Raw genomic sequence first — 72,089 nt, 5'->3', positions numbered from 1 at the left:
CTAATAACTTGGGTAACTTCCAGTAGTCCAACATTTTTGATTATCTGGTTCCTCATGGTATTTATAATCTGAACTTTGCTATGCATTACTTTATAGGGATGCAATTTATGTGCTAAAGGTTTTCCAATGGTTATTTTATTATGTTTTTTTATTCTTTAAGAATGACATGGCTATAAAAAATATGAACAAAATGCTACCTTGTCCTGCTACCCTGTAACATATGTGGCTGGCAAAACATTTAACTCTATTACTCAATGTTCTTTTACTAGGAAAGGCATGGATTCTGTGTCCTTACCCCTACACATACAACCAATGTCAGGACAGAGTGAAGTAGCAAGAGAGGACGTGGGAACAGTTAGGAATTCTGATCTGTACTCACCGATACCTGCCCTTCTACACCAATGAATTCTTCCATCAGTTATGGAAGTGCTCACTGGACTCTGACAGTCAGCAGGTTGTGGACCGCAACTAATGGCTTGAAAGCTTGCATGTAGCCTGTAGGCACAGGCTGTGCATCCTCTTCTAAGCTTTTAGTTAAAATTAATGTGTTCTGCACTTTATGTACATGCTCAGTAGTGGAGTTCCTCTGCTATAGATCACAGGAATAAGGCACAGAGAAGGAATGCATGCATTTATTTCAGCACTGCTAGAGTGCCCAGGAAAACAAGAATGTGGAGTCGGAGTTGGTAACCATAAGGTGGAATGGAGTCTGAGTTGAAGTTAGGGAAATTGAGGAGTCGGAAGTTTGGTCTACTGACTCTATAGCCCTGTTTAGGAAAATAAAATCTTACAAAAACAATACATTATGACAGGTCCTTATTGTGTCCCACTGTAATCAATAACACAACAAGCCAAGTTTCAATTGCATATTATTACCATTCCACATTGCCTCCCCTCTTCTTAATCTCTACTAAGTATAAGCCTATGTCAACCCAGTTGGCTTCAAGTTGATGCAGTGGTATAATTGGTGTCCTGCTGTGCAATTGTTCCGCTTTGTTAAAATTTTATACACACAAGGATACATATACGCCAGTCCAAAGCAATTCAAGGGGAGTATGGTGGTGGCTAATTTAAGGTGCAAGTTTGCTTACAGCTACAATTCTAGAATGGCGGCATAAATGATAATTACTGAGCCGGAACAGAACAGCAGATCACAAAAAACATTGCCTGGAAATAATACCCTGCTAGCAATTGAAGGAAAAAAAAGCAACATCATAATTACTAAACTGAAAACAATCCTGCTTCCTAATTCAACAAAGCAGAATCCTCACAGAATACAGATAATCCAAGCTGTCATATCCGCAGCCATGCTGTCATGTCTGAGAGCTGAGCCTAAGAAGGAAAGACGCCCTGCGATGCATAGGGTATACGATGACTAGAGAAGAATGCTGATAGGATCCTGACTAGGAGAGTCTGGTTCTCCCTGCCCATGCTGACTGATTGACAGACTTCTCTATACAGTTAGTGGGTGGGTGGGAGTCTTCTTAGACTCCTGACACAATTTTTTTTATGCAGAAATCCATTTTCCCAACATATTACCATATGTATAACACAAAACCTATTTGGCCTTATTCTCTCAAATAGGGTATCAGAAATGATCAGACAGACATGTTTTAAATGGAAAGTATAACCAGATTTGGGGCAGTAAACCAACATTCATTGGGTTTTTGGGTCACAAACTTTCTTTGTACTTGAAAAAAATTTACGTATTGTAGATTGGTTTTCGAAGAGGAGGCCAAAAGTTTTTGAACTTCTGGCATATGTGCAATGCACTAACGAAGCTGGGATCACTAAACCTAATGCACTATGAACTGCACAAAGTGACCCCTAATGTAGCGACAATAAACAGCTACTAGCAGCAAAGAGTTAACTTGATCATGAGGGTAACATCACTTTGAGTATATGGGTCCAATAGTCTAGTACCTACAACCTAATACACTGCTGGGTGAGGCGTTTTGGTTACAAGGACCAATTTACTAATACCGTAAATACCATTGCAATTAACCATTACTGAAATGGGGTTGTCTGGCGACTGTAAGAAGATATTGCTTCCTGTGCTCGTATTCACAAGCTCCATTCATATGTCAATTTCCTACTTGGCGCATGGTAAGATACTAGAGGTCACGTGGGTGCAGCTATATGTGCCAAACATACAACACTTAAGGGATGTTGGAGACACAGTTGAGCACAAGAACAAGACAAGTTGTGACTGAAAAAGATTGCCAAGAACAGTTTTAACACGGGACAATGTGTATCTAACAATGGAGATTTATTTATCAGTGGGAAAATGCCCTTAGGTAATGTTGATGTCATATACAAAATGTGGATAAGCTGGAGAAAGAGTATAAAGAATATAAAGTATATAATTTCTCGTGCTACCCCAATATTACAAGCTTACAATGAAAAATAATTCCTTCTGTATGTGCTGTTGTAAACCACATTAATATGACTTCAGTAGTTGTTCTGTAACCATAGAGGTGCATGGGTTTTCATAGATGCAGTATTTTTTAAAGAAAATCTAGCATCCAAATCCATCATGATAAACCAGGGACACTTACTCATAGCTCCAGGCAGAGTGACTGTGGTAATCTTCTTATATTTGTTATCCATGGCCTCCTTCCTTGTAAAATCAACTTTTAAAGTCATGCTAATGAGCTATAAGTGGTATGGGGGGCATTACTAGAGCCCCTCCATGCTGTAGGTTCACAGGCTATTACACTACTCGTGGAGCACATCCCAACCTCCCTCATCCCTGTGCTCTCTCTGCACTTCCCCTTCCCACTTCCAGCTGTAATCTCACTGAAGCACACTTTGTTGTGTAAAAACATAATACAGGCTGTTACATACAAGATAGGGTCTGTAGGTTTGTTCTTAAGTTGAATTTGTATGTAAGTCGGAACCGTATACTTTATAATTGCAATCGCATATTTTTTGTTGGCTCTCTGTGACAATTGGAATTAAAAAATGTTGGGTTGTCATAAGAACCAGGATTAACAATAAAGCTTCATTATAGACACCTTTGATAACGGATACATGGGATAACTGTGGCCTAGGACTAAAGTACAGTAAATTGCCAACATCTGTAACTAGGGGACGTCTGTATGTCGGGTGTTCTTAAGTAGGGGACCGCCTGTATATTGAAAAATCGTATATAGAGTATAGAATAAATGAATCAAGAAACAAAATAATAAGCTTGGCTTAACCACCCTTTGGGCCTTTGGCACTTAACCCCTTTCTCTGCTTGCTGTAATCTCATGGCAGCAGAGGACGTTTCAGAACACAATAGGAGGGGAGAAGTGATCCTGCACAGTGTAACCTTTGATCATAGCTATTTGCAACATTGCTCAGACCAAGTGGATCCTCCCATGGAAAAAAAACTGACCCAATGGCTGTAATTTTTGCAAATACAATAGACAAAGCAAACCAAAAATCTTCACCCTAGAAATTCCAGCATGAGGGAAAATATTTCAAACAGATAACAATAAGAACACATTTCCTTTCCAAATGAAATAAAACCCGGTTCAGACTGGTCTGTTTACACACCCATATTCTAAGGAACCATCCAGTCTTCAACTGAAATCTGGATATAATCTAAAAGTGATAAACTCAAAATATAGTGCAGACAAGTAGGTAATATGAGTATTTCTGCCCTTAATTGCAAATAGTGGTTAGAATTACAGCCTTGAAGCGCTGGGGACCTGCGTTCAAGTCCCAGGTTTAATATATGCAAAGAGTTTGTATGTTCCCTCCATGTTTGTGTGGGTTTCCTCCGGGTCCTCTGGTTTCCTCCGACACTCCAAAACATACTGGTAGGTTGTTTAGATTGTGAGCCCCATGGGTACAGGGACCAATTTTGCAAGCTCTGTGCAGTGCTGTGTAATCTGTGTGCACTATATAAATAAAGAATTATTATTATTACTCATAAAATAACTGAATGACTGTCTAGACATGCCGCATGCTAAACTATCAACTGCTAAATCATGGATTTCGCCCAGAGTCTGCTTCTTATGGGCCACATCACATTGTACATAGCCATTGCAAAATTATGTATGCAAAGTGATGGAAAATCCATTTAAGAAAGTCACATAAGCTTGTCAGGACAGTGAATAAGTTTCTGACAACTAGTTTATTTGAGCCAAAAATGTGCTTTGAGCAGTTGTCAGTTCCCATTAAACCCCTCTGCAGGTCACATAGAGTTCAGTTATTTTAAAGGACATCTACCACCAGAATCAAGGATTGTAAACCTAGCACACTGACATACTAGTGTGCGCCCCTTCTGGCAGGATCTGCTCTTCTTCTAGCTTCTTATGCCCAGGTTTTTACAAAAAAGGGCTTTAAAATTATGCAAATGAGCCTGAGGGGCTCTAGGTTCCATAGTTGTTAGTGGAGCCTGGAGCCCCTCAGACTCATTTGCATTATTGTAAAGCCTTTTTTTCTTAAAAACAAGAACATAAGAAGCTTAAAGAAGCTCCTGCCAGAGAGAACACACCAGTATGTCTCTGTGCTTGGTTTACAATCCTTCTTCCTGGCGGTAGATTTCCTTTAAAAGTGACAACCAATATAGCTGCATAAATGGATTACTGGGATCCATCAATGGAAGCTTTACACACTCTTCATTTTAGAGGCCTGTTGCACCACAAAATAAAAGGGAAAGATGGATCCAGCACTCCAAAGAGTGGAAAAGGTGATTAAAATGTAGTTTTTGTGATGCAGTTTATTGTGAAAAAAGGGACGCGTTTCAGACTAGACGTGGTAGTCCTTATTAAGTACTGGGATTTTATAACAAATGTGCAGTTTTGAGACACTTGAGGCAATGCAGGGCGTGGAAGAGCACAAGTGAGCAATATTAATGGAAATGTCTCAGTAGTACTATAAGGTGAAACATAACCGGGGAACACTACAAAGCCAAGAATGACCCAACACCACCAAAGGACCAAGCATTACCTGGCAGCACCATAAGGCCAAGCATGACCCGCCACAGCCAAAAGTCAAGCATAACCCGACAGTACTACAAGGCCAATCTTGACCTGGCACCACTATAAGGCCAAGCATGTACTACATGGGACCCGACCAGTGAATGCTTCTTTCTGAGCACTCATCTGGACCCTCATGTGGTGAGATCAAAATTTTCCTTGTTTTTTTTATCAGTTGCCTCACGGACAACGCCTCCTAAATAGCAGCAGTAGAAATAGGCTGGGTATTGTCTCTTCACCCTAGGCAAACAGTTGATCTTACATGGTAGGCATTTAGGTAAATGGCTGCCCATGTAATAGAACAATATATTGGGGATCATGTAACTTTTCTCTGTTGTGTTGCTACTTTTACATCTCTGAGCACCTTCTCATTTATTATTGTGTCCTCTAGCTTGTGTTAAATTTGTCTATTTGGTTTAGTTTACTTTTTTTTATAAAATGCCTCAAAAATGCCGCACAAATGTTTCAAGTCACTACTTTCCGTTTTCTAAGTTTTGTCCCAAAAAATGTCGCAAATTTTAGACAATTTAAAAAGATAACTGTCATTAACACATCTGGAAGTGAAGATAAATGCGTCTAACTCACCAAAAACGAATGCCCGGCAGCATTGGTCAATGCCCCAAAAAAGATGCAAAAAAAGAGAGAAAAAAAGGAAGAAAAATAAAAATAAATGACCCCATTGAGTCTGCCAGTAGAGGAGTTGATTGAATTCAGTGTCTCAGCTTTATAAATGGGACTTCCCAGGGAAAGGGGACTGATACTTAACATAGACTTGAACCTTTTAAAAACGGTTCTTTAAAAGTGACCTTGATTCCTATCACCGATGAATAACAATATTCTCCGATAAGCAGATGTTTCCATGGGATGGCTTCCTACAAAATCAAAACATAGGATTTAACAGGCACACAAGAAATGTGACATCTTTCTGCAGGGTCTATGGAATGTAATCCATCAGGTACAGTATACATCTCTGCTTGTCCTTCACTCGATATACTGATCTCTCTGCTGACTTCATGGGGAACAAAAATAGGTCCTGAGCAGGTGGCACAGTTTGCCTTGACCAATGAACAGCCGGATCCAGCAAAGGTTGTTCTTCTGTATAGTGACTGGCTTCATCAAATATTTATTTTGCTTTCTGTTTATCTACAGTGTGACCAACCTGAGAATTCTGAAGGCAGACTGATGTTAACTATTAAGTTGCCACCATGTCCTGCTTGCACTGGCTTATGTCAAGATTTCCAAATCAGACAAAACATAGTTTAGCAGTTATTTACGTGTGATATCAATATCTATATGTCCAATTGTCAATTTACACTGTAGAACAAACTTTTTGTAAAATTTGGATTAGATCTGAATATTGTTTTAGACTAACTTTGGTTTTTGAATCCAAAATAGCCCCCGCTTTTCTCTATCACATCAACTTTTTAAGGTATAGTATATCCTCCCTTTGTCCCAAAGATCATACAAAAAAGAAACAATAACCTGAATATGAGTTATTCTATTCATCCGAAAAATAAATATTGTTACTGTAAGTCAAACTTGTAAGTAGTAAAGTTCTGCTACCAATCAGAAATTAAGGTAAAAACTTTCACTTGTAGCATTTCCTTCAGTGTTCATCTTGCTCATCACAGACTGCACCAAAGTTTTTCAAGAAGTCAGCAAGATGGCTTTGCAAAAAATGTTAATGTATGCTCTGGTTGGAAACAAGTATTTTGAAGCCCTCTGAGAAGCTCAACTCCGGACCAGTAAAGGGGCTTATTCACACATCCATTTTTTACCTGTAGTAATCTACCGATAACTGTGATTTCCACAGATGGCATGGACACCCTGGGGCATATTTATCGTGCGCCGGCGTATGATAGCTCCCCCGCTGCTCTTGCACAGCGCGATAAGTCAAGAGGCCGAAGCCTCTTGGGGTCTTACACACCGTTTATTTCATTTCCACATGTGAAAAGTTGCAGCGAGTGCACAGGTGTGGGGACAATAACGTCCCTTGCTGGCCCACTCCCGGCCGGCTACGCCCTCCACTTCGCCAGCCGCACTCCCGTTCACGCCCCAATGGCATGAAGGTGTTGGATTGGGGAGAATAATCGCAATCAGCAATAAGCTAGCATTTGCGATTATTTCAGGGCCTTTATGCCACTGATGTGGTGCAGAGGCCCTGATAAATATGTCCCCCTTTGTCTAGTTGAGCATTAGTTTATCCATTTTTTCCACTGTGTTTTCCTGCTGGAAAAGAATTGGAGCGTTCTGGCAGACAGCTCATACATGGGTACCTCGTGTATGAGCCCATTGAAGTACATGGGGCCATGTTCTACCTATTGGAACAACAGATTGCGTGTGGCCAAAGTGCACATTTGTGTACATGTAGCCTAAAAAAAAGTTTTAATACTTTGTATTGGATCCTAAATAAGGCTTGATAATGCTTGCAATATATAATAAATCTTTTTTTACTTCAATCTCAAAACCATTGCTGCAGTTCTTTTGTCATCTCCACATACTGAAAATAGAAACAACACAGGTACACCTTGCTCCAACTTCAGATTTATTAGTGTGAAGAATATAGTTCTTCAGAGAATTCTCCTGTATACTCCGAAAACAAAAGGAGACAATAGAAAATTAATTTTTTTGTTGGTGTCAAAGCAAAAATATAGGTAAACCAGCATAAAAAACACTCTGTGAGCATAACCCAAAGACACTTTCACATGGCAGGATTACACTTTGGTACCAAGTAGTGGAATAGTTTGGAATCTGTAACTTTTGGAATAGATATATTGGTTTGGCTTAAATCCCGCATCATATGATGCTTCCTGAAAGTCATGCTTAGTGTTAAGGGGGCCGCCTTACAGGGTAGCAAGAGAGGCAATGTTTCCTTATCCTATCCTGGAAACATATTTGCATATTTGCTTGTAGAGGAATAAAAACTTACAACCCATTAATACAGGAACATTTTATACTTCTTGCAGGTTTATAAGATTTTTATACTAATATTTTGGCTGTGACCACTAGAGCATGCAAAGAAACCCAAGAATGGGTGCTTACAAGTTTCTCTGTTCTCTCCATTTTAATGGTGTGATTATCGATGGCCGACTATGGGTCATGGCTGTCTTGAAAATCCCATAGTGCTTGCATACTAGTGCACCATTAACATGGGCAGGGCCAGCTTCAGGGGGCGACAACCTGGGCATTTTCCCAGGGCCCCTTGTCCTAAAGGGGCCCCCTGCTTGAATGCTTATCATCTCCTGTCTATATATCTATTATCTATCTGTCTAGTTATCTATCTCCTATTTCCAATCTATATATCTGTCTGTCTAACCATTTATGCATCTAGCTTTTTGTCTATCTAGCCATCTTTTAAATGATTCTCTCTCTTCTACTGTATCTATATATCTCATATCTATCTATAATATACTTTATATTTATGCATATATAAATCTATAAATAATCTATATAACCGTTCATATTTATTTTCTATCATCAATCTACCCATCATCTATCTCCTATAAAATTCTCTTATTAAGTCCCATATTACGCATTGTCTCACCATACTACTGTGGGCAACTACAAAGTGTTCTTATTGTGCAGGGCTAAAGGAGCCTCTTACTGAAAGTGATTGTTTTAAAATAGTTTTATTTTGGGGCCCCACTTTGGGTTTACACATGGGACACTTGTGATCACCGGGGTCGGTGAGGTCATACCCTCAGAGATTATACACTCATCCCCCATCCTGTAGATAGCAGATGTGCCTATCCTGTGATCAACTATTTGGTCAGGCATAAATACAGAGCATTGAGCCAGAAGCAGTTCCCCACACCATCCGATATTTATGGCCAGTTCTGCAGATCTTTATCCTAGAAATGTTCACCTATGAGCTACAAAAATGTCTGCAAAAAATCTGCAGCATTTCCTAGAAAAACAACATTCCAGTGAAGTATGTTGTAGGTTTTTGCAGATTTTATGAGGGGACTACATGTGACTTCAATCAGACGCTGCCATCATTTCTACATTTTGAATCAATGAAGAAAGGAAATGGATCCTAACCGCTCACTGCGCCTCCGACATAAATATACTCTGATGCTGTTGGTATAATATTACCGGCCATCATGCTCCTACATTACTCACAGTTATATGCAGACCATACAACGTCATAAACATAACACTGGGACGGGAAAAGGAAGTTCAGAGGGTGCTTGTCTGTGTTACTTAGGCTCACAATGTAATCAATATTACATATACGGGAAATCTTTGCCACTAGCCTTTACATTTATTACATGGAATGATTGAATAAGAAGAAAACAATATCCATTGATCCCTGGGCAGTGACTCAGCACACAGTCTAGGAGACATTTTCATTAATTATTTATCACATGAAATACTGGATAAACCTCTTTAATCAATAATGGAATTTTAATAAAATTCATTCTACGTCATAAATCAAAAGCAGCTACATAACTATAATAGGCCTTTAGGAGCCAGACAAGATTCCCATAGCAAAATTGTGAACACATGGTTCCGTCTGAGTGGGATTTTCCATGTGTATGTCTATTCTATTTTGGCCTAACCGACTGAAAAAGGACACAAATTAAAATTTCAGCCGCAACACATAGAATGGCTTTGCCAGTTTTTTTTCCTCTCTGGACCAAAAGTACAGTATTGCACAATTGAAAGATTATGGGGCAAATTTATCAAGCTGTCTGAAAGTCAGAATATTTCTAGTTGCCCATGGCAACCAATCACAGCTCCCCTTTAAAATATTCATGAGTACTGCTAAAAAGAAAGCTGAGCTGTGATTGGTTGCCATGGGCAACTAGAAATATTCTGACTTTCAGACTGCTTGATAAATCTGCCCCTATGCGTGCATAGATTCTATGCATTCTGAGTATATTTTCTATGTTTAGGAGCCATTTCTGGTTTGGGCTCTGACCTGCTTACCATTCCTATTAAATCTTGTGTCTTTAAATGCAATGGGAAAGAACGCATCATCAAATGCATGTAAAAATAATAATTCCTTTTATTTATATAGCGCACACAAATTACGCATGTGTGTTATATTAGTAGGAAGATGTGTTTTACATTGTTAATTCTTATGATTATTAATGTTAAAAAAATACATGTTGTTACTTAGAAACATAACATGTATGTAAGCATTTTTGTTGAGTTTTGCCTTGTGTGCTTGCATGAAGTTTCAAAACACAATGTATATATAATGATAATATTATTTAATTAGGAGTTCCTGTATATAAGCACTGTTATCCAGATGATGTTATACTGTAAGTGACTGTGGTATTTTTAGGTGCACAGTGTGGAGATGTGCTGTACAGAACAGAAGATATCTGGTGACGAATTCAGCAGTGATAAGTAATAGCAGGGAGTATTCGTAATGAAGTTCTCCTGATGGAGAAGATCATCAACTGTAAAGTACCAGATACCACTAATGTCTGGGTCACTGACTGACCTACTGGTATGTGAGACACCATCAGCATGTATAGTGTCAGTTATTAGTAATGTATTTTCGGATAAGGGTTTGGGCACTTTTTTACAGATTTCTGTAAATTCAGTGGGATGAATACAGGAGGGGATCAGGGGTAGGCAGCATTCAAGTTTTCGCCTGAGGGCGCGTTCACACGTTGCGTTTTGACCTGCGTTTTCATTGCGTTTGAAACGCATATACAACAGCTGAGGAGAGGTGATTTGCCTAATTTCATCACTGTTAACGCATGCGTTAACAAAACGCATCGTAAACGCGATGTTAACGCATGCGTTAACAAAGCTTTAAGGGCGCTGTCCCACGTTGCGTTCGCAAACGCAGACGCAGACCAAACCGCGCCCACCGGGGCGGTCCGCGGTCCGATCGCATCGGTGTTTTTCTATGGAAACGCCAGCGCGGCTCGTTCCCGATCGCAGGCGTTTCCATAGAAACACCGATGCGATCGGCCCCGGTGGGCGTGGTTTGGTCTGCGTTTGCGAACGCAACGTGGGACAGCGCCCTGACACATGCGTTAACATTGCGTTTACAAACGTAAACGGTAATGTAATTAGGCAAATTACCTCACATCAGCTGTTGTATATGTGTACCAAACGCAATGAAAACGCAACCAAAACGCAACGTGTGAACGCGCCCTCAGGGAGCAAAAAGGCCAGGCCTGGCAGACAAGCATGTGTCCTGCTGCTTCATTTTATACTATTGGTGTGTTAGATATTGTTCTAGTATCTCCAGCACTACAATCCACAGGCTATAAGAGTGCTGGAGCGAGCCAAGTTAGTTATCCCTTATCCCTTTACTTTCATTAGTTGAGATGTATGAGGACAACAAAGAAGTCTTTGGACCTCTAAGAGAACAGACAACAAACCAATAGATAAAATATATTAGCAAATTGCATATCGTAATTTTTTAACATAATTTACAGAAACATGGAAAATCTGTAAATCTGATAAAATAGAAAACAAAACATGCATCTCATGTCACTTTAAAGTAAAGTTCTTAACATATTCTGGAAGTGAAGTGCACACGCGTACAGTAGGGTTACAGAGCAACTGGTGACACTGGTAAATGATACTGGCCGTGGAGCTTAGCTCTCTGGTGCGTGACGCCCTTATACAGTATTAAGCAATATTTTTCAGCGCTGTAATTTAATTCCTAGAACTGAAACTACTTAGGTTCACAGGAAAGCAGGGGCATAAAAGTCTCAGGGGAGAGACTCAAAAACAACAGGGTGTTGGTTATGAGACGATTTGGAGCAAAAACTTGTGTCTTGAAAAAACAAATATTTTCTGTCATGCTTTGCTTTACCTAGATTTGAAGAGGAAGAGGAATTCACAATTTTCCAGTTTTATATGTAGGTATTAAAACTTAAAACAGAAACTCCTTGCATTTGCAGTTAATGGTATGGAGGGGATCACACATGCAGTTTTGTTGCAGTCCTGGAAGTCATAGCCAGGAAATATATTTCTGCATCCTGTAAAATCCACTCCTGACTGCACATCAGTTGACATCAAAAAGTCCAAGTGATTGTGGACCAAGCCTGGTTTTACATGTATATAATAAAAGCTCATTTGTAAGATAGTTTTACATATAAAAATCCCAGCCTGACTTGCGGTCTTATACAGGGTTATAACTAGCAGAGCCAGGGCCCCATAGAAAACTTGTGATTGGGGCCCCCCTTCCTCCTTAAAAAATATATATATTTGTATACTAGCATGGATTTTTCACACACACATATATATGTACTTATATATATACACACAGTTTGTCACTCATGCACATTAAAGGGGTTGTCCGAGTTTTGATAAAAAAATATATGTGGCCGGGAGCGGGCTGACTAAAATAATAAAGCTGTACTTACCTCCCGGTGCCCTCCCGTATCCAGCGCTGCTGCCGCTCCGGGCGCCATGTAAACAAACATGGCCGCCGGAGCAGCGCTGCATTCAGCTTCCGGCCGGACCCGACAACCTTCCGGCCCCCATACACAATGCTGTGTATAGGGACGGATAGGCGTACCCGGCCACGGCCGGCCGGAAGCTGAATGCAGCGCTGCTCCGGCGGCCATGTTTGTTTACATGGTGCCCGGACCGGAGCGACAGCAGCGCTGGATACGGGAGGGCTCCGGAAGGTAAGTACAGCTTTATTATTTTAGTCAGCCCGCTCCCGGCCACATATATATATTTTTTTTTTAAACTCGGACAACCCCTTTAAAACATGCACATTTCTGCCTGCAGTGTACACCATTTTATACATAGTATTCTATCCAATATATAACATGCATATAATAGTGCACATCCTCCATGTCAGGTGCGATGATGGGGCTCCCTGACGCTGGGCCCTATAGTGTGTGCTACCCCAGGAGTTACACCACTGGTCCTATGGCCACACCTCATGAGGTTTATGATCCAAAACTGGGGACCATTAGATCAAAGTCTATCTGTAACTTTCTCCTAAGCATTTTGTATCTGGGACTACAAGAAACTAATACTTGGGTGCTTGCACAGATTTATGGCACTCTATGGCACCTAAAGGATGTCATGAACTGCCATATTAGGATGATCCGCTCTGTAAGATTTTGTATTACATAAGCATGGCAGCCAAGCCATGCTAAGTAAGGCACTCAGTAAACAAGAAGCAACCTGACAGAGTAATCCTCTTTTTAGCAAATCTTAAAAGGGAAGCTGTCAGAAGTTTTGACCATTCAAAGCTGCTGGCAGTGTAACTGTACTGTACATTTGTGTGTCGAGTAGGGCTGCGAAAAATGCATTTATATTCCAGTCTGTAGCTGGACTCTGTGCACTGCTGTATGAGGTCTCAATTGCTGAACGCAGCACAGCCCATCCACCTGTATAACTGTTGTAGTATTCAAACATTAGCCTGTCACAGCATAGTAGAGGAGAGGCGCTATGCTGTGTTCAGGGAAGAGATCTCACATACCGGTGCGCCACAGTGCTCAGGTGCAGCTACAATCCTCGAATATATATATGCGTTCTTCACAGTCCTGCTGCTAACAACACACACATAGGTATGGTTACACATTGTCTGCAGCTTTTGCATGGTCAAAACCATTAACAAGGTCACTATTGAATTGGATTGGAGTGTTTATGTGAATTACTGCAACCACAATGTGAATTAGGTCAGACTGGAAGCTGTTTTCCATGTGTTGGTCTCTGGGAAGACCTGGTACAGGAGTCCAATTGCTGGAGTGGAGACAGAATTGCAATCACCGCTCCAGACCAAAGCTTCCAGATTCTAATGGGTCTAACAATGCACCAGGTGTGCAATCCCTTAAAGAAGGGTGTGGAGCAGTCAGAACGGGCTCTCTACCTGGAGACACAGGCGCTGGACTGCGTGAGAGCTACACGTGAGTGACACATGGTTACTGAAAGTATTTTTCATGCTGGCAGGGAGAAGCCCTCCTGTGGCTAGTGAGGGCCGCCAAGTGTATAGTTAGTGCGGGACAGGCAAGGATTTTATTTGATGTTTTGTGGAATAAATGGGAATCCTGCTGTCCATGAGAGCTTTGTCATTGCTGACCCCCACGTTTGAGCTGAACCCCTACACCATTCTAAGATGCCCTTTTAAATAGATTTACAAATCAGACCTTAGTACATTTAGTAACAAATGTACAGTATTGACATATTTCTCTTCTGCTTTGGTAGGAATTTTTTTTTTTTTTTTTTTTAAATAGCAACAGGTGCAGTCGCCTTTTTGGACTGGTTTCTGTTGAGAAACTGTCAAGAACAAAGAGACGTTTTTGTCTTTAGCTTTGGGAGTGCAACAATATGGTAGCACTGCCTTGTTACCTGTCTCTTACAAAATCAGTCACCTCAACAAAACACAAATGTCAATATCTTATCAAAACCTGGTTACAAACAAATCTGTAAGTTCTAGGTGAAACTTTAGTTTCAGACTGATTGTATTGAAATGATTTTTGACTCTTACAGATTATTTTATTGGGCATTTACTGTTTACTTTACAAATTACTGTTTACTATAAAAGCACAGTGTAAATTAAGGTTGTTTATAAGCTCTCTTTCCCATTCAAAGTGACTAGTACTTGAAAAGAAACATTACAGTTGTGGGGCCTAGTACAGCATTTTTGGGGCAGGGGGGTCCATCATTAAAGGACATCTACCATCAGCTTATTACTTTAGGGCACTCAGGCTACGCCACCCAAGCACCTCAGAGAGCCTCCTATTTTAATTTATGCACTTCCCCAGTGGCAATGCGGGAGGGGGGGGGGGGGGCGTTTAGGTAGGGAGTGCATACATTAAAATAAGAGGCACTCAGGCGCCTGGGCGCCCCGGGGTAATGAACATAACTTTTTATTTCCGTGGCATATACAATTATAATTAAAGAATTCCCCAGGAATATATGTCCTCCATACATGGCAATGAGCGCACGGCGCCCTACAAGAGCGGTACGGTGCAGCACGTACCGTCCGTAGCCGTGAGAAAGATGGGACATGTCCTACCTTTCTCCGGAATACGGCGCCGTGCGCCATATATAACTATGGAGAGGGGCGAGGGTGAGCGATGCTCGTCCCCTCTTCTTCTCCCCGGTGCCGATGTATGCCCACCGTACTACGGTACGGCGGGCATACATTGTGTGAATGTAGCCTTAGATAAAAGTGGCATGTGAGGTGTTAATGAGAATTTCAGGAGAGGAACTCCAGCATCCAGAACAGGCAAAAAATTGTGACATCCGGTATATGTTTACATTTTTCCTTTTTAATAAAAAGTGGACTTTTAATAATTTTGTTGCCTGGTCAGGATGCTGGAGTTCACAAGTACCTAAGGCTGGTTCCCACACCGCTCTCTGAGCATTGACTCTCCTATGTTTTCTTTGTGAGGTGTTAATGTCTACATTGGATTTGAGACTTTTTGGTTAAAAGTTCCAAATGAAAGTTACATTTTTTTTGCGCGAATCAGCAATTGGACATTTGTAAGCTGACTCAAATACAAGGATACCTTCTACCCTATGCATTCAGGATTGTTGTATTTTTTCCTGAGTTGGGTTTCTTAAGGCATCCACCTTTAGGCCTACAAAAATCATAGGTCACATTTTTAGGTAAAAAAAAAAAAAAATTCTATGGAACAAAACTATAAGTTTAAGTTGTTCAGTTTGTGAGATAAACCCAGAAGTTGATCCACCAGGAAGAGGAAGTATAAATCCTTCATCCACATTTCCTATCAATCTGATTCTGGCTTTGGCTTAAATAACCATAGGGGCGTTTTTCTAACAAACCCTGGCCTACAATTATTATAGTGTTGGCTGTCTGACTATTTATAAAGTGTCTGTGACACATTTGTGTCGTAGCTGCACTGTGTCCGACATGAAACACACTTCTGCACATAAAGGGACGTTCAAGTGCACAGTCAGACCGTGCGACACGACAGGATTGTGTTGCAAGCTCCATGTTAAAAGGTGCATCAAGAAAAAGTTGGTGCACTCTCCCGAAGCAGTGCCAGATTCATGAAGAACGTACGCCACAATTTATGAATCAGACACACTACCTCTGAAGTTTGCACCGTTTTTGATAAATGTCCCCCACTGTGTGTGAAATCACACCCCGTATATGGCAGCACAGTCCCTATAGATTTGCATTCTAGTACCAAACGCACAAGTGCGCCAATGTATGATGTTGACCCCTTATGACTTTTTCAGGAGGCTCTGGGGGAATTTGTACAACAGGTCTGACCTGTGCCATAGTCTGCCATAAGCAGTGCTCAGGCACAGAGCGCCCACTGAGCCGCCAGCTGCGCCCCTTCACTGCAGACTGGCAAGGAGATGGCAGGAGAAGGAAATAAGCGCAATTCTTAGCCGCGGCTATTTCAGGGCTAGTACGACAGGAAACTGGCACAGGAGCCCTAATAAATGCGCCCCCTGTGGTACACTCTCTCCTTTAGAAGAATTGCTCCAGCAGACACAGCTCTGCCAGAGGGCAGTGGTCCAGGGTGCAGAGGGTGCCAAGGACATGACCTTTGTGCACCGCCTCATTAGCATACCAGACCCTGACCTCCCCAGTAATTGGTCAGCTGCTATGGCCATAATGCACAGGTCATACTTGTACAACATGCAGATAAGACTCCTGGGCCTATGTATGTATGAGAGCTGCGCTCCAGCCAGTGCTATGTGTAAATAGCAGCAGCAGCAGACAACACCCAAACCTCCTCTGGCTGACCTCATTAGACGCACTGTACACATCCCTCCAGCTCTGACCTTAATGGGCGGGGTTATGACGAGTGACCTTCATGGGAGGAGTGCGGCACCACGTGACCACGGCGTCGTCGCAGTCTCCTTCCTCATCTGACCTTCTAGGGCGTGGTTTGTGCGGCAACTGGAGACAAGTTGCCGATCCTACAGAGCTGCGACCCCGCCCACCGCCATCTGCTTTCGGTCTGCTATTGGCTGTGCTAAGCCGGGGGGCGGATCTATGTCTCCCGAGTACGCGAACCGGAAGCGCCTCTTGCTCCAGCTGGTTGTCATTTCTCTGTGTGCTCGGTCCTGACTAGAAGGACGGGGAGGAGCAGCGGAGACGGACAGAGCCTGACGAGAGACGCACATAATCCCCCCTCCCCCCGCTCCCCGAGACCGACACAGAGAGCCCGTTCTTCGGTGAGCACCATTATCCGGCCAGTGCGCTGTCACCGGGGCGGGGGAGCCGAGCATATGCTGTAATGTCACAGAGGCTCCGCTGCTGTCAGTGACGTGCTGGCTTCATGAGGTAACTATGTGCCGTCGTGTGTGTGTGTGAGGGAGAGTGGATGATGTGGATGATCATCTGACTCTGTGTCTTTCTCTGGCTGCTGGGCAGGGTGCTGACAGGAGGAGGAGAGCCGAGCAGCGCCCCGAGGCCCCGCACCTATTAGTGATCTGCTACACTACACCAAAGAGCCGCAAGGTAGATCCCACCCTCCCTCATCACATCTGTATGCACTAAGCACAATTTGGAAGACACCCGCTCTCCTATTTTTTGTTGCCCTTTAAAATTAGTAATAAATGGGGGATTACGGGTTCGGAGTGCTGGTGCAGAATAACACTGGGAACAAGTCGGCTTTTCCAGTCAGATTTCACCCGCATCTGCAGCCTCCTCACCATCACCAGAACGCCACCCCGAGCCCGGCCACCTTCATAAATAACAGCGCCGCCAATGGCAGCAGTGCCGGCTCCGCATGGCTCTTCCCTGCCCCCGCTGCCCACAACATCCAGGATGAGATTCTGGGATCCGACAAATCCAAATCTCAACAGGAACAGCAAGAGTCTTTAGAAAAACAGCAGCTTTCCCCCAGCCAAAGCCAGGAAGCGGGAATCCTTCCCGATCCCGAGAAGGTGAAAGCCGAGGAAAGTCAAGGAGACAGCTCTTCGGAAAACGGCAAGGAGAAAATAAGAATAGAGTCTCCCGTCTTGACAGGGTTTGATTACCAAGAGGCATCGGGGCTGGGGTCTTCAAACCAGACCCTGACCTCCTCTGCGTCCCCCCTGACCGGCTTCAGCAATTGGTCGGCTGCTATTGCCCCTTCTTCAAACACTATCATCAACGAGGATGCAAGTTTCTTTCACCAGGGAGGGGTCACGGCCGCTTCAGCAAATAATGGTGCTTTGCTGTTCCAAAATTTCCCTCACCACGTGAGCCCTAGCTTCGGAGGGAGCTTTTCTCCACAGATTGGACCCATGTCTCAACATCACCCCCATCACCCACATTTTCAGCACCACCATAACCAACATCAACAGCAAAGGAGGTCTCCTGCCAGTCCACATCCACCCCCGTTCCCGCACAGGAATGCTGCTTTTAACCAACTACCCCATTTGGCCAATAATCTCAACAAACCGCCCTCTCCATGGAGCAGCTACCAAAGCCCATCACCTACACCCTCTTCTTCATGGAGCCCTGGTGGTAGTGGATATGGAGGATGGGGTGGCTCCCAAGGTAGGGACCACCGCCGAGGACTCAATGGAGGAATAACACCCTTGAATTCAATCTCCCCCTTAAAGAAGAATTTTGGGAATAACCACATCCAGTTGCAGAAGTACGCCAGGCCCAACTCTGCCTTTGCACAAAAATCTTGGATGGAAGACAGTCTGAACAGAGCCGACAACATCTTTCCTTTTGCGGTGAGAATTTGTATATGTTTTATGTCTTTGTGTGTGTCTGGAAATGATGGGAATCTCAAATTGGAAGGGAAAAAAAAAAGGAAATGTTTGGGGATGTTTTGTACTTGCCTCTTTATCTCGTGCCTCTATTGACATATCTGTCGTAGAAAATACTAACATTTTGTGGTGCTCCTGTTATTCCTGCTAAAAATTATTAAATGGACAGATTGGGGTTGAGGGGTGTGTCCTCAGTTTTATTGGACAGAGTAGAGGGACACACCCCCAATCATTGACGCCCAGCTGTCAAATTAGGAGGAATAATGTAGGAATGGCACAATACAGATGTGTAAGAAAATATCCTCCAGAATTGTCATTTATTGAGGAATACAAGTATTTTCTAAATTAGACGTGTCATGGGAGGTGACGGCTTGTGTGTGTACATTGTACCATTGTATTTCTAGATGACACCAAATGAGGTTACGTGTGACACTAAAAAATGTCACAGATGCCACCATCTTTGCTGGCTAAGCACCTGGTTCTAGTAATACATTTCCACTAGGAAAACTAGTTATAGTAGATGAGCCATGAAGGACTGTGCACTATACTAACCTTTACTGGTCTGTATTGATGGTTCTGACCCATACAGGCGCATACACAGCTCTTATCAGTCCTGCTCTGATGGTTCTGACTTGCACAGGCAAACACAGCTCTGATGGTTCTGACCCGCATAGCGTACACAGCTCTGGTCAGTCCTGCCCTGATGGTTTGGACCCACACAGACATACACAGCTATAATAATCCCTGCTCTGATGGTTCTGACCCACACAAGCATACGCAGCTGTGGTCAGTCCTGCCCTGATGGTTCTGACCCACACAGACATGCACAGCTATAATAATCCCTGCTCTGATGGTTCTGACCCGCACAGGCATACACAGCTGTGGTCAGTCCCTGCTTCTCATATTTCCATTTGGGTCAGATGTCTGTGCCAGTATCAATACTTGCGTCATGGGTGACCTTGAAATATTGCAGCAGAGCTTCAGCCCTTGTCCATCGCTCGGCAGTGGTGCTGTAAGGTGTCGGGGCTCTGTACATTGCAGATATCACATCAGCTCCTGGCACCGGCCCATTGCCCGAGCTCCTTTAAAAATAGACAAGCGCTCCTTTATTGTTTCCAAAACAGACGTTGCTGCTGCAGCTTTTCAGGTCAGCTGATAATGCGTCTCTCCATGCTGATGGTGGTTATTTATATCCATGGTATGCAAGCTGGAAGAATGTGCTAAACAGCGCTCAGTGCATTCCTCCAGCCTCGTGCCGTCCACTGTGATGGATTTATAGCTTGTACACAGGGATACAGACCCTATGCAGGCCTAACCCTTCCAATGCATTGTTCACTGCAGGTACTTCCATGACACCTCTGCTATATACTGTCAGCACATTTACAGCACGCCATCATTTTGGCTGTCACATACAAATAGCTGGATTTATGGCTAAATGATGGGCCCCCCTCCTTGCTGTGGGGAAAGTGATATTCAGAATCCCCATGTCCGCAGTGAGTTCTTTCAGCCCTGGCAGGTGAAGGGTTACTAATACTACTAGATCGCCAGGATACCATTTATTTTAAGGTGTGAAGAATGTATTTTTTTGTCGTGTGATGCAGCGCTTTAAATGCCATTCCGTATCCCGATGTCATCACACGTGATCTAATTATAATGATTTAATATTATGTCCTTGTTATTGTCACATCTCTTTCCTTTATGGATGTTGGTAAACGGTGAATGATGACCGGATTTGAGCTGGTGTAAGGCACAAGCTCCTTGCTTGCCCTTAGCATAGATCCTCCACTGCAGTACAGATGCAGCACGTGAGAAGGTACCGGCTCACATCTCCGCACTTGCTCCACTGCAGCGCTCATACAAGGTCCAAGTTCATAGGTCATTTTATCTTATTTTGCAGGATAGACTGGAAATTCAGGTTACATTATTACTGCATTTATACTACCCGGCTATAGAAACTTCCTTATCCATATTATATAATTTTTCTAATCTCCCTAAAACGAAATATAAGAAATTCAATAAATCTTGACTCTAAGTTCCCCACCTGTGTTTCCACGGTAAACAAATTGTGTGTATTCCTAGAATCTTACACCCTACTTTTTGCGTTTCACAGTCAAGATAGAAGAGTGGCTGCAGCAGAATACACAGGAGCTGTAGACAGAGACTACCCTTACTTAAAGGGGTTTCCCATCAATCAAGTTAGGCCCTAGCCACAGGGTAGGCTCCATAGAGATGAATAGGGCAGAACGGACATCCGCGGCCGCCTGCTTCATTCATCTCCGAGAGCGACAAGGAGTACAACGGAGGAATCTGGGACCTCGTCAGACCCCTTGTTCTTGTGATCTGTTGGGGTCTCAACACTGATACTAGGGCCTATACTGCGGATGGGGCATAACTTGATTGTTGGGGAAAACCCATTTAATATTAGATTTATAGGGATAACGACTGCACGTGATGATCTCCATTCCATTGCTGGTGATTGAATGACGTGTCTAATGCGGCTCTCCACCTCCTAAAGGAAATCTACCACGTGGATGCAGTGTAGTACACAAAGTTCCCTCAAAGCTGATCAGTTTATCCTAATGGCCTACTATTGGGGAAAAGTCTTTTAAAATTATGCAATATATAAGATGGAGCCAGAAGGGGCTTCTGTGATGTAGACAAGAGCCCCTGAAGCTTATTTACAGTTTTCTAGGAACATTTTCTCTAAAACGAGGCCATTAGGAAGAACGGATCTATTTTCAGGGAACATGTAGTAGATTTCCTTTCAATTTATGGGTAATGTAAAGGTTAACCCTGTAGACTGGTTGCTAGGGACGTGCTACCCTGGAAAGAAAGTATCCATAGCAACAAGACCTAGCTGCGATTCGGCTTGGGGGGGGGGGGGGGGGGGGGTTAGTCGCATGGCGTGTTCTGATATTAATCAGGAATATATATTGCTGTCTGATATTGCTAAAAACCCTTTTTATCCCTGAGCATGTTAGTGTTTTGGGGAATATTTCTATAGTCATAGTGAGGTCTCCCAAACAAGAGCACAGTCATAATAATCTGGCTGGGTGAACCATTGATTTATAATGGAATTTGTTTGAGTTCAGTTTTGTTGCTATGATAAGAGTAGTAGCTGCTATTGGATCTTGGCTATTTTGTGTCCTAATAAAGCTTATAGATGTGGCATGGCAGCTAAAATATGGGCTCAAGGAATAAAGATGGTCCTACTTCACCATAAACATCCACGCCAAGCATGGCCAAGTACATGTGGTTTTTAGTGTATAAAATAATAATAACCAACTTAAACTGCTTTTCCAGCTGATGTTCTATATAGTAGGATATAGATCAGTTGTTTGCCGACTGTGGAAGAAAGGCAGTAGATCAAATGATGAGACTGAGGAGTCGTATTGCTGCTTGGCAACACTACAGTTACGCTGAACATATGCATGGACATATACTGGAAAATGGAGACATCCTCTTTTGTCTGTCTGCTGATTTTATGCTGGAACCTCCAGGAAACACAGAATGCACAGACGTGTGTGGAGGCCACTGGGGGATGGATGCCACTGTATGGCATCCACCTCTAGCCTCCTCTGAGCATATGCTCAGTCGCCATATAAAGACAGTGACATTACAGGGGAAACGCGGATGTGCCTTTTCACTTCATTGTAAGGACACATTGGAAATTCTATTGGTACATCCTTAAAACGGAGGGCGATAATTGGATAAGAACGTAGGGGAGATTTAACAGAAGTGTCTGAGGTAAAACTATTCTAGTTGCCCATGGAAACCAATCAGAGCTCATCTTAAATCTTATAAACAGTTGTGCCAACATAAACTCTGGTTGCCAAAGGCTCTCAGCTGTGTCTGATAAATCTCCTCTATAACCTAAATGTATCATATTTTACCTTTTTGGGCTGTCCCATAATTGTATGTCAATCTCCAGTCAGGTTCCTCCAGTCTGGCAGGTATGTGAATACTATAAATGAGACCTCATGCACATGGCTGGATGCATACAGGCCGTAAACAAAGGCACACATTGCCCCCCTCGCCCGTGTGCGGTCAGCACATTCACAAGGCACGCACAACGCCTGCGCTGTGTTGGTGCCCAATAAAAATAACAATTCCTTTATTTATATAGCGCACACAGATAACGCAGCGCTGCACAGAGCTTTCCAAATCAAAGCTATGCCACCATGATCTGCCAGGGGGTTTATAACTACAATCAGGGCCAGTTTTGGACAACGTGGGGCCCTGGGAAATATTCAAAATTGGGGCCCCGAATAAATATTTTAGTAAGAGGCTGCCTTTAGCCCTGTTACAAGCAGTAGTATGATAACAGTCTGTAATATGGGAGTGAAGGAGAATTTTATAGTAGATAGACAGATGATGGGTAGATTGATAATAGAAGTTAAATATGAAAGATATAGATTTATAGATACAGTAGAGGAGAGATCAATTGATAGATATTAAATTAAATGAGCAATACATCCTCTGCCCACAAAGTCCACATGCAGAGGGCAAATACCCAGTTTGCTGCCCACTAACCCAGGCCCTGACTACCATATCTTGAATTTGATTAGTGGTCAGGACCCCAGCTTGAAGTAGATTTTTTTTTTTTTTTTTTTTTTTTTTCCCTAAAATTTAAGAAAAACCTAAAAGGCCATAACTGGAGCAAATGCCAGAGTCCTCAGAGATGGTGTTGTATACTTCTCGTTTCATCAATCCCAGCATGCTCAGGACTAAACACGTGCTGCCTACAATGTCCTCACAGTAAGGTGACCTTATTACTGCACTTTGTTTAGTCATGGTGCGAGAGCCCACAATTCTGGGTATGAGAAAACGGGAAGTTTGGCCATGACTAGTTTGGGGAAGTTAGATTATTTGCAAACTGGACCCAGGGATGGAACAAAGGTAGACTTTTTTTTTTTTTTCCTCTATTACTTCTGTCCTCTGTTTCTTATGAACTCCTCTTTGAATCTATGTGCTATATTACTACCTTTGGTGTTATCCTGTCCTCTGTGTCGCCCAATGCCTCTCACTTGACGGGCCTGTTGTTCATGTGATAGAGGGAATTGTTTCTGTTGGGCATAGTAGGCCTGCAGGTGCTGTCCAGGGGTTAAAAAAGATGTCTGTTTTCTTCCAAAAATGGTTCCACAACCATGGTCGGCTGGCATTTCCAGTCTTATTGAGGTAGTCAGTCCCATTGTATCTAATGCTGGACGACAAATCTAGAGTAGATTAAGGCCTATTGCCCGTGAGGCAGAGGGCGTGCAGCTCACATCACTCGTATCACATGCTTTCTAGAGCGGTCAGCCGGATGTTAGAGAAGGTATACGATGTTGCACACATCAAACACGATAGTGGGCAATAGGCCTAGGACTGTCAAGTTGTACTTTGAAACATATATTATTTACACCTGAAAACCGTTTTTGCGTAATTTTGGAGCACAAATTATTATTTTTATTTTTTGCAAATTTACTCCCTTTTGTCGTACTGCTCACAAAAATCTAAAAAAAAACAAAAGGTCTAAAGCCTTAATAAATGTGGGGCACCCCATTGGAATGGCTTTGAGAGGTGCCACTAACTACCATCTGTTTCTTAGCCAATTTGTTTTAGGACAAAAAGAAGTTTTCTGCGCACATTTTAACCTGTTGGTGGTGGTGGGTCCCCTGTTACCTGCCCTTAGCTGTGTAATGCGGTGATACATTTCCTTACTATCCTGTCTCTTATGTTATGGAAGTAACTTTGCCATTAAAGGCATGTGGAGACGTGAAGCCATTGATGCTCACCTGGGGGATCCTGGAGAATATTCCAGTTACATTATTCAGAAAAACATTACCTCGTAGTAACCTTGTGAGGCAGCCCCCTTAACAGCATGCATGACCTGAAGTCAAAGGGGACTACCTTACAAGGTAGCCATGAAGCAAAGCTTTCCGGATCTCATCCTGGAAAATGTATTTGCATATTCCATTTCCCATAATCCTGCCTTTTTTTTTATTGATCAGATTGACAGCATGATGAAGAGTCACCTTGCTGGTTATGGATGCTAGTACCCGGTGTAAAACACTGTATTCTTTCATTGGTTACTTGTAAGAATCCAATGTTGGGTTTTTTATTTGTTGGCTGGAGTGGAAAAGGGTAATTTTACCACGTGTCCCTAGAAGAGGCATCTTCGAGACAATTGGAAGAAATGATGTTATAATCTTGTTCCGCCCAACATGTAGTAGATGAGATATTTGGATTTCTTTCTGTACTTTCTTTAGGTGTAGTGAGATATTCACCATCTCCTTCTCGGCTTTCTACATGTGATACTCCCAGGTTTATGTAATAAAACTGCGTTTGTATCTCTTCCTATTACTAATGCATGCCGAGAAACAAGTTAATGCAGTTGTGTATTAGAGGAGGAAAGCTTGCTGTCAGAAAATAGCGATTAGTCAGCAAGTCCAGTATCTGGGAGGGATTTCTGAGGAAGACGACTTGTATAACTACTGTGACCGTGGAATAATCTGCAGTGTGCATAGCATTCATCACATACATATTCCAATATCCCTCTGCATAGGAAAGAAAAGTTAAAGGAAACCTACCACTTGTAGTGGCAGGTTTCTGATGGAAATACCGGGCACCAGCTCAGGGTGAGCTGGTGCCGGCGCTTATTTTCGTTAGTGTTTTAAACCGCGGTATCGCGGTTTAAAACACTTTTTAAACTGTATAGCCGGCGCAGGCAGGTACGCGCTCGGCGCTTACCGTGCGCGCGGCTACATAGGAAGTGAATGAGAGCCGCGCGCATGGTAAGCGCCGAGCGCGTACCTGCCTGCGCCAGCTATACAGTTTAAAAAGTGTTTTAAACCGCGATACCACGGTTTAAAACACTAACAAAAATAAGCTCCGGCACCAGCTCACCCTGAGCTGGTGCCCGGTATTGCCATCGGAAACCTGCCACTACAAGTGGTAGGTTTCCTTTAAGTTAAAGGGGTTGGCCACTTTACTTCATGTTTTTGTAATGTATGGGGGGACAGGATATTAGGAAATTACCAATTTACATCTATTAATGGTTCTGCTGCTTTCTTGATATGTGAAGTCAAGCCTCCTATCTTATACATCATCAGCCAGACATTCCCAAATATAAAGTGGCTGCAGATGTGATCGCTATCTGTCCTTGAACAATCACCCTACCAGGATCTTATGATAGTATTCATGAATAGAAGATCAAGGTCCTGTCAGGGTGATTGTTCATGGACAGAGATCACATGACCCTCCATCTGCAGCCATTTTATGGTCAGGGACGTCTGACTGATGAGGTAAAAGACAGAAATCTTCACTTCGCATATCAAGAAAGCAGAACAGAACTATTAATAGATAGATATATATTGGTAAATTACCTAATCTCCTGCCCCACCACACTTACACACATATTACCAAAAACATGAGAGAACAAGGCCAATCACATTTAAATATAGCCCAGCTTGTGTATTTTTTAATATTCTGAATGCATAGGGATTAAAATGGCAATATTATCAACGTGTACCTCCATAGTGTAGAAAAATAAGATGTAAGCTTAGTCTAAGAAGACTTAAAATCCAGTAACAGAAGGATTGACAGAAATTGTGCCCTGAATTAGCCCCTGCTGAGCATAATACATTGTTGGTTTAAAGAGACGGTTACCTTTTTTTTTTTTTTTTTTTTTTTTTTTCCTTTCTTTCTTCCATTGGCTAAACTACTATGGATCCTGGCACGTTCTTTTAAGTGATCTAAGGCCTCATTCACACGACCGTAATTGGTGACAGTGATCCGACAGCACAATTTGTATCCAAATCCTGGTCCCCATAGAGGTCTATTACACGCAGTCACGGTGTGTCTCACTGGACCATGACTGAGACGGACGGCCAAGGCTGCTCAGCTTTCTATGGAGAGGGAAGAGATCTCCCAGACGCATGCTATGGCTAAGTTCTGGCCCGTGTGAGCACACTGTTGTGTAGCCCAAGATGTTATTTTCTGAAGGCACATGATTATTGGGGGGGGGGGGGGGGTCAAGATGGTTTAAAGCTGTATTAAAACTTACTGACCAATATGAATAGGGCTACATCTTTGGGGTAATTGTAGTCTCTGGGCTTTTTAAGGAGGATAATTCTTCTGTCCTCCCAGTAGGTAAATCTATAGATAACTCTAGATGCCCTTGCAGTGCTGCGCTCCAGCATCATGGGATTGATATCAAAGCAGAGGAAGAAGCAATAGTGTAAATGCTTAAAAAAACTAGGTGCTATCTTTTTAGAAGGAAAGCAGAGGCTGAACGTCAGGGTGTGATGGGTGGGAGGTCCTCCTGAGCATGGCCACCACTATGCTCCTGGATAGCGCCCCACTCGCCCTTAACGACGCTTCATCAGGGTTTCTTGCCTCTGTTTTTATTTATTCATTGACTTTTCCATTCTCTGCCAAGATCTCGTACATCACTAGGCTCACTACACGGCTGCATTGTAATGTGTTGTAGAACGTGTTTTATAAATATCACTTTTTTTATAATTTGGTGAAATTAATTTGAGGATTTTTAAATTTCTATTTTTTGCATGCTGATAAATATATGGCTGGGATTGTAGACTTTCAGTGAAAGTTTCTTATGCAGACTGAAAGTGAATCCAGTGTCTCATCCACAACAGGTTACGACAGGTCAGGGAGGGGTCTGTGAACTGTTCCGGGGGAGGAGGAGGCGAATACGTTGCAGTAGAGGGATATTGAGCCGTGGCTCATGTGAAAGCCTGTCAGATGAGGAACTCGCATGGCCTCCTGTAGATTGTAAAGTAGGAGGTGAATTTCCGAGATCTAACGTCTAGGTGGCTACATATACATGCACTTTTATGTATTCATCAGGGCTGCTGCTGTATACAGGACACTGTAACGTATGGAGAAGAAGACCCTGATGTTTGCCATCCATCTTTCATGAAGCCATATTCCTATTGTGGTCCTTAGTCCTGTGCATGTTCTGTTCTCCAATTATGGAGTGTTTTTTTTAATTTTTTGGTGGTCAGAAATAAGACTTCACCTCAAGTGTGGGAGGCTTGTCTCGAGCTAAGTGCCTGGTAGCCTTTCCCATCAGTGTCTGCGAGAGATAAGCAACAGGAAAATCTGGCCAGGAAGATGTTTCTTGTGCAACCTGTTCCTTGTCCGTTCTAAATGTTTGTCAATTGCTTCAAATAAACAAGTTCCCCGTAAACTGGTTGTCCACCGCTGTTCCAAACCGTTACTCCTATCCTGCATGAAGATACAATTCCTATAAATCTGTGTCAGTTTTTCAAATACAAAAATAAAAGCAAAACTCTTTTTTGTTGCTTAATAAAGCATCATACAGAGATTTCTACATCCTACAGCGATTTCTATACATATTCCTGACAACTTTGTCTCCTTTGCTCCCACATTGTCAGGAATATGTATAGAGATCTCTGTATGACACCTCCCCCTCCTCCTCTTCACAATCCTGTGTCAGCATTTGAGGGTAAATGCACATGATCTGGATTACTTGCAGATTTTTGGAATTTTTTTGACATAAATCCCCTGCATCTGTCACTTAAAAAAAAAAACCTGCAGCATAGCCGTTTGTAGTTGCAGTTTTCAAGGTGGTTTATTTGTCGGAGAATGGCACAAAAGCAGCACCAAAACCTGTGGCTGAAACTGCAATCAGTTCCAGGCGAAATCTCGAGGCATTTGTGACCTATAACCTTCCCCCTCCCTCACATATTGTGATGTGCCGTCTCTTCATACTTCTCCTTACTTCCTGTTTTCCCTACATGTCAGGAAATGGCAGAGAACTGTTCTGTCAGTCACTTCTCGACTGATGGATGACACTCTGCTGCATGGTCTGGGAGAATCCCACAGATGTTTCTTAAAGGGGTTGACCATATCGTGTTGACTGCTGCTCTTCTGCAGCATTGGGACAGTATAAATAAAAGCAGAGCATCCCCTGAGAAGACCATACCTGTACCGCGCAGCACCTTCTGCTGCCCCCTTGTGGTGGTGGTGTGATGTGATTTGAGGATTTAAGGGCAGGTCACCGCTGCAAGCAATCATTGATTTCTGTGGTAACACGCCTGTATGTAGGACAATGTCTCATAGGAGATGGTACTGCTATACCAAAGATTAATGCGGCTGTAATGTAGATTTGGGGCAAGCTTAGTTAGGCAGCACATTGTCACATTTAGCATTGAGATAATAGAGCATATTCCCGTTGCGATTACTGGCACTCCCATGTACTGGAAACTAGGCTATGTTCACACCTCGTTTTTGGATTCCTAACCTATCCTTACAATGGGGGTCCCTGAGAGCATGCACAGACTGGTCATGACACTGCCATAACTGACCCTCCACGGATAGGAATGGCAGCTAATGAGAAGATATTTTATGAACCAGGGCGCTGTAGAAACATCTAAGGCTACATTCACATCTTTATTTTTTTGTTTATACTCAAGGCAAGCTACCAACATATATGCTGAGCGTATACTGGCAGACTGAAGCATCCGCATAGTATACACCATATACTGTGGATAGGGGCAGCTAGCTATGTAGATCCATCCTGCTGCTGAGCGATGTATGGGGGTTTGGATACAACGTGGTGCATCTGTCCCTGGTCTCCGCTGAGCATGCGCTCTGGGAAGCCCCAGTGATTTCGCTGTCCATATAAGGGGAAAACACCCTGGACATCAGCGTCAGCCAATCACAGCCTGGTGCCGATGGTCACTCCTATTCAGGAGGATACGTCCTAGCCCACTATTGTAAGTACAAGTATCCTCACTATGTAGAGCCAAAACATGACAAATACAACCTAATAGATGTATATTGTAATTAAATTATCATCCTGGCCCCCAACATTTAATCATAGAAAAGATGAAGAGGCCAACCCCTGTAGCCGGAGAAGAGGTAGGACCGAACTGCTCCCAGAAAAAATGAAATTCTGGAGAATTTCTTTAATGAATGACCTGTAGGAACAGGACAGTGGAGCGATGGAGCAAAACTGATAAAAATAAGATGAAGTTTGTAGGGTCACTCCTCAGTGCCATGCACAGTCCTCACCACGTCATGTGGGTTCTCCAGGTGTATAGGACAGCAGTGGATAGCCTGTAACACTATTCTGCAGTCTATTAGACAATTGTTTTGTTGGGGCCACAATTCTTACAGTAGGGAAGTGCAGTCGTATTGGTTTTCTATTGGTATTGGCTTCTTTGGATCTGAAAAGACCATACAGTTGTTACAGTAAATATGTATATGATGCTTACAAGCTACAGTACTTTTTTGGGCTTTTGGGTTTGGGCACAAATCTTGAATGTTCAGGCATCTGCTGGCCAGCTGAAAGCTTGTTATTTTATGTAACTAGTACAAGGCTACGTGTGAATGGATAGAAGAGTTTAGGGCTCGGCCTTGTCAGGAATCATACACAAGTTCTAATTGCTAAGTTAGTTTTTAGGAAGCTTTTTTTTTTTTTCACGTGACTTTGTTTATAGCTGGCTCTATCTGTAGTTCCTCTATACATATCTAGTAAGACAATGGTTCCTTGTATGAAGAGAAGGCATCAAATTGTCTCCTAGCAGCCGTAAAAACAGTAAGAGATTGGAGGGGCTGTCATAATAGTCCTAAACACAATGACCGTTCTACATCTCCTCTAAACCTGCGTCTACATGTAAAATATTACACATTGTTATCCAGGTAGTATAAAGTTCTCCGGAACCTTAAAGGGATCATGTAGCCAGACTTGGCCACCCTTAAAGATAACCTGCCTGCCTCTGCCCTAATCTGTAATGTAATAATCCTAGAACTAAAAACCTTTATTTTAGTAATATGTTAATTACCTGCAGAGGCTTCTGGGGTGTGTACTAGCCTTCTCTCCCAGTGCCCGGCCAGGCTAGTATAACACGCCCCAGTAGCCTCTGCATTTAATTTATATGTTAAATACTTAATTTTATTAACAAGTTAGGTTCCAGTATTATTATTACAGATTAGGGTAGAGGCAGGGGGGAGGAATCTACCATCAGATCTACCTATGATAGTAGAGTTCTCATAGTAGGTTCCCTTTATGCTGCAGGACCAGTGTCTTGTTTGTCTCTTCCAATGTGTGATGCATCACTCTGCCTGTGTATTGTTGGAGTTCTGTCCGTCTCCGGTTTCCTTCTAAATATTCTGTGACCTTTTTGCAGGATCGCACCAGAACATTTGACATGCATTCACTGGAAAGCTCCCTGATCGACATCATGAGAGCAGAAAATGATTCACTGAAAGGTAAATTCTGCATTTTCCCCCTCTTTCCATGCAATTTGCTTCTCTTCTAGGGTTAAGCAGCTTATATGTGGCATGTGGACATTCGGGGGATTTGACTGGCATTACTGACTGGGCTCTCATGTTCTGCCCTCTCATTTCTCCATCTTTAGTGTTTGCCCCCTTTCAGTCTCGCTTCTGGTGGGTGCGCCACCATTTGTATTGTTATCTGCATTTTTGTAAGATGTTGCTTGAATATTTCTTCAGATGAGTGACTGGTAGGAATTGGAGCTTTAAACGAAATCTACCGTCTAAATTTGTGTTAAACCAGGGACAATTGCTCATAGATCCAGACACTGACTGTTTTTATCTTATTTGTTATCCATAGCTTCTTTCTTCTAAAAGCAACTTTTATAATTATGCTAATGAGCCTGAGGGAGCTACCCTAGTGGGCTAGCTTTACAGACTGTTACACTGTTTCCCTCTGCTCTCTCAGCACTTGTGCAGTGAGCAGGAAGAGCTGTCTGAAAAGCTTCATAAGGTAGCCATAGATAACAAGTATAAGAAGATTACTACAGTCACGGTTCCTGGATCTATGAGTAAGTGTCCCTGGTTTATCATTTTTGGTTTTGATGGTAGATTTCCTTAAACACTTAGCTGAACCTCCTCGACACCAGGGCATAATCTGTGTCATTGCCCCAAACTACCATGTACCAAATGTAATGGTGTCTGAATCCCTAGCGGGCACCCGTGTAAGAGTCCACTACTTCTACATTCCCACTTCTATATCTACACTACACGCCAAGCATGTTTTGTAGATTTTGCATGGATACATATTATTTTGGAGCAGCAGTTATAAGGAAGAAGCGACAAATGCATAGTATAGTACATATAAGCCATCTCTCCTGACCAAGGGCTCCTCTATCCACTGTATTACAATTCTTTACAACCTCAAGTCCAAACGTACCCCCAGCTTCTAGCAAGCGGATATTAAAAAAGGATCCCTAGAAATCGACAATCTTGAAAGTCTGTATTTTGACTCAGGTTTTTAGTAATTCTAATAAACTATATTTTACATGGATTCTCTCTGTAAGGCTGCGTGCACACGTGCCGTTTACATCGCATTTTGAATCGCAATACAACAACTGCGGAGGTTTGTCTTTTTACATTGCTGTTAACACTTGCATTCTGTTACCGCAAATGTTTACAGCAATGTAGATCTCCTCTCCTCAGATGTTTGTATGTAAATGCAGCCTCAGTGGAAGTGATCACAGTACAAACAGTAAATGGGAACGACTAGTGTGAAACAAAAGTTAGAGTAGCTTTTTATTTTACTACTTACCTGGGCCTTCAAATGTTCCTTCAAATAGGTTCCTATTTTGGATACGTTTTTAATGCGTTTTAAAGTGATTTAAAGCTAATTTGAAATGCATCCTTAAAGGCAGGTGTATTTTGGGATGTGTGTTGACCGATGCACGCAGAAATGCAATTAAAATGCCTTACAGAACCTTTCATGGTCGGCATTTAGCATAAAGCCAAATGAACGCAGACCTGTCAGGGCTATTGGGGACACAAAACCACCTATGACTGTCCTTGTACAGCCCAGTTTCTGATGAGCTGGGGTCACCATTGAGCCCTGTGAGTGGCTGTAGTGGTCAGGTGGTCTGTAGGATAAGAACAAAAAAAATGGGGGGGGATATGGACAGACATTGCTGCATAAACACATGGCTACAGTGTTCAGTGGGTTTATGAAGGTTTTCGCAGCTCCAGCGTAGGGGGGACGGGCCTTTCTACGAAAACGCAAGGGATTGTAACCAGAAACTGGTTTGGTGCATTGTTTTTAATGCAAAACACTGGGAACTGGTTACCAATCGTATGCGTCTCCATAGAAACGCATATGCGATCAGGCCAAGGCGTGCGCCCGTACACTGGCGCTGTGTTTGTAAACTTGCTAGCGGTATGTGTGTCCGCACCCTCCTGACACTTAGGCAGTTCCATATGGCTTTTCAGTGTCCTGTTTCATGCATCGCTCCATGCATCCTGATGCAAGGAATCCCTTATTCGCAAATCAGAAGTGCCAAACACTAATCATGATCCATCACTATGATGCACAGACTCCCTTCTCCAGCACTGTGGTTGGTCTGTGAAACTGGACTCTGCACGGTTCGGGATTTGTGAATTGGCTTTGTGCCACAGAGCAGGATTACAGGAGCCATGGATGATGCTGGATGATCTGGACCAAACTAGACGTGAGATTTGTTTAGTAGGCTGCAAATATATTGCCAGATGACACAAGGTGAAAAGCGCTGACCCATAAATACATAGGGCACACATATGTTTACACCTGACCATTCCCACAGTGAATTGTTAACCCCCGTGTTTACCTCCCCACAAGACCTGCCTGTGGAAGGGCCTATGTGTGCGTCTCGGGTGTCTTTCATCTTCACATCAGAGACAATAGTCCTGTGGAGGAATGAGAATGAAGCAGATGATTGGCGCTGTAGTAGAGCGCACCATTATACCGCGCCTCATGGCCTAGAAGTGTTACTATGGGAATAGCGGAGGAGACTGCAGACAGACAAAGCCGACAAGGTGCTGGAAAATGTCACATTATCCCCGCTCAATAAACGTACTATATGCATGCCGGCAGATCGTGTGGGGAGGGGGGGACGTATACATTTAACACCTTTTTGTAATTGCTGCTTTTATACCTCACCATCAGCACCATAAAGCCTTTGTTATGTACACATAATACAGGCAGTCCCCAGGTTACATACAATATAGGGTCCGTAGGTTTGTTCTCAAGTTGAATTTGTATGCAAGTCGAAACTGTATATTTTATCATTTTTTTTTTTTTTTTTTTTTTTGCTGTAATTGGTCTAAGGACTATCAATAAATCTTCATTAGACCCCTCACAGCTGATCATTGCAATCTAGGACTATAGTAAAGCATCCAGAGGCTGGTGCATTGGCGTTTCTGCGATCGGGAATGAGCCGCCGGTGTTTTGTGTTAATTTAATGCAAAACACCGGCGGCTCGTTCCCGATCGCAGGCGTTTCCATAGAAACGCCGATGCGATCGGGACGCGGCATACCCCAGTGGGTGCAGTTCTGCCTGCGGTTTCAAACGCAGACAAAGCGGTGCGTGTGGCACCAGCCAGAGAGCTTCACCAGAGGTCATAGGGGTGAAAAAGGGTCGGGTGTCCTTAAGTAGGGGACCGCCTGTAATTGTATTCCACAAGACCTTACACCACAGTATATTGTTCCCAACAGTCCGATTGTGGAGCAGCACAGCGAGTATAATGATCGACCAATGGTGGGTGCACATTTTACACTTCCCATAATGGTAGGGTCTGCCCCCCGCGGCCTGCTTGTACTGAATTGTAGCTTATAAGACACATCAGAAAAGGATTACTAACGAGATCCCTTCCCTGGCGGTAGAGGATTTTCGGGAAGGACCTTTCCAAATCAATCTTGTTACACTATATTTTCTGTATCAATTCCTCAGTTTTCTAGATCTCTGCTTGCTGTCATTCTATAGAAAGATTCTATGATTACTTCCATTGGATAGAAATCTGTCATTGGTCATGTGATGTCACACAGGAGCACAGCTCTGATTACTGTATGTGATATAACGCCTTGTGCACCTGTGAGACATCACATGAACAGGGGCAGAACAGCTTTCTATAGAATGACAACAAACCAAGATCTAGAAAATTGTGAGGAATTGATTCACCACTTTCTCTAGACTTGGCAGTCTTACAGCTCCAACCAGTTCTGGCCTTGAAGAGCTTTCTGCACCCTGATACAGCACTTGGACAGGAGACAGGGCCGGAGCTGAGGTGTTGTGCCCCTGTAAACATAGTCAGACAACCCCTTTAAATAAGTCCATAACTTAAGGGGATTTGCTGGGGATGTATGTTGATGGCCTAATCGGTGGATATGATATCAGTATATATTTGGGCAATAATAGTGAGAGGCCTGCACATAGGATAACTATATTTAGCCCAGGCCAGCCTCTTTAATGTGTAGGTGCTCATCCGTGAAGTTGTGATTCTGTCAAAACATTTTTATGACATTTTATGCCTGTAAGTGACCAATTCCTGAACCCTTGCTGATCTTGAGAAAGGAAGCATCGTGTTTTTTTTTGGAGGGGAGTGAAGGTCCGCTATGTGTACAGCTGCCCCATCCATTCCTGCACTGAACCCCCTACTTAAAAACTCAGTGGGGATGCCAGTAGTGGGGGTTGCAGAAATTGGACATGCATGTGTTTTTAAACTGCTGAAGAATAGATTTGCCTAATTACATTGTCACCGTTGTGTTTACAAAACGAAAGTGTTAACAAAGCATTAACAAGCGCAATGTTGACAGCAATGTAATTGGCCCAATCTCCTCTTCCGCTGTTTGAAAACACATGCGTTCAACACAAACATAACACAACGTCTGACTGCAGCCTCAGCCTTTGCTTCCTTGAGACTAAACAAACGCAGTGTTTGCAGCGGAACGACCACTGTCGGGGCGCTTTGTGGACCCTAAACCACCCACAGTGTCCCAAATCATTTTTTATTTTTTCCTCTGGCAAGTAAAAAAAAAAAAACCTTTAACCCCTAGGCGCACCACGACGTTATACTACGTCCCCGGGGCTAGATGCTTAGCGCACCGGGACGTAGTATAACGTCTAGCTTCTGGGACCGGCTCACGAACGGAGCCGGTACCAGAAGCAGCGGCTGTCAGCTGTCTATCACAGCTGACACCGCGCTGTAACACCCGCGATCGGAGCCGGCTCCGATCGCGGGTGTTAACCCCTTACACGCCGCGGTCAAGCATGACCGCGGCGTGTAAGGGTGTTCCTGCTGTGGATCGGATCCCCCGTGCCGCTTACCGGGGGATCCGATCCTCTTCCGGGCAGCTCCGAGGACTGGCATGTGCCCCGGAGCTGCCCGGTCTCCATGGCAGCCAGACCCCTTCCGGGTCTGACTGCAAACTGTCTGAGCATGCGCAAGCTTGCTCAGACAGTTTACACTGCTCTACAATAAAATAGTATTGTAGAGCAGTGTATTGGACTTAAACCAGTGATCAGAGCATCACTGGTTTAAGTTCAAGTATGTAAAAGTAAAAAAAAATGCAAAAACAGTTAACACTACACATTATAATAAATAAAAAATAAATACATAAAATATAAGCCCCTAAAATGTCACTTTCCCATAAAAAACTTAATAAAGTATAAAAAAACATAAAAACACAAAAAAAACCTGCATATTTGGTATTGCCGCGTCCGTAGCAATCTGCATAATAAAACAGAATTGTTACTGGACCCGCACGGTAAACGCCGGAGGAAAAAAACGCAAAAAACGTTCAGAAAAAAGATAATTTTTAATTAATACCCTATAAAAAATGCTCTAAAAAGTGATTTTAAAAATTTTATGCACTCTAAAATAAGCCCACTAAAAAGAACAACTGTTCTCGCAAAAAATAAGCCCCTAACTAGATTTATCTGCCAAAAAATAAAAAAGTTATGCATATAAAAAGATGGTGATGCTAAAATGAATAAGATTTTCTCCAAATTAGTTTTTATTCAGTACAATTGAATAAAATACACGAAACCCCCACATATTTGGTATCCCTGCGTCCGTAACAATCTGTATAATAAAACAGAATTGTTATTAGATCCGCAAAGTGAACCCCGTAAAAAACAACCTAAAAAAACTCTCTCTGAAAAAGATGATTTTTTATTAATGCCCTTTAAAAATGCTCTAAAAAAAGTGATTTTAAAAAGTTACGCAATCTAAAATAAAACCACTAAAAAGAGCTATCATTCTTGCAAAAAATAAGCCCTTAAACAGATTTGTGAGGTGAAAAATAAAAAAGTTATACATATGAAAGACGGTGATGCTAAAATTAACAACAATTTTGCCAAATTACTTTTTATTCAGTAAAAATGGTAAAAAATAAAAAATATATATAAATGAAGTATTTTCATAATCGTGGCGACCCATAGAATAAAAATAATATACTATTTTTATGGTATGGTTAACGGCCAAATAAAAAACACATAAAAATTTTCCTAAAAATTGATGATTTTCATTTCCTCCACCAACAAAGAGTTATTTAAATCTCACCAATTAGCTGTAGATGCCCCAAAATTACATACCAGAAAAGTGCATCTCATGTGGCAAAAGAAATAAGCCCCTATAGGTCCACATTAAAAAAAAGAAAAAAATTATAGCCTGTACAATGTGACATAGCAAATCTGATTTGGATGGCGCCTCCTTCCCTTCTATGCCCGGCCGTGCGCCCATACAGAAGTTACCACCACATATAGAGTATCCGTGTACTCGGGAGAGATTGGGTAACAAACTTTGTGGAGCCTTTTTTAATTTAATCCATTTTAAATGTTTAATTTTCCACCCAAAATGAGTGTATTGTGAAAAAATATTACAATTTGCAGACTGCACCTCCATTTTGTTTTAACCCCTATAAAACACGTAAAGGGTTAACAAACTTCTTAAAAGTAGTTTTTCATACGTTGAGGGGTGTAGTTTCCACAATGGGGTAATTTACGAGTCTTGCTATTATTTAGGCCTCTCAGTGTCAATTAGAAGTTGATCAGGTCCATCTAAGTACGGGTTTTGGTGATTTTACAAAAAATGTGAAAAATGGCACCCAAATTCTGAGCCTCATAACATTCTAGTAAAATATGTGGAATCTTAAAAAACCATGCCAACATAAAGCAGACATTTGGGAAATGTAAGTTATGAATTTATTTGGGAGCTATGACTATCTGCATCAAAAGTAGAGAATTTAGAACGTTGAAAATAAAGAATTTTTCAAAATTTTTGCCAAATTTTGTTTTTTTTCATAACTAAACGCAAAAGATTTCATCCAAATTTTTAAACTAATTTGAAGTACAATGTGTCACGAGAAAACAATCTCAAAATCCCATGGATATCTCATAGCGTTCCAAAGCTATAACCACTTATAGTGACACAGGTCAGATTTGAAAAATGGGACCGCGTCCTTAAGGCCAAAATAGGCTGTGTCCCCTAGGGGTTAATACTTAGGCCGGCGGCACACATGGAGCTTTGAGCCCGTTTTTGGGCGGTTTTTAAGCAGTCAGTTAAACGCATGCGTTTTTGACCAGTTTTACAAATTATCTTAATTAAAACGGGTCAAAAACGGATGCGTTTTCGAAAACGTATCTGTTTTTTTAATGGACTGCTTAAAAACCACCCAAAACCGGGTTCAAAACGCCATGTGTGCCGCCGGCCTTACCCGAGTCTCTTGACCATCACCTGGATCATCACGCAGGCACCAGACATGAGTCCAATGCTTCTTATTGGCCTCTGCTTTAGACATGCGGTGGTGTTGTGTGTCTTTTATAGTGACCCTAGATGTAACAAGGTGTTTTGGGGCACAAGGTTCACAGCTGGTTTGCCTCCCAACAGAATGCTGTCTTTTTTTTTAATTAGTTTTTTATTGACCTTCTTTCTACACAAAGGGAGACTTTTTTTTTTTTTCTGCAATAGTTGGTTGAATGAAATGGATATGTGTGTTGTATGTGGCGGAAGCTTTCCTGTGATATGTGGTGTGAAGGCCTCTTGCATGACGTGAAGCTTTCACGAGCATGAATTTGTTGCTCAAAGAGAACCCTCCTGAGTATACAGTAGAAAGGGATATTTTTGGCACCGCATAATTGGCCTCCATTCAGTAACCTGTATGTACACCCTGTATATAATCTCTATAGTTGCTGTGTAATGTGTCTATAGCTGTCTATATTACTGTGTAAATTCTCTGTGGAGTAGCCTTAGCCCCCAGTGCCCGGCCAGGCTAGTACACGCCATAGTAGTCTCTGCAGGAAATTTACACATTACTAAAATAAAGTTTTTATAAATAATATATCGTTTAGTTTCTAAATGGTTTCATAACCTCTTTACAAAGTTTGATACTCAATAATTACAATTTTCTGCCTATGGCTTGTTTTTTTTTTTCTCCCTCATATGTGTGTGAATGATTTTATTGGTATCATTTTGGGTTTAATATATTGCAATTCATTTTTATTTTAATTTTTTTACATGGTTGTAAAAATAATCATTGCTGCTTTTATATCTACATACCATATACGTGAATGATATTTCTACAACCATGCAAAAAATAAAAATGACTTGCAATATCTATTATATCAAAATCTATTCACACATATGAGGGGAAAAAAAACAAGCCATAGGCAGAATTTTTATTATTAAAACTATGGTAAATATGTGTGTGACATTTTCATTTTGCTTCATAGTGCTTGCAAGTCTATATGAGGCAAGGACTCCAAACCTGCAGAGCTGGGCCAACTTAAAGGGCATCTTCCACCAGGATGAAGGACTGTTTGAAAATGAGCCTGAGTGCTTCCAGGCTCACCCCTCGGGCTCATTTGTATACAGTCTTTCATCCTGGTGGTGGTGTCTTTTAAAGAGGACCTGTCACCTGTAAAAACTGCACCAGGTGCAGCTAGCGGTATTGGAAACCTCCGATTAAGCTAGTGGACACTGACAATAGGAACTCTGAACCGCGCTCAAACTACATAGGCTGGTGGTGACTGCCAGGCCCCGCCCCCTCATGAATATGCCGGATCACTTTAATAACACTGGCAGACACTGCTCTGAGGTTTCCGATAACGCTAGCAGTGTAACACTGCTGCATCTGTTGTAGCACTAAGAGCTGCTTACTTTAGTAAGTTACTAGTGCCATTTTTATAGGTGACAGATCCTCTTTAAGGGTCCGTTTGCTTAGGCTGAAGGCAGCTTACTGACAAAGAGAAAAGGTGTTGGGCTGCATTTACCCAAATGTTCAGTGCTAGGAGGCCCCCTCTCCATAGAAAAGCATACGGGCCATACTATGGGGAAAGATGGGACGTATCCTATCCCTACTGTATCGTTCCGTGCGGCCATTACCATCAGCGGGGACGTATGTACGGCCGCAAGGTTGTCTGAACGCAGCCTTAAAGCTTCTTTAGTGCCCCACGCAGCACTGTTTCCACTTCTGGGGTGGTTCAGACATGATCAATACATCTGTGGAGTTTAGTTAATGTGTTTCCTAAACACCTAGTCCCATAGTAGTTCAGTACGGTATCGGTAAACTTGTAAGCCCCTGCTTTATTCAAAATTGGGAAAAGGGGACCTTCCTTGTGATGGCTAAGGGTCCCAACAGTCGGACCATCTCATGAATTGTAACCTTCCATGATAAAACTGTTGTGTGAGATGTATAGGATATCCATGGTCTCCAGTTCTGCTTTTTGTACATTAGATAAGTTTTAGTTTCTTTACCTTGTACCATGACCCAGCAGTTGTCCTACTACAGGGCAGAGGACTCCTGCAATGTCTCTGTATTACTCCATATTAATAAACTCATTGATTGTTCTCGTCTCTGCTTCTATTACTTCTCAATCCCAAATCCTTCATTAACCCTTGAACATTATAGCAGTTCCTTCTCATTACACACATTACAATTCTATCCGTGTAGTTTCTCCTTTCTTGGTTCCTTATTCCCTATAAACAGTAGCCTAGTGTTCACTAGGATTCCCTTCCCCAGAGCTTCTGCTCCTTTATTTTTAGGTGGAATTCCTGCTCGTCCTCCCTTCCCAGCAGTAATAACACTTGGCAGCTGGTACATTTTCTATAGGGCCGGATACATACCCTCCTAACTGGATAACGCCTGCAGGGCCAAGCGCTCCCTGCTTTCTGCATTTTTTGACAAGGTTACAGAAAAGTACACAATAAAAAGTACTTCTATAACATTGCTACAACATGATGGGTTGGATTTAGGCATGCAAGCTATAATCTTGTCTGGTACTGAACGCCATATAGTGCTCATATGGCTGTATAGGGCCCCATTCAGTCGACCCTACATATATTTACAACCATGTTGTAAAGTTGGATTAAACACAGTTGTTCATTGCATAGTGCACTGTCATATCCATAGTTACAGTATAAATGGCAGCATTACCTCAGCTTCTTCATGTAGTAATCAATGCACAATGTTTTCTTCTTTTCTGGTACTTGTCCTGGTAATGTTTTGTACAATGCCCTAATAATAATTCCTTTATTTATATAGTGCACACAGATTATGCAGAGCTACACAGTTCGCCAAATTAGTCCCTGTCCCTATGGGGTTCACAGTCTAAGCAACCTACCAGTATGTTTTGGAGTGTGGGAGGAAACCCACGGAAACACCTAGAGCAGTGATGGCGAACCTTTTAGGGACCGAGTGCCGAAACTACAAGCAAAGCCACATATTTTTCACAACGGGCCAAATGCCAAATTAAAGTAACAGGTTTCAAACGAATTGGCGCCCTGAGGACACCAATACAAGAGAAAGAAGGAGAAACTCGTATCATTATTGTAGTTTCCCTTTAAAGTCCCATTAACAGGATGAATCACAGGTCCAGAGAAGGGGCTACAATGATAATCAAGCTCAGTCCACACCTCCTTGATTTAGGTCTTGAGTCCTGAATGGAGACCTTTGTGCTGGGGTGATGGCCTGGGTGCCCAAAGAGAGGGCTCCGAGTGCCACCTCTGGCACCCTTGCCATAGGTTCGCCACCACTGACCTAGAGCATACAAACTCTTTGCAGATGTTGATCTTGGTACTTGAACCGAGGTACCCAGCACTGCAAGGCTGTAATGCTAACCAGTGAGCCACCTTGCTGCCCGTAATTGGTTACCTATATTTTACTGCATTCAAATCAGGTTTTAAGTATTCACTCAGCATTAATGTCGAGAAAGCTTACAACCCATCAGTGGTTAGAGGGGCACGCCAAAGACACTTGTGCACTCCTCCAACCACTGACATGGGAATGGTGTTCTTGACGGGGGTGGGCATAAAGTAATGAGCACACAGCCCCTGACCTGGCCAATGTCTGGGGTCCTGCTGCTGGGGAGTCACATGACCCATGGCTCCTACAGACAGAACACCAGTGCACCAGCAAGGATGGCTCTGCCCCCAGTGCTCCAATGACATTACTTATATAACATATAGATATAACATTTTCTGAGAAACAGGAAGGGTAAGTCCACAAAGCTTACTGTATATTGCCCTGCACAATGCTCATACTCTTTAATAATTTCACATAAACTACATGTGTGCCCACCCTAAAGACTAGTAGGTAAATCTGTTCATTGGACGTGACCTGAATGGGTTAGATGGAGAACCTGAAGAACAGACATTAATGAGTAGTATTTTCGGCCGATCCCATGGGCTGAACGGGGTGCACAGGACAGGAGTCTTCACATAAAGCCAAAATAAGATGGGACTCCCTGTCTGCTGGGTTCTGTTTCCATGGGCTGTACACAAGTAGGTTGCAGCAGATCATAATCTGTCTTTGATACTCTATAGCAGAGCAGGATACAAAATGAAAGCTGTGCTGGGATTAGCTACAAAAACCATTCAATTAATCTCCATGATTATCCTAATTATAGGAGTAGGCACAGTCTTACATCATGTTACACAGATCAGTCTGGGTGCGATGACAAATGGCGTTTGCTTTGCGTTTACAAACATAATGCAAATACCCAGGAACAGGGCTCAGCATGATCGTATATTCTTTTTTAGTGAAATGCATGTGTTCGGCAACAAGCACCCGTGTTTTGTGTAATATAATATATGCAAACCCCAGTGCTGGTAACCAATCGTGTGCGTCTCACTGGACACGTGGATATGATTGGGCCAAGCTAGCTCACTGGGCATTGCATTGCATCCCTGCATGCAGCTATACTAGTCACTATAATACCGTAGCAGCCCCCCTCAGTGTTTTATTTATTTACTTTTCAGATTTTGTTGAAACGTTCTTTTCAATGTGACCAGGTACAGAATATTAAGTGAACCTGTCACCAGGAATGTCACTTTTAGCTGGTGACAGGTCCTTATCTCCTATGCTATACTGATTTTAAAAATGCCTTTGTCAGCATTCTGAATAATTTCAATACTTTATATAAGCTTAATTCACATTACTTCAGCATATGTTGAGTCCTGGGGAAAGCTGCTGCCTGTGTCGTTTTCCGCCATTCCACACTTTTCCAGCTCCCTCCCCTATTCCTGTTATGTGCATTGAGGGGGATGGTGTGGAGGAGAGGGAGACTGCATGAGGTGAACGGGCACACACAGGGTGCAGCTTCCCTCACCCATGAATCGCCACTGGGTGCTGGCAAGGAGCCAGGTAATGTGAATGAAACTTATATAAAGTAATGAAATGATTCAGAATACAAAGGCATGTTTAAGAAGGGCCGCCCTAGGCTATAGGAACTTGTCACCAGCTGAACAAGACATTCCTGCTGACAGGTTCACTTTAAAGTATGCCATAACAATCATACAGTGACGCTCATGATCACCAGCTCCATCACTCGAATGCTGCAGACGGTACGATGTAGGGATGCACCGAACAAGGGACCACCGAATTCTTCTTTCTTCTGCCCTGATGTGTGGGTCTGGTTCATGTCATGTTATCTCATTGATAAATCTGGTTTTCTAGGTCTGTCTTTCTGATGGGGGGTCTACAGGTTTGTCCTAGACATAAATGTACATATCATATTCTTATATGGTATCGTGTCCATAAAACCTTTCTGTGTGGAGACCTAAGAATGAAACCTTGATGCCCCTGCGCATGGATGCACGGGGGACTCCCTCTAGCAGTGGGAAAACCAGGCAGCACATATTGGACAGAGATCTGACAAAAGGTAGCACATTTTCTTCTGGTGGAGGGGTCAGACATCTTTATGGTGAGCCACATTACCAAACTTCTGACCTGTGTTATGATCTCACCCTGCAAGATCAATCCAATCCAAGGCAGCCCTCACAAGCCATGCATACTAATGGCTACAGGACAGAGGGCTGCCAAGAGGAGCCCGCTGAAAGCAGAATGCCAATGATCCTGCAGTGGGTGGCACATTATTACATGACACGTATGCTATACAGCTCTGTCCCATGGGGCTGTTCTACGGATCAATGGTGTACTTGTATGTTATTCCGAATGTTCTTCTACCCCTGTGACTACATTCTGCCTCATGTGATGTCCATCTTATAGCGAGAGAGGGGAAAGATGATGCCCGATATCTCATACTAGCACCTGGACCAGATTGATGGGTCCCAAGAACCTGGTCATCTCCGTCTTATCACTGTTAGCATGTCTATGCCTGACTCTTACAATACAGTGTTACTATAACAAGAGATGTAGAGTTCTCAGTAACTACAGCTATGTCCAATGTATGGAAAGGGGTTCCCCAAGAAATGGGCAGCTTGCACACATCTGCGGCCTCTCCGTTTAGCTTTACGGGACGGACATTGATGGCCGAGCATTGTGCCGGGCAACCTCTGCCTGTCCCATAGAGATGAGGAGGTGGATCAGACTTATGGCCCCAGGTCTCATGAATGGACGGGTCTCTGTGGATAAAAGATGTCCCATTGTGAAATGCTCGCCATGTGTATTTGGGGTGTCTCCATTCTTGTGTCTTTCTGCTGTGCTAATACCCAGTGCTGGCTACAATAATGTCTAAATCCGGCCATTTCAGCGAGGCCAGTAAGTGACTGTAGCGAGGATGTAATTCGATTTTCTCATCTTGATAACATTATCTGAAAGGTTCTTTTCTTTCTCTGACACGCAGCGAGGACATATGGGCGAAGGAGAGGTAATATTTCTGCTTTTCCATCTTGTAGCAATGTTTCTAATGTCAGTGATAAGCGGCAGATTACATTACTAGCCTGTCATTTAGTAAAATACTACTTTCTGGAAGGATGATGACAATCTTTGCTTTCTGTTTTGCTGACTGACAAAGAGCTTGGCAGCCACACAATCTGACTATTAGTAATGTTTACGTGCTAGATTTCAGTAATGGCAGGATAGCCACTATTTATTGTGTACCACGCGCCAAAACTGCGGAGAACTCCGGAATCGTCTAGAAAGAACCTGCAAACTGCTTGTACATGTATAAAGTGTCTACGCCTGTTCTGTGTCACTGCTGCACGGTCTCTGACAAGACAGGGGAAAATGTCCACCTAAAGGGCCGTGGTAGTGCCCACAGTGCGCCACAACTCTGCAGCATGAACAAAGTACACCAAAAAATGCAGTTCCCACTCTTATTGCACCCTCCACCCCCTTGTCACAGCTCCCCCTCTCATTGTGTGGACAGTCCAAAAGCCAGGACTGACCCGCTGGATCTGGGATAGTTAGGACTTCCCAAAATCTGTCATGTAGGGCCAGCATTTTACAGGGTTAGGTTAATTTTGCTGTTCCGATAAATAGCACATTCCTATTATTACCAGTAAGCACAATATTTCTTTACTCAACACTGAGTGCTATCGATCACTAATATGACCATTCTAGGCTGAAGAGTCCAGTGGTGAACACAAATTTATTAATCAATCTATTCCCAGATCTCTAAAATTTACTCTGCTCCGCTTCTCCTGCTCTCTAACATACTGCCTGCAAAAAGGACACTATGTACATCTGTTCATCTCCCTCTGCTCTACAACATGCTGCTTGCAGGTAGGGCACTATGTACATATGTTAATCTCCCTCTGCTCTTTAATATACTGCCTGCAAAAAGGACACTATGTACATCTGTTCATCTCCCTCTGCTCTATAACATGCTTCCTGCTGATAGGACACTACATCTGTTCATCTCCCTCTGCTCTATAACATGTTGTCTGCAGATAGGACTTCATGACATACTGCATGCTGCAGATTACACTGCATTTTAATGTGACGGATTAATTTCAACAAGCTGCAAAAATGATTTAACCACTGGAAAAATTAAAAATACATTCTTTAATATCCCATAGTACAAACCATACTTTTGATGAACTTCATGATTTGGGGGTGGGAGGTAATGCACCCATTCTACATAGTATAGCACATTATTTTGTTTAAAGGGAACAGTAAAGATACAACTCTCTGGGTGGTGGGAAGGGTGTCATTTCAGGTTTTGTGACATGTATTTCACAGGAGCCTCATGCATAATATCATTTAATTACAATATATGCTGAAGTAGTCAGTAATGAAGTTGTGTAAAGCCAATGTAAATTCTTGGTATTGCCTTGTAGAGCAGATGGTAGCAATGAATTACATCTCTAGATAACATTGTCACTGCAGCCATATCTCGAGAGCTGTACCCCAAGTAGCTTCTCCACTCGTGGTAACACACAGCAATACTTCTTCCAGTCACAGCTTATCCCCGTAACAAGCCCAACTACCAATCCATCTATTTTCACTTTATTTTCCTAAAATTGCACTTCCTAGTAATGGTAATTAATATTCCATGACGTGTAATGGGAAGCTGGAAAAACACATTTGCACCATTTTCTTTTGGGCCCGCTCTTAGTGTTTGCTCCAAATGACACCTTCCCTTTATTTTTTGGGTGGATATGATCATGGGGAGATACCAACTTTATATTTTTATTATATTTTAGTAGATATTAAAAAAATATAATCTTTTGCAGAATTTTCTTTTATGTATGGACCGGTTTAAGGTGTCATTTTTGCAAGTTGAGATTTTTTCATTGCTACCATTTTGGGACTAACAGTTTGTGTTGTGGCGATTTGGGGACTATTTTCCGTCACATGCTGAATGATAGGCCTGGGAATCTCGCATAGACTCCTGGCTTTCACAGAAACTCATAGGGAAGGAATCATGGGCAACAATCTAGCTCCTTTAAATGGTTAAATATTGACGGTGGCATTTAAATGGTTAACTCCCATTAACCTATTGGTAGTGGGTGTTTGCTGTATTATTCTGCAAACCCGCTATTTTGTATGAAGAGCGCTCAGCCTCTGATCCCTCTTCATACTCCTGCTGAAGAACCATGATGTTAGGGAATAAAATGTCATTTCTAGAATTCCCTCTTTTTTTTTTTTTTTTTTTTTTTTTTTTTGTGAAATCTCACTCACTCTCTCACTTTGGAACTATGAGTTGCAGATAAAGGTCCAATTTACATCTGTCTTTAACTGTAACTCTGGATGTTGTTTAAAGAGCCATTTTAGATTCCATAAAGCCTAAAATACTGGCATCTGAAGTGACACTCCAGCCTCTAAAAGTGACTCCTCTCAGACAAAAATTGACTCTTCATTTTCACATGACATTTTATTTATTTTTTTTAGTTTAGTAAACGGGTGAGATTTTACATAAAAGGGGGGATTCTAAAAAGAATATTTTTACTCTTCCCAAAGGGGGCTGGCAGTTCAATAAGGTAAAATCTATATTATGTGTCACTGTATCATTTAAAACCTGTTCCATTATTCTTGGATTTCTTAACATAAAGCGCATTGTACGTGATAGACGATGCCAATGTAACTGATGTATAAGAGCGGGAGAAATCACACACTGCAGATACAACAAGCACATGGGAAATTTCCCTCTACAAAAGGGGAGGCCATTGCAGTTTGTTTCAGTGCAGCAGTCTCTGGTAAAAGAGTTCTACTGCAAAGTTATTCTTTTACCCCATAACAACTAGGCTGTTTTCTGTTAGGACTCATTCACCTAACCCTAAATGTGGGGCATAAGCTATCCCCAAAACGGCAGCTAATTCACAGCCCCCTTGAGGTCTAGCATGCACTGAGCACTAGCGTTGTAAAAGATAGATCAGGTCCTACTCTCTGCAACGTGGCTCCTCATTTCCTATGGACATTGGGGGTTACTTTCCCCTATTAGTGGCCTGTAATACACACATGATGCCTAAAAATTAATCTTCCTCTTTTTTTTTCTTTGGGTCGGTATGATGCTGTATAATACAGTAGACAACTTCTCTGTATAGAGAAAAGAATAGAAAAAAAGAGAAGAAATATTACAGTTCTCTATCTGTGTCCAGAGCCACCAGTTCAGTACAGGATTATAATAATTCCTTTATTTATATGGTGCCTACAGATTGCACAGCACTACACAGAGCCAAATCGGTCCCTGGCCTCAATGGGGCTCACAATCTAATAAACCTGCAATATGTTTTGGAGTGTGGGGGGAAACCAGAGGATCCAGAGGAAACCTGGCTGTTATGATGTAGGCCAATACAGATATGGGGAAGAGAAGAAAGGAAGCTGCAACAAACCCTAAAAAATGAAATATATCCTTTATTACAGTGTCAATACACAAATATAAACAAAACCTATGCAGTATAATGTACAAGGGGACACAAGTGGCCCAGATGGAATAAGGGGCAACCACAGAGAACAAACCCCCCCCCCCCCCCCCACAGAGAGAAGCCCCATAATCTATAAATATCTGTAGTCTCCAACGTAAAATAAGATACAGAAACAAGTAAGGCAAACCGGGATATAAGTATCAGATAGTAGAGCAGCCAAGATGAGGACCGGAGGTACCTTCCGGCCTCACTGAATCCGCATATATCAAATGCACTCACCCGAAGGCATAGTGAGACGTGGGCAATCCAAGGAGGGCGGCCAGTGAATTACACCCCGACGCGCGTTTCGCTGATGCTTGGTCAGTAGACAACTTCTCTGTGTAGAGAAAAGAATAGAAAAAAAGAGAAAAACCAGTGCAGTATAGGGTTATAATAATAATTCATTTATTTATATGGTGCCTACAGATTGTGCAGCACTACACAGAGCTAAATCGGTCCCTGGCCTCAATGGGGCTCACAATGTAATAAACCTGCAATATGTTTTGGAGTGTGGGGGGAAACCAGAGGAAACCTGGGTGTTATGATGTAGGCCAATACAGATATGGGGAATGGAGCAGGATTCAGAATTGATGTCATGGGCTGTAGCCATTCCCACGTGACCTGGGGGCTCCCAGTCCTACTTACAAATATATTGTAGCGTATACACAGGGAGTCTGAAGTAGAGCCGAGCAGCAGGGGCATATATGGATGTCATAGCACTTGCTCCAAAATGTTTCTGATCCAATAACAGTGGAAAGTCTGTTTCATTTTAAATAAATTCTGATCTTCTGATGGTTTATAACAAGGGATAATAAATTGGCATCTTTATTGCAGCTTGGCCTGAGTAGTGTTGTGTCCAGTAGGCTTTCATGTGTTAAGACAATGGGGCCTTGTCCTCTATGGAAGCTGTGGCTTCCTGGACTTTACATTTAGAAAAAAACAGACTTACATTTGTAATAAAATGAACACAACTAAAATAGAATACAGAAGTGGTCTTCATAGGGGAGTGGCCTTCATGCTTTTTTAATTATGGACCTGATAACCTTTCATAGGTAGACTGGTCTGAAGGACCTTGGGGAGGTCTAATGGAGAAGTTTCACTGAGTTGTTGGTCAAGGTCTGTGCTTACACCACAAGTGATGCGAAACGCAGCAGTAACAATGAGGTTTCTAACTACCAAATGGGGATGTGGACAATTGTGCACCTTGTCCAGGTCTGAATAAATGAATTTTGCTGGTGGTCCAAATATTGGGACCCTCTAATCAGCTGATCCGGGCTGCATTACTTTAATGTTTCCTGTCCCCCATTCTTTATGTTGATCCCAGGACTGACGGCCGGGTGCTAGACCTGCACCAATCTCGTCTTTCTTTTATTTATTATCCATAGGCTGGGGAAGCCCTTAAAGGTTATAACCACATGATGCCCAGTACATTCTGCTTTGTACTAATATTGGAAGTGTCTGAATGTTTCAGTCCTATCACTCAATAGAATGATACCCCGTCCCCTTATTACTTCTATGCTAGTACTGATAGGGAGGAGTTAGTAGAGTGCAGTCTTTACCTAACATGCTGTTTGTTTCTTCAGGCCAGTCCTCTCTCTTTCCAATGGAAGATGGCTTTTTGGATGATGGTCGAAGTGATCAGACTCTTCACAGTGGCTTAGGATCTCCTCACTGTTTTCCACATCAGAACGGGGAACGAGTAGAGCGCTATTCCCGCAAAGTGTTTGTGGGTGGATTACCTCCTGATATCGATGAAGGTGAGGAAAGGTTCATTGATTTGTATTCTGACTGCACAAGGACATAAAGCACAATACATAAAGCCTTTGGGTCCTGCTTCAGATAGTATGTATTCATTTTGGGTTAGAACAGTGGTTCTCAACCTGTGGGTCGGGACCCCAGTGGGGGTCGAACAACCAAAACCGGGGGTCGCCTAAAGCCATCGGAGCCGCAATTTTACTGTGTTTTTACTGCGAGTTGCATGGTTTGGGGTCACCACAGCATGAGGAACTGTATTGCGGGGTCACAGCATTAGAAAGGTTGAGAACCACTGGGTTAGAAGATCTGCCCACAATAGTTTTTATACATAAAATGAGTTGTATATTTGGGACTGGATTGACTCCCGTCCTTGGGCACTGAAATTCTGAAAAAGTAGATGCAATGTGGCTACATGAAAGCCGTCTATGTAGTAGCAGCCATTTCTTCTCTCATTGAACAGTACTTTACTTACTAATGTACATATTTATGTATATCTATTTGTTTTAGATGAAATCACTGCCAGTTTTCGCCGGTTTGGTCCTCTGATCGTAGATTGGCCACATAAGGCAGAGAGCAAATCATATTTTCCACCAAAAGGTATATTAAGTTCTTTTTACAGTTATATTATGGATAGTAATGAATTACAAATGTGGGTCTATGGGTCTATCGCTGTTCATTGATAGAGAGCAATGCCAAATTCACACTGATGTATTGTACTCTGTAGAGAAGACGGATACACACCAGGGAATAAATACACTATGAATTTACCTCTGATAGTACATAGTACAAGCATTGATGAGAAACATATCTTATTATTGGAGGAAAATACTACATCTTTCACTGCTTTCCAAGCTCCCGAGGACAACAGTTCATTTATAGAGTAAAAATATATAAGGAGAGAATGGGCGCTCCTATAGAGTAGTATTGTACTTGGCAATAATTGGTAACCTTCTGGGGTTGTGCTGCTGGGAACAGTTCATTTATAGAATTTATATCTAGAGAGGAGACTACTGAGAGGTCAGGTTACTGCTCTCCACAGATGTCATGGGTACTAGTGGGGTGTGTCCATAATGCTGTCGCTTTTGAGGGTAACAATGAATAAACTTGCTAAAGTTACCAGAAAGTACCGTAGCATCTGTGCAGGTCATTCTGATTCACCTCCTCCCTTCCACAGCTTCTTCATAGATTTCTATGGGTAACTGTGACCTGATTCCTCACCAAGGCTACAGAAATGTCTGCCTATGGGAGATAAATTTAGCAGTGAATTCAGAGAATGGTCTAGGAAACGGGGAGAAGAAGGAATTTGCCTAATTACTTAAAGGGAACCGGTCACCAGAATTTACCCCGTTAAGCTACTAGAACCCTTGTGTAGGATATGAAATGTCCTTTCTAGAATTCCCTCTTTTATGTGAAACCTCATTCATTTACCTATAAAAAGTCAAGTGAAAATAAGTAGAGTTATATTTACCTGAGATGAATCATGTTTAGAGGCTGCTGGTAGAGTGTCATATGTCCCGGTTCGATAGTACTTAGGAACATGCCAGATCACATCGGGGTTGTGGTTGTGTAATCTAAAGAATCTGAGATCCAGACAGTGAGAAATGTGAGCTGATAACAGTCCAATTCCCACCTTTCCCACTGGCTGTATCTCTGCCTGATGAGGTCTAAAAGATGAGATTCTCCAATAGTGTGTTTCTAGATACTTTAGATCTGAAGATGTGGGCATGTAAAGTGACACTTCCCCTGCAGTCTCTACATTTGGCTCATCTCAGGCAAAAATGACTCTTCTCTACTCATTTTCACATCACTTACAAGAGATGCGTTTTTATTTTATAAGTGGACAGGTAACATTTCACATAAAGGAGGGAATTCTAGAAAGCTCATTTCATACCCTACCTGAGGGTAGATGCTTGGATCTACTGGCTGCCTGGGTCTGCACTGATCTCTGGTTTCTAGTGTCTCCCACCACATACAAAATGCATGGAGATATCTGTCCAGCTAAATATTAGCCGGTATGATGACAGCAGTCATTGACTGGACAACATCTCGGAGCATTTCCTATGTAGGGGGAGACATTAGAAAATGAAGGTCAGTGTGAGACCTGGGCAGCATCTGAATAGAAGAATCCGAGAAAGCCGATTAATCCTTTACTATGTTGTTTAACACTTAGCCTCTACCCCTATACTTACCCTCTACTCCTATTAGGCACCTCTTGGGTGTTTTTGGGGAGATTACTGTAAAAAATAGTTTTTTCTTTGCTAGTATTAATTTTATTAAAACCAGAGGCACAGGTTAGCCTTTTCAGGAGTGCCGTAGGTTTTTAGATTTGCATTTCAGTTTTTTCACTCCCCTCCTTATACAAGCCATATACAGGCAATCTCCTCAAGGATACCCGACTTGTAGACGACCCCTAATTAAAGATGGCCCCCCTCTGCCCGATGTGGCCTCTGGTGAAGCTCTCTGGATGCTTTACTATAGTCCCAGACTGCAATGATCAGGTGTAAGGTGTCTGTAATGAAGCTTTATTGATAATCCTTGGTCCCATACAGCTAAAAATTTTGAAACTTCAATTGTCACTGGTGCAAAAAAAAAATTATCTAGAACTACAATTCTAAAATAAACCGTTTCGACGTACATACAAATTCAACTTAAGAACAATCTTGTATGTAACCCGGGGACTACCTGTATATGTATTGCATTTACAAAGTAATATAAGGATCCATTCAGATGGCCGTCTGTGGGGATGTATATGAGGCCGCATATACGTCCCCATAGACGGCAGTGGCGGCCTGGTACCATTCCCGCACCGTACACGGGGAAAGGTAATGCATTGCCTATCTTTCCCTGTGTGTGCAGCCGTGCACTTTTCTCTATGGGGGGTTGAACGCCTCCTCCTCTCCAGCGCACAGCGGTACGCAGTCGGGCGAGCATACGGATATGTAAATCTACCCTAAGGGCTTGTTATTTGTGGGCCAAATTGTACTTTGTAGTGGCACAATGTAATATTCTGTAAAATGCACTGATAAGCTGGAAACATTTTTTGCCTTTACAGCTTATAACTGTGTGGTCCAGATGACACATCTCCTTAATTCTTTGGACCTGCATGGTCACGGAGATACTGAATGTCTATAGTTTGGTTATGTCTTTAATACTTTGAAAGAAAAGAAGTCTGTTGTCGCCTTATTCTGACTGCCATGACTTATTCATACTGTGGTGTACAGAGTTGTATAAGGAGTTATTTTTTTGTGGGATGTGCTGTTTTTATATCTGCCATTTTGGGAACTGCATGATCATTTGATCACTTTTTATACACATTTTTGTTCTAGGCATAATGGTGAAAAAGTGGTGATTTGGCTATTTGGAGTATTTTGGGATGCGGGGGTGCCTAACTGTGTCTACATTTGTGCAATGTCTGGAACTCACTTGGACCTCCTTAAGTGGTCCTAAATGTCTGGTTCTATTCTGTATTCTAGTTTTCTGCTTCCTTACATGTCTCGTGTTTTATAATCCAGGCTATGCGTTCTTGCTGTTCCAAGATGAAAGTTCAGTGCAGGCTCTGATTGACGCGTGTATTGAAGAGGACAGTAAGCTCTACCTGTGTGTGTCAAGCCCTACCATTAAAGACAAGCCTGTGAGTATTCATTATAGAAAATCTCCTCATTTTTCTTTGTAGTTATTCATGCAAGGTAAGTTGAAGTACAAGCATCACCTAATGGCTAAGCTTGCAAAAGAAATCTTCATTGAAGCACCTCCAGTGTTTACATAGAACTTGAAAGCTTTAACTGGGTGGAACGTCCTGTCTTGTGCGCCGCGTGACAACTTCAAGAGTTCTTCTTCATTTCAGAAGGGGGCCAGCCATCAAAGTACTGCCGATACTCTGCTTTTCTGAATAGCCTATTAGTAGTAAAAACCTGCTGGGTAACCGGCATGGAGAAAAAGCACAAGATGTTTTTGTCTGCTGGTAGGGAAGATGGTTGGATCTTCTATCGTGTCTTCTGTAATTGCTGGATTACTTGAGCATTTAGCATTGTATAGAACTAAAATCTAATACGTTTTTTCACCGATATAAGGCTACATGCACACTGCCGTGTGCTCGCCGCACCGTAGCACGGCGGACACACGGCAGCGCGGCGAGAGGAGGAGGTGAGCGCCGCTCACCCCCGCCCCTCTCCATAGGAACATATGGGCCATGGCGCCGTAATACGGGAAAAGATAGGACATATCCTATCTTTTCCCGGGCTACGGAGCGGTACGGTGCCGCACCTGTGGGGCTACACTCCCGTACAGTGCCGTGACCCCATGGAAGTGTATGGGGGACGTATATACGCCGGCCGTATATATGTCCCCCATACATGTGTGCGAATGTAGCCTAAGACTGTATCGATATAGGCTGCACATGTAGCATCGGCTTTCTATAGCCTGGTGGCTATTGGATAGGTATAACGTGTAGGATAAAGGATAGGCAGATCCCCTAGACACCAGATTGTTGTCTGTCAGTTCTTTTTGCGAGCATAGGAACTTTTCTGTTAATAGAACTGGCTTTATAAATATGTCACTTAAAGGGGCACCAGAAATATCACATTCTTGTCAGCCTACGGGGTATAAGACGACAAACCAAGCTTGCTTTTGTTTGCCACCTGTCACCACTAGCCTCTGTTTGCAAATATAGGCTGATGGCACGTGACTGCTGCCATCTATCTTTGGCCTCAGCTGCGTCAGAATGAGGTCGGTATTAGGATTTTGGAATGATCTCCAAATGTAGATGGACATGTGGTTGATGTAACAAAATTCTCCATTTGCAGATCATTCCATCTTCTCAACAGCTTTATAGTCTGGATGTAGACCTTGAGGCGGCATCTATTTAGACTTGTACTGGTATACAAACAGTAAAAAAGTGTCCTGGACCAAGCCCCCCAAACCCTCCCCCGCCCGCTACTTCCACTTCAAGTGGGCAAGGAGGGGTGCGGTGTGGGGCCGGATGCCCTGCGCCAGTTCACAACAAAGGTTGTACAGCTTTTAACCCCTAGGCGCACCAGGACGTTATAGTACGTCCCCGGCGCTAGATGCTTAGCGCACGGGGACGTTCTATAACGTCCTGCTTCTGGCACCGGCTCACGAACGGAGCCGGTACCAGAAGCAGCGGCTGTCAGCTGTCTAGTACAGCTGACAGCCTGCGCTAACACCCGCGATCGGAGCCGGCTCCGATCGCGGGTGTTAACCCCTTACACGCCGCGGTCAAACATGACCGCGGCGTGTAAGGGTGTAAGCGCTGTGGATCGGATCCCCCGTGCCGCTTACCGGGGGATCCGATCCTCTGCCGGGCAGCTCCGAGGACTGGCATGTGCCCCGGAGCTGCCCGGTCTCCATGGCAGCCAGACCCCTTCCGGGTCTGGCTGTAAACTGTCTGAGCATGCGCAAGCTTGCTCAGACAGTTTACACTGCTCTACAATAAAATAGTATTGTAGAGCAGTGTATTGAACTTAAACCAGTGATCAGAGCATCACTGGTTTAAGTTCAAGTATGTATAAGTAAAAATATGCAAAAACAATTAACACTACACATTATAATAAATAAAAAATAAATACATAAAAATATAAGCCCCTAAAATGTCACTTTCCCATAAAAAAACTTAATAAAGTATAAAAAACATAAAAAAACAAAAAAACCCCGCATATTTGGTATTGCCGCGTCCGTAACAATCTGCATAATAAAACAGAATTGTTACTGGACCCGCACGGTAAACGCCGGAGGAAAAAAACGCAAAAAACGTTCCGAAAAAAGATAATTTTTAATTAATACCCTATAAAAAATGCTCTAAAAAGTGATTTAAAAAATGTTATGCACTCCAAAATAAGCCCACTAAAAAGAACAACTGTTCTCGCAAAAAATAAGCCCCTAACAAGATTTATCTGCCAAAAAATAAAAAAGTTATGCATATAAAAAGATGGTGATGCTAAAATGAATAAGATTTTCTCCAAATTAGTTTTTATTCAGTACAATTGAATAAAATACACAAAACCCCCACATATTTGGTATCCCTGCGTCCGTAACAATCTGTATAATAAAACAGAATCGTTATTAGATCCGCAAAGTGAACCCCGTAAAAAACAACCTAAAAAAACTCTCTCTGATAAAGATGATTTTTTATTAATGCCCTTTAAAAATGCTCTAAAAAAGTGATTTTAAAAAGTTACGCAATCTAAAATAAGACCACTAAAAAGAGCTATCATTCTTGCAAAAAATAAGCCCTTAAACAGATTTTTGAGGTGAAAAATAAAAAAGTTATGCATATGTAAGTCGGTGATGCTAAAATTAACAACAATTTTGCCAAATTACTTTTTATTCAGTAAAAATGGGAAAAAATAAAAAAATATATATAAATGAAGTATTTTCATAAACGTGGCGACCCAAAGAATAAAAATAATATACTATTTTCATGGTATGGTTAACGGCCAAAAAAAAAACACATAAAAATTTTCCTAAAAATTGATGATTTTCATTTCCTCCACCAACAAAGAGTTAATTAAATCTCACCAATTAGCTATAGATGCCCCAAAATTATGTATTAGAAAAGTGCATCTCATGTGGCAAAAGAAATAAGCCCCTATAGGTCCTCATTAAAAAAAAGAAAAAAATTATAGCCTGTACAATGTGACAGCAAATCTGCTCCGGATGGCGCCTCCTTCCCTTCTATGCCCGGCCGTGCGCCCATACAGCAGGTTACCACCACATGTAGGGTATCGGTGTACTCGGGAGAAATTGCGTATCAAACTTTGTGGAGCCTTTTTTCATTTTATCCATTACAAATGTTTAATTTTCCACCCAAAATGAGTGTATTGTGAAAAAATATTACAATTTGCAGACTGCACCTCCATTTTGTTTTAACCCCTATAAAACACGTAAAGGGTTAACAAACTTCTTAAAAGTGGTTTTTCATACGTTGAGGGGTGTAGTTTCCACAATGGGGTAATTTACGAGTCTCGCTATTATTTAGGCCTCTCAGTGTCAATTAGAAACTGTGCAGGTCCATCTAAATACAGGTTTTGGCGATTTTACAAAAAATGTGAAAAATGATACCTAAATTCTGAGCTTCATAACATTCTAGTAAAATATGTGGAATCTGAAAAAACCATGCCAACATAAAGCAGACATTTGGGAAATGTAAGTTATGAATTTATTTGGGTGCTATGACTTTCTGAATCAAAAGTAGAGAATTTAGAACGTTGAAAATAAAGAATTTTTCAACATTTTTGCCAAATTTTGTTTTTTTTCATAACTAAACGCAAAAGATTTCATCCAAATTTTTAAACTAATTTGAAGTACAATGTGTCACGAGAAAACAATCTCAAAATCCCCTGGATATCTCACAGCGTTCCAAAGCTATAACCACTTATAGTGACACAGGCCAGATTTGAAAAATGGGGCCGCGTCCTTTAGGCCAAAAGATGCTGTGTCCCGTAGGGGTTAAATGCTGGTGTAGAATTTGGCGCACCAGAACCTCTTAGTGTTTTGCGTGATGGATGTGAAGGGCACATGATACGCCCCCCTGCGCCCTCCCACCTCATGTATACTAATTTTGGTGTTTGAAAGTTGCCAATGCACACATAAAATGAAAAATCTGTTAAAATCTGTCCACGTATCGTATTACTATGACGTCTGCTGAAAAATTGATGTACTGAGAGGTCATATTCATACATGCAAATAACTCCAAAGACAAGAAAAATTGTCAACTCTATGATTTATATATTTTAACAGGTTCAGATCCGGCCCTGGAATCTTAGTGACAGTGACTTTGTGATGGATGGCTCGCAGCCTCTTGACCCTCGCAAAACTATTTTTGTTGGTGGAGTCCCCCGACCTCTGCGAGCTGGTAAGTTTTACATGTAAAGGTTTACCTGTCACTCACATTTACACTAAACATATCACAATGTTGCAGTGCTCTGCGTCATAAGCAGGTTGTTGTTTTGGAAATCTGTGTCCTGAGTGCAGAGAAATGTTTGTTTTATTTTTTTTCCCAGATTTTCCTGTTTTTATATGCAAATGGTGATTTTAATGCTTCATGGTTCTGGGCACTAGGTCCATTGTAAGAGGACTTCCGGTCCATGCCCAGATTTGCTAATGTTGAGGGTGCTTCTCCTACAAGGCAATTTGTGTAGTTCATTTCTGAACCAAGTGCTGACTGGTTCCCTTTAATGCTATAAAAGTCTCCGTATGGACATGGGGTCTGTGCACTTAATAAGTGGCTCATTCAGTCCTTCCAGATGTGTCTGTATTGTTCTTATACTGGAGGATGTTTTCTTATGACTCTGAATTGAAGCATCCAACTATTATTCCTCCTAGAAATATATCAATCAACTGGATGTCATCATTCTCCTTGTCAAAGGGCTTTCTCCTTAGGCACAGGTCACACCGGCATTTGGACCTCCTGTTATTATTGTATTAGTTTTGACTGAAGATTATAACGAAGTCTTAGGGCGCGGTCACACGTGGCGTTTGGTTGCATTTTCATTGCGTTTTGAAATGCATTAGAACAGCTGAGAAGTGATTTGCCTAATTACATTATTATTTACACTTGCAATTACAAAACACATTGTTAACATGTTAACTCATGTGTTCACATATGTGTCTTGTAAATGCTAGCGTTAATATTATGTAAACAAAAAACACACAGGTCAAGGCATGTGTTAACATTACATTTACGATAAGTTTTGTAAACGCACGTGTTAATAGTAATGTGTAATTATGCAAATCAGCTGTTCTAATGAGTTTCAAAACGCAATGAAAATGCAACCACAGCGTACCGTGTGAACGCGCCCTTACAGATCCGTTAAAACACCCATTGATTGTAATCGCAACACAACCAGCAGTTAGATGTTTTCACAGATCTGATTTCAATGACACATAATAAACATCTGATAATGGTTTAGTGAAATCAGGTGTGAATTATGCCTTAAACAGTCTTCAATTAGCTCTAAATAGACAATGTTACTGTACTAGAACACACCTTCAGAGAGTAACACCCAAAAGAGTTCTCATGTCATGAACCCAAATGGTACATGCTTTTATCCCCTGAAAGCCATGAAGATTTCATACAGACTTTTACAAAGTGTAGAAAGAGAAGTGTTATCTTAGCCGGATATGGCCGCAGATGTTTGTTTTCTGTCACATGTGCCTGTACATTCATGTAGATTTACTGCTATTAATCTTTTTTTTTTCTTTTCTAGTGGAACTAGCTATGATTATGGACCGTCTGTATGGAGGAGTATGCTATGCTGGCATAGACACAGACCCTGAGCTAAAATACCCCAAGGGAGCAGGGCGTGTTGCCTTTTCCAATCAACAGAGTTATATAGCTGCTATCAGCGCCCGCTTTGTTCAGCTGCAGCATGGAGAAATTGATAAGCGGGTACGTGGATCGAAGGTCTACAACTTTTTTTTATAGGAAATGCTATCATTTCATTAGATAAGGGGGGCTTATGTCATTATACCACAGTGGTGAGCTGCTGAGCTGGGCACCTTTTATCTATATGAATATTTGCTAGAAGTCTTTAATCCTGAGGTTTCACTTTAAATGAATGGGATCTGGCAGATTACTTAAGGGAAGCTTTCAGCGGCAATAAGCATATAAAACCTGGACCATTACCCTAGGCTTCATACTGACTAATGTGGATGTGTGGTAGGAATTTTTTTCGAGTGGCTAGCACACGTCTCCATTTACTTCTAGCAGCTCCATGGCCGGCCCGCACGTTTCATGCAGTCTCTCTTTACTGCCATCGGCACCTGTGTGGTGGCCTCCGCTGATGACAGTCGGGCAGCAAACAATGTCCCATGGAACTGCACACATCGGCCCACATTTATAACTGTCTGTGCCAGTTTTCTGGCGCAGTTTGCACATAAATACATGTATGGTGCATCAGATTATTAAAGACCTTGCGCCAGTCTTCAATAATGTGGCGCACTCTGTACATTAGTGAGCAAACTGCAAGTACATTGGCACATTGTGTACTGGATGGCTTATACACCATGTTATAATTTTCCAATCCATCAGCTTCTTAGGTCTCAGGTTTCTGCATCCGCTTGTAAATCTACTTTTGCCCCCTTTGGGGTCTCTCCACCTCCACTTGTAAAGCATATCCCTCATTGCCATTAGGTCACTCCCTTCTGCATGTGAAGTGTCACGCATGGGCTGTGTGTATAGTCATTCACCACCTGCACGTAGTACCTGGGTATACAGCTGGACTCACAGGCAAAGGAGGGAGTGGAGGCAGAGAGAGATATATTCCAGCATTTCGCTCCCCATGTGAGCTCTGTCACTTTTTGCTGAGGATCACCAGAGGGAATAAAAGTTATTTTTAGATGAATCGGCATAGCCTACACCTGACGGGTGGTGATTGGAAGCTTATGAGGTGTTAAATAAGATAGTGGACATGGTTGTATGCTAAATGCTGCTAACAGGTTCCCTATAATATTGATAACCCGTCATGTGAGCATACCCCAAGCACCTGGTGCAACTACCATTTGCACAAATGGGCCGCAAACAGGCTAAAGTTTTGAGCAGGTGGAGATGTGGGGGGGGTGGTTGAGCTCCTCACCCCTCCCATCTCCCTAGGAGCGGAGCAGCTGTGCCACAAATCGGGGAATAAAAAAAGAACTGCCCATCTGTTTGTGGTGCTGTTGCCTTACTCGGTCACGGTCATCGCGCACAATAGACTGCAATGGCGGCTGTGAACTAGCTGCCGTTTTTGTGGTCAGCTCTGGGATGCCATTTACTGTCGTGCCTAAGGGAAAGGAATAAGAATTTTTCACGACTGCTACTACCCACAAGTGTATAACCACAATGCAGAAGTAACCTTGCTGTGTCTGTTTCTCCTGCGCTCAGGTGGAGGTGAAGCCATATGTCTTGGACGACCAGCTGTGTGACGAGTGTCAAGGAGCTCGCTGCAGCGGCAAGTTTGCTCCGTTCTTCTGTGCTAATGTTACCTGTCTGCAGTATTACTGTGAATATTGCTGGGCTGCTATCCACTCGCGTGCCGGCCGGGAGTTTCACAAGCCGCTGGTGAAGGAGGGAGGAGATCGCCCAAGGCATATTTCATTCCGTTGGAATTGAACCCCCCCCACTGCTTAACTTCCTACCAAGGATCCAAATAAGTGCACTCTTCTGTTCTCTTACCCCTCGTCCCATCCTTAGGAAAGCATGTCCTCTTGTTGTAGTCTGTATTTTAACAATAGTATAACGAAAGAATGACCTACACCATAGGTATTTGTAAAGTCTTGTGTCATTGAGAACTGTATTGGAAAGCCTTTTTTGTTCCTACAATATCACTCTGATGCATGCATGTTTCATGCTGTCCTCATTGAAAACCAAGGGAGCAGGGAGACTGCAAATAATATTATTATTATTAGAAGTTTTTTTTTTTTTTATTGTTCAAAGAGAAGAGTTTGAGAGCTTGCAACTAGATAACTATTAAGAAAAGAAAACCAGAGTATTTTTTTTAATTAAATTATTGTTAAATGAGAATTCACAGAAGATTACTGTTAATGTAACCATGCAACCACAGTAACACTATTGGTCTGTTTGACACAGCTTATTTTTTACTAGAGGGGGGGGGGGATTTTTTATTTCCTATTTATTGGGGATTATTTTTTTATTTTTTTTTATTTGCTTTTTTTTACCTTTTAGTGGAAGTTAGCAGTTGCCTATTGTGAGAATACATAACCCCCACACACAAAAAGTGAGAAAAAGCGAAAAGCAGCGTTGTATGTGAACAAGGGTGTAACAATGGCAAATGCCTCCAATATTTATCTTTTTATATTACGTCATTGTCACGTTTCTTTCTGTTTTGACATCCACATAACTGGCGGAATCTCCTTGGAGCTCTGTAGTATAACATACGCGGGCTACTTTAAGCTTTTTAAGAATGTAAATGTTGAGTGAAGTTACTACTGAGGGGAGTGCACTTATTTATTTATTTTTTCAGTGAAAAAAAATCTAAAAAAAAAAGCAAAAAAAAAAATCAGAGTAATACAGTATCAGTTAACTCATATTCCCCCCAAGAAAATTCCTACCAAAGCTGAAAAAAGAGTAAAATTACACGAGGCGGTGACTTTTTCTTTTGCCTGCCCTGAAAGAACAAATGTATAGATTTTTATTTTTTTGAAGCCTAATATATATCTATAGTCGGAACTCTCTTTATATCAGGTGCCAGCTTCTGTTCTCCATTTTGACACCGAACACTTGATAGATACCTCAAGGATAGAACTGAATGTTTGTAATGCCCCATTTCTGGACATTAACAGAGGAGCCCGTTCTTGCTCTTGTAACCCTTTGCTGTCTTTGAGTATAGTGGCAGCACACATCATACAGATGTAAGGGCTTCCCTCAGCATGACGTCACTTTACACCCCCTGCTTCTTGTGCTTGGCTATGGGTAGTGCAGCGAGATGTCACATCAATGTACTGTATGGCTTTCTATGACTGTAGCCCATGAGAAGAGTTGTCACTATAAAATGTCCCCCCTTTCAGGACACTTTACATTCTCCGCTAGCTTGTGCGTTTGGCTAAGGAACTTCATTACCTAGTTTTAAAGCCTTTTTGGCACTGTAGACTTTAAGCTGCTTATACCACTGAATAATCTTGATGCCTTAACTCTTTACAGGCCAAGTACCTTAGCCAGCGCGCATCTTTTTAGCAGCCGCTGATGTATAACCACCACGAGATTCCTTATGTTGGCAGTACTAAAAGATGTGAGGATGGATATTTTGGTCAGTAGCAAGCGCTGCCCTGTACATTTAAGCAGAGGTATCCATTATATCTAATGTGCAATATTTGTAATGCTTGGAAATTTGCTGCTACCCATCACACAAATGTGCGTTACTGAGTGACCTCAACGCCTTCAAGGATGTCTCGAGAAGAAGCTTTGTATGGATACAAAATCCAGGAATTGCAAACGTCCAGTTCATGTGGTGTTAAATATTGTATAGGCTGAACTGGTACATAACTGGGTGTTGTCTATTGAGGCGCTTGGGGCCTGGAACATATGCAAGATCTATTGGTTCACCCTGGATAAGATCACATGAAATGGCATTTGTTGCTAGGCTAGAGTTCCTTGGGTAAGGACTGGCAATTTTGTACCCACTGTATGGTATCCTGAGCTGCTGTTCATGGGGCGGACATGATGCGGAGAAGTAGGCAGGGCATCCCCTTGTCATTCCATTTTAAGCAATCCGTTTTCTTGTGGTTCAAAGAGTGCAAAAGGAGACACTAGCTATCATTCTAGTTACCAATGCCCTCTTCTGCCCTACCGGAGAGCAGTATATGGTAGAGGGAGACCAGCTGAAATCTGTATGTTCACACGGAGGGATTTGGCCACAAATAAGTGTGACATGTTACTGCTTCATCCTGCGACTGTCTGATGCCCTCCGCTTCTCATCACAAACGTGTGAACAAGTCCCAAGGGGTCTGATTACCGTGCACAGTTAAGGCTATTTTACACTAGTTATGGTTGGTCTATGATTTTGGACATGTATAGATATACGTTGTAAGGAGTCCCTGCTTCCTTGCTAGCCAGCAGTGCTATGTTGTAATCACTACGCTTCGGGGCTGTCCCCAGCAGTGTGGCCTGTGACACAGGACTCTACATGGCCCATGATCTCAGACCCACCACAGCTAATGTGAAACAGTCCTTACCTTGTGGGGGCAGGCAAGCAGGACTCTTATTCTCTGCTTGGAGTCCTCTCACGATTTACCATCTGGTTACAAAACTATATATCATATCTCTCCCTCTATGAAATACTGCGTACAACTAGGGCAGCAGACATTAAAGAGATGTGTAGGTCTATATTATTTGGCGGAGGTCCCTTTGTTTTTTATGCTTGAATTGCTGCTGTGAAGGGCAAGATGTCTCGTAGGCTTATTCCTTGAATATTGCCAGTAGTTAATAACCTGGTGCTGCCTGGCTGTAAAATGCTTCTGATAACTTGAAGAGGTAAGGACTAGTTCCCGAAACTGACCATTTCTCTACCCACTGCTGATGTAACACCCATTACTTCCTAACAATACTGTCACAGGTTGTGCAAACCAAAGACTTGCTTCAGTGCTGCTGCGTAACTCTTGAGGAGCCCCTCTGTTATTACCAAATTCCACCTTCCGGAACAATAGAATATGGAGGTATATGACTTTGTCAGAGGAAGACAGAGCCTTCCTCCCTTCCCCTCAGCATTAACGTTACTAAACAATGCACCTGGCTTTTTTTTTTCCTTTTTATTCGGTATTCCCTTGTATCTGTTCTGATGTGCATCGCTACCATCAGAGGTGTGCGGTAAAATATGTTTCGAAATGGAGACATTTGCTGATGGTTATAGAGAACTGGATAGAGGAGCTGCTTACACAAGCAGTCCCTGTACTGCGGCGACAGACGGCATTTCTATAGGTGGGTGCTCACTTATAGGAGATTGTCCTAATCCCTTTATCTGCTGATAGCCCGTCTAGGTGGCTTGGGGTGTGCTAGAGTGCCATTCCTACCAGTAAACAGTGGCGATGGCTTAACCTTTTCATTGCTAAACGTTTGCACAGCAAAGCCCAAAAGTCCTTCTTTGCCCATCCAAGATACAATAGTCTGGATGGCTACGTGGAGGCTCCACCTCGGCATGGAAAAGGTTAACTCCGGAATAAACCACTGTTTGGAAGCTAGCTTTGAAGAATATTTTCTCTTTATTTCCCTTTGTACATGACCTGCTGACTTTCGGTACAGTGTTTTTGTAGCTAACTTATTTTTGTCATGCACATATTGTACACTTGTTATGCACTAATTTTATATATCTTATGTTTCCAGCAGTGAGCATTTAGGCCCACTTTTCACTGGCGGGATATCTCTTTATGCAATACCTCAATTTTTCATATTGCAAAGAGTAGCTTTTTGTACTTTTATTACGGAGAGATCTTCATATAACTTCATTTTTTAAGATAAATAATTTTAATAAATTTTTATTTTCTTATTCTGCTTTTTATACATTTCAGTGCTCTGCATACATTATGAATGATGGATGTTGCGCACTGGTAATGCTACTTCAGAACCTGCAGAGATACAAAGCACGTGGCTTTGAATATGCTAGCCCGCACCAAACCTTTGGTGGATGTTTCATTTTAAAGACATTCTAGATCTAATATTGAGGAGATGAAAAAAAATAAATAAATAGAAATCGCATGAACAAGACAAATGAAATCTACTCTTATAGTCCCTTGGAAAAATGCAAAAAAAAATAAATAAAAAATTGTAGCATAGAAATTAAAAAGGTAAAGTAACAACTGAAAATGTATTCTGCTTCTTCATATTTCTCATTTTTTAAAGAAGTGAAAAAAAAATATATATATAAATTGCAAATTTTTTTGGTGAATGTTTAGCCATTTTACATATTAACAAAATTAATGTTAGGTGTTTTTTATTGCAGACAAGACTGCAGTTTGGAAAAAATAAAAATCAAAAAAAATTTTAAGTGGAAAAAAAAAAATCTAAAGAAATAAACCCATACCTTCGGGTTCCAGATGTGTAATGTTAGTATGCATGACTAATATAAGGAAAAAAAAAATCTAGTTATTCTACTAATATTCACTTGTTGTTATTGTGTGAAAAGCGTGTTTACAGATACAGACTTGGTAACACTTTAATTTACAGAGCATAAAGTCCCATGACCATACGCCATTGTACGGACTCATGGCTTTAGTATAACGTATGCTAGTAGATAATCGACCTTTTCGGCCAATAGTAGGCACCTCGTTTTTTGTTTTTATTTTAGCTGGGGCTAAGCATGTGATATATAGTGTAAGTCCTTGTCTCTTCACATGCCAGGAGTTTTTTTTTGTTTTCTGTAACCTGCTTTCTTCTGAATAAGCCTCTCTAGCGGTGAGTGCGGCCCGGGCACCACATGCCAGGGCGGTAACGTGATCCTCTTCTGCACTGGAAAACAGAACCGCGTTACTTTTTGTTTCCACGTGATGAAACGCTCACTGCCCAACGCTTTGGCCTAGTATATTACTTCTCCATACACAGACCTCTGCATAATGCAAGTTAATATGTTTGCAGTGAATGACCGGCATTTACTGAGAAATGCCATTGGAAAGACTTGATAATCCCACCCTTTTTTTATGTTTTTGTTTTTTTTCCCTTGATTTTATTTTTTTATGTTTTTATTGCTTTGAAGAGTTTAAGCCTTCTGTTTAAAAGGTGATTTAAAACTTGAATATGATAATATATTGTGGCGAGTTGAACTTCAAGTTGTTATGTGCAATACTTATTTCTGACTTTTGAGAGATCTTTGCAGTGTAATTCTTCATTGTTTTTAATTGCAGACATTTAAAGATGTCGTTTTCTACTGTTCTAGTAATCCTCTTTCTTGCTGGTGTTTCTAAAGAAAAGAATCAGAAATCAAATCTTTCTACTAATGTAAAACTGAGATTATTTTTTAAAAAAATGGAATAAAAGAGGTTTTGGTCATTGGCGTTATTTTGTTACCTTTTAAAATCTGGCGTCAGGGAGGAGCGCGAGCCTTTCTATAGGCCCGCGCCTCTCCGGACCGTCAGGGTTTAAAGCTACTGTGATTGATAACATTGTAAGAATTGGGACAATATTGTATTCAATTGTTTTATTTTTTATATTTTTAAATTTGAAAGCATAATTAGTTTTTATAATTTTCATCAGATTCCTTTGTTATATTTTTTTGAAAGTGAAATTATTATTATTATTATTAACAAGTGGGTGTCTAGTTTTTACTAATCCCTAATGTTATCTTCTTTTCCATTGTATTGCTCATTTTACCAGAAGGAGAAAAAGTTATTTAAGTATGTCAGTTAATTGTACCACTTGGCTGAATTTACACATAGTTTTTACTGTGTATGGGGAGGTTGTAGTATTTATTATAGCATTTTAAATAAAGATAATTCATTTTTTTATTAAAGTCATTTTCACTTTTAAGTTCATATTTTTGTATGTTTTACTCTAAGTTATATAACACAAGTTCTTTTTTTAAGGAGTTCATTTGTTGAAGTGCTAGTGAAAAATTAATGTTATTAAATAGTTTGCAAATGACTATTTATACCAGTATGCATATAATTTTTAAATATTTGTAATGTGAGATGTTGAATGAATAAACTTTTAACTCTAAATCCTTGAAAGGCGTTGTTTGTACATTTTTATGTCCTTGTTTATTTCAGCTTTCATCTAAACCCTGCATTGCTGCATGAAGTAACACAAAGGGTATGATCACACTGACATTGATACCATTTGTGAGACTGTACAACCTTTTCTTGACCTTTAATTTCAATTTTTATGAAATGCTAAAAGACAAAAAAGTGGCGTCCTGAGTGCAGTTTTTATATTTTAATAGATTGGGAGGGATACCTAACATGTTTGATTTTTATTGTGGTTGTTGATTTTCATATCATTCCTGAATATATATCTATATATCTATATATATCTATCCTTTATTTATATATAGCGCCTAGAAATTCTGCAGTGCTGCACACAGCTCGCCAAATCAGTCCCTGTCCTCATGGGGCTCATAATCTTATCAACCTACCAGTATGTTTATGTAGTTTGGGAGGAAACCAGGGTAGCTGCCACTAATTTTTTTTGGTCTCTGTGACAATTGGATTTTAAAAATGTTGGATTGTCATTAGAACCAGGATTAACAATAAATCTTCATTACAGACGCCTGTGATAACTGTTACAGCTGATCATTGTAGCCTAGGACTAAAGTAGAATAAATTACGAATATCCAGAGGTCCGTTTGTAACTAGGGGTCGTATGTAAGTCAGGTGTTAAGTAGGGGACCGCCTGTATATGTATTAAAGTGGATTGGTACAAGAATAAAAGCATATATTTTCAAAATTGGATTGAGTGCCATCTTCCATATCCTTACCAGAATCTATAGATGACTTTCAAGACCGTCCACAGACAGTCCATCCAAGGTTGCCAGATCTTGAGGAATATTTCCTCTTTATCATGTACTAGAGAATGATATAGCATCTATCATTAAGTATCCAGTTAAGTTGGGAATGGAAGAACTCTTCCAAGAAGTAGTAATTGCTATTTTAGCTGCTGGATTTGAGTATATCCAAAACAGTCTCATTAAACAATACATAAAAAGGTATTAATTTCACATTTAGTGAATGTGATAGTATAGAGCATACTAAACCTGCATGGCCTTGGACATTCCCACCATATATGAAAATAATCACCAAAAACACCACAATAGTGGGGAAGTGGTAGAGTACATTTTAAACAATCTAGCAGGAACCAGGGCGTTAATGAAAACCTTTGCTGCATGTTAGGCTACATTCACACTAACGTATGGGGGACGTATATACGGCCGATATACGTCCCCCATACACTTCTATGGGCGCACGGCACCCTACGGGAGCGGTACGGTGCAGCACACGTGCGGCACCGTACCGCTCCGTACCCGGGAAAAAGATAGGACCTGTCCTATCTTTTCCCGTAATACGGCGCCGTGCGCCATAGGTTGCTATGGAGAGGGGCGGGGGTGAGCTGCGCTCACCTCCTCCTCCTCTCCCCGTACACTGCCGTTGCCCGCTACGGTACGGTACGGGCGGGCAACGGCAGTGTGAATATAGCCTTAATCTGAATCCTGACACTCTCTAAAGGAATAAAGCTGCATTCACATGACCGTCGGGGGGGACGTATATACGGCCACAAGCTTGCATCCGTACTTACACCCCCTATAGACGGCAATGGTCGTAGAGCTCCGTACATTGCTGTGGAGAGGGGAGGGGTCACCCCTCCTCCGCTCCATTGAGGCATATGTTCATGTGAATGCAGCCTAAGATGTGTGGAGATCCTGTTCCAATATGAGCATAGAGGGGAGCTTGCCCAAGGGGCTAACTGACAATAGATATACACGACAAAATACCTTTACCATTTGCGCTATTAAGACACAACCTTTCAAAGTCGAACTAGTAAGATCAGCTGATTTAAGCTCAGTAAATAGTGTTGTAATCTGGTTAAAACAAAAGAGTTTGGAATCAGGTAACTGTGGAAACCATGACTTGCTTACCTTGACTAACTACTATGTTACTTGGAGAAATGCCCACAAATACCTTTTATTTTTATTTTTCAGCTGTTCCTTCTGTTTTAAATCTTCACTTCATTTAGAGGCTCAGCATAAACCATGCCCCCTGCTACACCGTCATTGCCCAGCGCCTCCTCCTTCAGCTACGGCACTCCTGGATGTAGTGAATGTACAAGCCGGTGGGTTGTTATTGCTGTGACGTGAGCCCCCCAAAGCACTTCACCCTCATTTGCATAATTCTAAAGTGATGGTATGTGTAGGCATAGCCCTATGTAGCACACCAGTTAGTTTGAGTAGGTAAATCCTGGTGAAGGATTCCCTAAATTGTGATTTTGCTGAATCTGCAGCTATAAAGAAATAAAATGCTGAATATTCAAAATCCACAGTTACGGCTGGAGTTTTGTATCACAGAATGTGGATGGGATTTGTATAAATCTTACAACATGAGAATTATAGTGTTAACTCCTTGAAAAAGAGAACCTATGGGATCTACCAAAAAAAGATAAGATACATAAAGTGAAAATAATAAAATATACAATTGTATAAAGTGCAGAGGCCTTGTGCTGAGCTTTTCCTGTGGAGCAATACACAGATGTAGCCATTGGTGTGATGATCTGGGGAGCCATTACGTACCACAGCATTAGTGATATGAGGTATGTCCTAACCGCTCAGGGAGAAGTACAGGACGTCCTACAGCCACCTGAGAGCAGGATAATTCTCCCAGCCAAGAACATTTCCAACAGATTGCAACACTTCCTTGGCCTGTCCATTCCTTAGACTTCTCACCAATGACACATTGAAGGGACCTTCTTCTAGAATCTAGAGCCCAACTGGTACATCTGTAGATAAATGTTCCACAGGATACCATATGGAAGCTATTTCCTTCATTCCCAACTGTATCTCTTCCCAGTGGCGTAACTTGAAGCTGATGGCCCCCAGCGCAAAGTTTGTGCCAGGCTCCGACTATAATGTGGGGTTTATGGTACTAGGCTTTTCATATGGGAAAGTGACATCTTATGGGCCCCCTAAGTCTCTCGGGCCCAGTTGCGACCGCACCCTCTGTACCCCCTAAAGTTACGCCCCTGTCTTTTCCTGATGCTAGACATTGCACAAGCTGCTTTTTATGCAATAAATGTATCCTTTTCCCTAATATTGTAATCTCATACATTATCATTACATACACATATGTTTCATTTAATTCAATGAACTCCTCCGTTGTGCTTCATTTGTTTTTTGTTAATCAATGTTTAGAATATACACACAGCTCAAAAGAGGCTTTGAGGTTTTTCACATGTATTACTCGAATGCCATGCTTACTGGATATGCAATGAAACCCTAATTCTGACATGCTAACATTCTAGAAATATACATGATTGATCATGAAACCTCCAAAGTAATACAAAGTAGTGTTCCCGAATAGAGTAATTCTAGCATTTATATAGACATTTGCCTATATCTTTGTAGGAACTTCCAGGGAATGTGCCCGCTGGATTCACAGCTCAGTCACAGCTCTGTCCAACAGGCTTTTTGCTGGCCACAGGAAATTAAAGAGGAATAATAGCTGTTGATGGCCCAGATGAAAGAGCTGGATGACATCATGTCTTCCACTGCATAAAATAAATAGACACAGCTGAGCTCACTCATTTGGATGGGATAAAACAGCATTTAACCCCTTTATAGCAATGTTGTCCCTCTGTTGAAGCCATTCTATGAGGAGTCGCTTTTGAGGCTTGTTTTCTAGTTGTGGTTCACTTTTTTTTTTAATGCAAACAAAACACAATTGTGTCCCTTACACAGCAGGTGGCTGATTCAGCAGACCAAACAGGAAGATGTCTGCTTACTACACGTGGAATAAAAGATGATACATATACAGCAGAACAATACAACACTTTTGTGTTAAATGAAACTGATGCAATTTTATTTTACTTTTTAACCAATTGGAGAAATACTCCTGCAGCAGTTCTTTTATTGGATGATGGTTATTGGCCATCTTCAAAGCCTTGATTCTTTTCTACATGTACAGCAGCAGTTTTCTAATGCTGGATGAGTATTCGGTGGGGTGGCTGCACTGGTATATGTCAGGATTCGGGATCAGTGGATACTCTGGACCACCGCGGGAGATGGTACTAGCTGACATCTGGGACTGGAATCTAAGTGGCACCTGGTCTTCACCGGAGTCCGCCGCAAAGCGGGATGGTCTTGCTGCAGCAGGGTGCCACCAGGTCGTTCCACAGGTGCGACTAGCCTGTGCTGGCAGCCAAAGTTGAGGTACCTTAGCAGGAGGTCAGGTCCAGGATCAGGGCAGGCGGCAGAGATGCAAGGTCAAGTCCAATCCGGGGTCAGCAATGGGAGGTCTAGGCAGATGGGAACAGGATCGCAGGGGATCTTTCTTAGAGGCATGAAGCACAAAGATCCGTCGAGAATTGCAAGAAGTGGACGGCATTTATAAAATTCCTGGTAATGGCCAGCACAAATTAGCAGTGTTCTGGCCCTTTAAATCTGAGAGCACTGCTGCATGCGCAGCCTAAGTGGCGGGGCTTCCCGAGCCACACTGCCGAATCCTGGGCAGGAGCATGGAGAGGCCGTACGGGGGGATGATGGGGGCCGCGGACCGGAGCAAGGCACGAGTGTACCCGCGACCCGAGACGTGGGTCGCAGGGACACCCGTGACAGTACACAATCCTAAACCAAGCTAATTAAAGCTAACTGGCTGCAGTAAGTGCCTAAGAACACCCCGTATTGGCTCACTCCGCCTCTAAACATGTCCCTTTTACACACTTGCCTGGCTGTTTGCAGGACTGAGCTTGGTTTGCTGTCTGTGGAAAGCAGGATGGTTTCCTATGGAAGCTTATTATGTATGGGTCATGTGTGCGTTGATTGATGGATGGCTGAACCAATCACGTGTTGGGGCAGCTTCCAGAAACTCCTCCGTTGACCTAGTTTCTGGTTATACTGGTCTCTTGATATGTGTGGTTCTACCTTCTCAATTTGGTATTGCTGTATTGGACCCTTGCATAATTTTTTGGTTACTCTTACCCTTACAATTCTCTATATGTCACTATCTAAGTTTTGACATGGTTATCGTGACACTGCTTGTGTTTGTTTCTCTTCTGTACTGAGCACTTACTCAGAGTAGGGACTGACTTCCGGTTGTTCACTGTGAGTTAGCGCAACGCGGGCAAGTATACAGCAACAGGGGATGTAGGGTAGCTCCAGGCCTTCACCTTATTTTCTGCTTTGACATTTAGCTTATGATATAAGACTTCCCCATTCTTATCATCTG

At 42.1% G+C, this 72,089-nt stretch overlaps 1 protein-coding gene across 4 annotated transcripts; it reads left to right on the top strand.

Moving 5' to 3' along the window:
- The first annotated feature begins 13,765 nt into the window (after positions 1-13,765).
- Positions 13,766-66,890, top strand: CPEB4 (cytoplasmic polyadenylation element binding protein 4). 4 transcript variants are annotated; one of them, XM_072146160.1, is made up of 10 exons: positions 16,889-17,184; positions 17,275-18,572; positions 30,770-30,851; positions 44,465-44,488; positions 49,553-49,726; positions 50,232-50,321; positions 53,237-53,355; positions 57,480-57,594; positions 58,949-59,130; positions 60,604-66,890. In XM_072146160.1, exons 2-10 carry the CDS (start codon positions 17,460-17,462, stop codon positions 60,829-60,831), a joined length of 2,127 nt encoding a protein of 708 aa, XP_072002261.1. In that variant the 5' UTR covers positions 16,889-17,184; positions 17,275-17,459; the 3' UTR covers positions 60,832-66,890. The 4 variants fall into 4 exon arrangements, with proteins under 4 accessions (XP_072002265.1, XP_072002264.1, XP_072002261.1 ...); XM_072146163.1 differs by lacking the exons at positions 16,889-17,184; positions 17,275-18,572 and adding an exon at positions 13,769-13,819; XM_072146162.1 differs by lacking the exon at positions 44,465-44,488.
- Positions 66,891-72,089: the final 5,199 nt, after the last annotated feature.

This window comes from Engystomops pustulosus, chromosome 4 (genome assembly GCF_040894005.1).
Source record: "Engystomops pustulosus chromosome 4, aEngPut4.maternal, whole genome shotgun sequence".
NCBI lineage: Eukaryota > Metazoa > Chordata > Amphibia > Anura > Leptodactylidae > Engystomops > Engystomops pustulosus.
This window is presented reverse-complemented; position numbering and strand designations above follow the sequence as displayed.

Coding starts and splice junctions, on each gene's coding strand:
- CPEB4 (XM_072146160.1), top strand. CDS start 17,460: ATGGGGGATTACGGGTTCGGAGTGCTGGTGCAGAATAACACTGGGAAC. Junction 49,727..50,231: donor ACCTCCTGATATCGATGAAG/GTGAGGAAAGGT, acceptor TATTTGTTTTAG/ATGAAATCACTGCCAGTTTT. Junction 50,322..53,236: donor ATCATATTTTCCACCAAAAG/GTATATTAAGTT, acceptor TTTATAATCCAG/GCTATGCGTTCTTGCTGTTC.